At 45.5% G+C, this 55,900-nt stretch overlaps 4 protein-coding genes across 4 annotated transcripts; 2 read left to right on the plus strand and 2 right to left on the minus strand.

Moving 5' to 3' along the window:
• Positions 1 to 1,492: 1,492 nt before the first annotated feature.
• On the plus strand, positions 1,493 to 26,073 carry T265_15424 (hypothetical protein; the record flags this gene model as incomplete). Its single annotated transcript, XM_009178045.1, has 10 exons — positions 1,493 to 1,821; positions 4,178 to 4,320; positions 5,260 to 5,521; positions 8,495 to 8,661; positions 12,452 to 12,592; positions 13,060 to 13,164; positions 17,142 to 17,388; positions 19,981 to 20,126; positions 21,364 to 21,543; positions 24,900 to 26,073. Coding segments are annotated over 10 exons (1,728 nt in total), but the record flags the coding sequence as incomplete, so codon positions are not given.
• On the minus strand, positions 5,064 to 14,472 carry T265_11401 (hypothetical protein; the record flags this gene model as incomplete). Its single annotated transcript, XM_009178046.1, has 7 exons — positions 5,064 to 5,169; positions 7,858 to 8,008; positions 9,187 to 9,519; positions 10,960 to 11,091; positions 11,498 to 11,648; positions 12,897 to 12,914; positions 14,389 to 14,472. 7 exons carry the CDS (start codon positions 14,470 to 14,472, stop codon positions 5,064 to 5,066), a joined length of 975 nt encoding a protein of 324 aa, XP_009176310.1.
• Positions 14,797 to 19,392, plus strand: T265_11402 (hypothetical protein; the record flags this gene model as incomplete). The annotated part of the gene is made up of 5 exons (XM_009178047.1): positions 14,797 to 14,828; positions 15,307 to 15,412; positions 17,142 to 17,388; positions 17,633 to 17,848; positions 19,238 to 19,392. 5 exons carry the CDS (start codon positions 14,797 to 14,799, stop codon positions 19,390 to 19,392), a joined length of 756 nt encoding a protein of 251 aa, XP_009176311.1.
• Positions 26,074 to 32,068: 5,995 nt separating the features above from the next.
• T265_11403 (hypothetical protein) lies at positions 32,069 to 37,942 on the minus strand (the record flags this gene model as incomplete). The annotated part of the gene is made up of 2 exons (XM_009178048.1): positions 32,069 to 32,236; positions 37,907 to 37,942. The coding sequence occupies 2 exons, from the start codon at positions 37,940 to 37,942 to the stop codon at positions 32,069 to 32,071; spliced, it is 204 nt and encodes a 67-aa protein (XP_009176312.1).
• Positions 37,943 to 55,900: the final 17,958 nt, after the last annotated feature.

Genomic DNA, 55,900 nt, shown 5'->3' on the forward strand with positions numbered 1-55,900 from the left:
TTTCCAGAAGTCGGCAGATTCGTACCACGCGCCTTGTATTCATAACGAAAAGTTTTCGAGGGACGTTCTGTCGCAGAGTTCTCTCACCCCGGAGTGAATATCACGAATCCTAGCCAGTGGTGATTCAAAATATACCTCACCTTATTTGCTGTCTGTCGTTTGTTTTTCCGCTTCAGTAGGGCGCGCGAGACGAGGCGGTTTCGCCACTCTTTGTGGGGGTGTTAAATTTACGGCAAATCCCGAAAAATTCGATTGGATTTGGGCATTGTTGTGTATATGCGGTACCCTCGAACATCCCATTAAACACTAGGCTATAGGTCACCGAGGATGGCTTTGGCATCCATGTAAGGGAACAAATGTTAGCCTCTCTTGTTGCAGATGTGTGGCTTGCTGTGAATTCCGGCTTTGTGGAAAATTTGTGATCGTGCCAAAGGCCCCTAATGTCGTCCACTATCGTTCCCCCTTTTAATTTGAATCCTTATTGCTTTTCTCCTTTTCCACGAAGGCTTTATACGAGGGGTTCGCCAGCTCAGTCTTCCGTGCCTAGGAAGTTTACAGATTGTAAAGGGTTGGAAATGAAACAATAATTAATTGAGGATCCAAAATTATGCTGTTTCGGCGCAGCTGAAGGCTTTGTCCCACTGAGGTGCTCCAGCACAAGTGGTTTTGTGGGGATTCAACCTCCTTGCTCGAAGAGACTGAACCTGACTATGGTATGGCGGTTTGTGTGCCTCGGCGATCCGAGCTATACTTGGGTTGTCCGCGCGACACAGTCTCCCATATCAGTTTGGTCCTTGGGTAGAGGTCTGACGAACGCACTCTCCTGGCCCTCCAGGTTGGGCGTTGGAACATGTGGCAGCTTGCTCCCTAGAAATGGTAATTCATTTGCATTTGCCGTCAAACACCGCTGCCTTGCGTTTAAGCTTTCGAGCCAAAGGCTTGGGTTGAGGACCCTAATCGTCGTCCAGTCTAGATGTGGGTGCTCTGGCAGTATCCCAGCCCTCGAACAACCATGACATTCACGACTAACAATGCTCTCATGCCACATCGGCCGTCGCGCGGTGCCATCAGTCGGGTCGCCCTACTTGCTGCATACAGCAGGGTGGGTAAGCGAAAACACGCTACTACTGACGCCCCCTTCTTACACTTTCACGTTTTCCGTCTTCCACCCTCCCGCGTCCAAATTTGAATATTTCCTCCGCAGGTCCCAGCTTTAGTACTGACCGTTTTGCTCGCCCTGCATCACACTCAGCTGCAGATTCTGCATGTCCGAGTTCGGTTACAATCCTAAGCACTCCGAAGTCTGTTTTCAAACCCCGAAAGCCTGTCTGCTTAGCCACCTTCAATGTTCGCACACTGAAGCAAGCGGTCAACAGGTGGCTCTTGCGCGTACGCTGGATTCCCTCTGTATTGATGTATGTTGTCTGTCAGAAACAAGGACGCAGGACGCAAGTACTGTAATCGAACTGACTGCCCCCTCGCTCTCTTCCAGGTTCCGACTGCGCACCTCTGGTGATGCAGAGGCCGCTGCAGCTCGATATGTTGTAGTGAGTATTGTATTGAGCGAACGAGCGGAAGCGTCTCTGCTTGATTGGATACCCGTAGACAGTCGCCTCTGTGCGGTTCGTTTGGCAACGTCGGTGAGAGAATCTAGAAGAAGTGAGGTTCATCGCACCTTGTTTATTGTTTCTGCTTATGCCCCAACTGACTGTAGCTCTGAATCTGCCAAGGACAGTTTCTATGACGCTCTAGGTGCCCTTCTACAACTGGCTAAAAGCTCAGATATCGTTGTGATTGCTGGTGATATGAACGACCAGTTAGGTAGATCAAGTGCCGATGAGGCCGATTGGGTGGTCCTGTTGGTTTAGACACGAGACGCACGGACAACGGAGACTACTTCAGATGTGTACCGATCACAGACTTCTTTTGCAGTACGAATTTACGGAACAGTGAAATCGCTTGACAACGTGGTGCCCACCAGCGCCGATTCCAACTAGACCACATCGCCGTCAGTTATGGATGGCGAGGGTCGATCACCGCCTGCCGCTCCTGGGACACCAGCGTGTACTCTGACCATGCACTTGTAAGCTGCTGCTTTTCATTGCGATTTTCAGGTGTATGCGAAGCGCGCACACCTCGCTTAGCCATGGAGAAGCTAGTGGACCCAAAAGTCAAACGAAACTATCACAACTAGCTCCTCGAATGTATGCTGGACGACACTGCGTCGGATATAAACGGCCACTGGCTACTCGAAGCCGAAATGCCTTTTTGCGGTACAACCCGGCCAACCTCATTTAAACATCGGATCTCCGATAGGATTATGTCTTGCTGGAGACCTGGCGACATATTCATCCTGGCCGCCACCAACAACTCCACCCGACGCATCATCCGACGCCAGGTGAATGAGTGTCCGTGCAGACTGAGAAGCTTGGTGGACCCGAAAGGCCGAAGAAATAGAAGACGCAAGCTGTTCCACTTGATTCGTTCGACTGGACCTTGTCAGCTTAATAATCAGAGACCAAAATGGCTCCCTGATATACAGCAAGGCAAAACGTTTGGGACGCAGGGCACAGTACTTTGAACAGCAATTTAGCTGGCCGCCTGGTACTTCCAATCCAGAATCCTGGCTTTCAACAGAGAGGTGGACCGTGAATGTGGATCCGACTTCAGCCTCAGAAGTATCCCACTGTAGTTTTCTATACAAGCGTCTTGATGCTGGTTTTGGCGACCTTGCATTTGCTCTTTTCAAGGATGTCGGTGGACTTCTCAGCCAGCGCTTGTCTAACCTATTTGGGTGTATCTGGGAGAAAAAGACCGTCCCAGACAACTAGGTTGGATCGATAGTAGTGCCATCTTCAAAAAGGGTACTCGCAGTGAATGTAGTAATCACAGAAGTGTTAGTTTGATGCCTGTTATGACAAGGCTTCTGGCATCACTGATTCTTCGTCGTCTCACGATGGAACGCGAAGCCTTTACCCGTGAGAATCAAGCGGGATTTCGACCGGGTGAGGCTGCGTTGACCACATCTTCACACTCCTTCAGGTGTTAGAGGGACGCCACATGTACAGGCGACCAACAATCCTGGTATTCCTTGAATTCAAGGGTGCGTCAGATTCTGTTGACCGATCAGTGCTGTTAACTACACTTGGTCAACAGAATATGCCCCAGAAGTTTGTGAACATAATCCAATCACCATATTGACATACTTCTGGACGGATGAGTGTATGATGAGCTCTCCAAAGCTTCCCTACAAAAAGTAGTGTCAGACAAGAATATCCATGCTCTCCATTCTTGTTCAACTTCGTCATCGATGAAATAGTGAGTTGAACACTGGATGGTCTTCAAAACCCCGGTGTTCATATTGTTGCTGATGAGTGCGCTGTCGATTTGGAGTACGCAGATGACATCGCCCTCATCTTTGAAAACCAAAGCAAACCACAAACCTTGTTGAATAAACTGACCACCATCATACCATCTTTTGGCATACGCTTTGCACCTTCAACCTGCAAAGTCATGCTTCGGAACGTGCCATCTNGATGGTCTTCAAAACCCCGGTGTTCATATTGTTGCTGATGAGTGCGCTGTCGATTTGGAGTACGCAGATGACATCGCCCTCATCTTTGAAAACCAAAGCAAACCACAAACCTTGTTGAATAAACTGACCACCATCATACCATCTTTTGGCATACGCTTTGCACCTTCAACCTGCAAAGTCATGCTTCGGAACGTGCCATCTGCGAACATATCCCTTACAATTCAAGGAAAATCACTGGGGATTGTGGAAAACTTTGCATACCTCGGTAGTTGTATTCGCTCTGATGGAAGTGTGTCTGATGAAGTCAGTGCAAGAATCTCAAAGGTCTGAATTAACTCGCAGTGTGATTGCTCCCGCTGCCTTGTAAGAGTCGACAAACGTTCGGTCAGGATCTGGCGTTCATCTTTCTCTTTTTATCGGAAACGAGCGTTACCTACCACATGAAGTCACTTCATATGGTTCCGTGTAGCCAAGGCGAGTTGTCTTGGGACACGGTGAAGCTCTTTGAACCCCGCGGAGTGCTGCCCTGTCTCGAGGTCATATTCACTATCGTGCACCGAAATTAACGGGAGGAAACGGATGTCGGGCGCTTTGGCTTGACTGAAGGTCCATTATTCGCCTCATGGGTGGCTCAGTAGTTAGAGCGCGAATTTACTGACCGGAAGGACTGTGGTTCAAACCCCTGTTCAGGCTTGTGCAACCTGGTAGTATCCCGGCCCTCATGCCCCCTTTGGGCGGCATGGCAGTTGGGCACTGAAGGAGTGCTACAGTTGAACGATTTTGTAGTGTGACGGATGAGGTCAGTGCACAAATCTCCAGGGCCCGGGTCGCGCTTGCTATAACGTCAAAGTGGTGTATCCCTGAGTCTCAAGGAGCTGAACATTGAAACATAGGTTATAGCGTTCAACTGTAGCACCCTTCCGGTGCCTAGCTGCCATTCTACCCGAAGGAAGCACGAGGGCTGGGATACTGCCAGGTTGCCCATGCCTAGAAAGGGGAAGTCGAGTGGCGGAGGTCGGATTCGAACCGCGAACCTTCCGGTCAGTGAATTCGCGCTCTAACCACTTGGGCCATCTCGCTCCCAGTCTCAAGGAGCATGTCCATCAGGCTACAGTGCAGGCTGTCTTTTATGGCTGCGAGTTCCACCGGCAGCGGAACTGGGACTTCAGGGGTTCGACAATCGTTGTCTAGACCCATAGCTCAGACCCATAGCTCGTGTGAGTTGGTGTCGGCGAATCCGTGATGAGGCAGTTAGAAAGCGCGTTTTCGGCTGTGCAACGGGCACTTCCATTGAAGAATGTGTCCAACACCAGGAGCTGCGTTGGTTGGGACATGTGTTGTATGCCGAACCATTGTTTGCCGAAGAGAGTGCTGTTTTCGGCCCTCGTGCTTCGTTTGGGTGGTATGGCAGCTAGGTACCGAAAGGTTACAGGTGTACGATTATTATTCATTTTGGAAATCTAGTTTGCCGTCAGATGAGCACGAGATCAAGGTGATTTGGTGCTTTTAAGCCGTCACTTCGCTGCAACTACCGCTTTTCGCGCATCAACGATGCGTTATCTTCCGGCAATTTTGTGTCCATCGTCCGTGTATCACGCTTAACGCGTGGCGGTCGGTAAGCTGATCGGAGAATTCTGAAAACACACCAAAGTTTTCATCCCACCGGCATCCGCGAAATAACCACTTGTCGGAACGACTTATGCCCCTAGAATACTTGACAACAGTCGTCTTTATTTTCAGAAATGAATCACGTAGTTTATGCCCGCATATGTGAGGAAGAAGGAACCGAACCGGTGGAGCTTCCCGTAGAAGCTGACGGGACTCTACTTCTCCCAACACTGACCGCTCAGTTTCCAAAGTGCACGGGATTGAAATATAAATCAGAGGATTCCGGTTGCTTTCGTGGTCTGCGCCTTGTGGGGGATCATATCTACCCTCCTGTGGAAACTGATTGGGACAACGTTTTCTACTGTGTATTCCCGAAAGGTAAGCTTACTACTAGAGTATCACAACAATGGCTACCTCTAATAGAACAGCGTTAGTTCGCGATTTCAGTAACATCGTGTCAGATACATCGGCGGTTCCGATAGTGAGATACGTCGTAATACAACATTCAACTCATTTCATTTTAGTAAACGTCACTGGATGCACACAACTTGAGAACCGTTCGGTTCTTGCGCCGGAAAGCGAGAGCTTTAAATGCGCAAGCGCAGCCCACATCTGTTTTACTGGTAAGCTTCAAAAGAGCTTTATGTCAGCGCAATCACCCGCAAACTCTGCGTTGCGTAGACCTTCACATGGTTCTTCCTGGCTATCAGGTATTCCCTAATGAAATTAAGCTTCTAAGTGTCCAAAATTTAATATGATCTCCGGCCAAAGAAGCGATGCTGAGACAGCCAGCTGGAAATTGGATTTAGCATCATGTAAGCAGGAAAACGGTGAAAATGTGGGCAGTCCAACAGTATTTTTGCTACCACAGCAGGCATTTAAGACTAAGCATACCTGAAGGGAGTAACAGAACCCTGGTCATCAGATAATGACACACATCAGCTCTTATAAGCCAGTCTATTCGCCCGAACATTGCTCCCGTAACTGAACCAGTTGATGAGAGAAGAGAAGACTCTTCTTGTGGAAAGACCATATGTTTCTGTTTAGTTTGTCATTGTTTGTGGAATCAAGCTCCGTCAGACTTATGGCTTTAACGCTTAACAGTAGCGAGCTTCAAACGACAGGATTCGTCTTGAGAAAAGGCCCCGAGGTTTAAACGGGAGAATAGGATTAACACAAGTCTACGCTCCAAATAGTTTGCGGCCTCCAGGCCTGACATTTCGTACATACACCGTTTAGGAACTAAGGAAGTAGACCAAGAAGTGCTGGTTGGATGACCGTTTTACCTCGCGTTCAAAGTAAGTGCTTGTAATTTTACTTCTTCTGAGATAGACATTAGGGTAAAATCGTCCAAATTATCATGTCGAATGTTGTCCATAATTATGCTGGACGTAGAATAAAGCTGGCTTAGACGCTAAGTGCAGCTCATGGAGCTTGAGTGATTTAGGGCCACTGATGCAGAAAGTTATAGAAGCACATGAGCAATTCACAAACAAGCTGTGGTCGGAAGTTTCCTCCTGGATGATTCAGGAGACGTTAGCCAGATGTGAATTGGTTGTTGAGCCCGGGCCAGTCACCGAAGTTATCCATAAAAGGCGTCATTACAGGAACAAAAACAACATGGTGACCGTCGATTTCCAATTTGAAGCGTCTAACGGCTATGAGAAAATAAGCCGGGTCAACGCAAAGTTTCTTGTGGATTCTACACAAGCGAGAAGCCTTTTTGTTTTTCACCGCACACTGGCTTCTATTTCAGGACAAGATCCTCCAATAAAAATTCCAAAATATTCTCACACCATCAAAAGTGCTGGGTGTGTACCTTCGGTCATTTTGTGTTTACATACGGCAAATGCTAATGCGTGCATCTTGGTTGCCGATGGCCTGTTTGAAGTCCGTATGCGTATGTTTATCAAACCGTTCTGACATCCCTCGATACTGTCATTCGCCGCATGAGTCTACTTAAGTTGGGGGGTCGGAAGCAACAGCAGTAAAATTGGAACGGATTAGATTGGTGTGAAAAGTCAACAAGCTAACTTGTAAAAGAAAATTGAATGGGTTCATTTTCAACGCCTAACTTACAAATGTGTAAGAATTTTCTAGAGGGAGGTGGTTTAAACAAACTGAATAGTTCATATCCTGAGAGGTACATACCAGAGAGATATCTAAAATCAACAGTAACATAAAAATTACTCAATTTTTATCACAAAACCCTTGTTCAATAAGATTGAAGGCAGTCTTAAATTGTCAAGCACAGTTGAAAACCAAGTAGAATGTTGATAGTCCTCGTCTACAACTGCTTCAAAAAAAGCCGAAAGAAACTAGCTAGAACCATCCAAATAAGCCATAGACCTAGAGATAAAAGTAGTTTGTAGTACGATTTGTGATCTTTCGAACAGTGTGAGCAAGGCAGCTAAAACAGCAGGGTTACCGAATAAATTCATTTCCTACACTTTTTCAGCCGCAGAATGGGCAAAAAAGCGCAAGATACACTATACAATGCATTCATTTAAATGTATTCACTTAAATTTAAAACTAAATGACCAAGCAAACCAGGTCAGTCTCAGAACCGCAGTTGCGCAGAAGACAAACTTTAAACGATTAATTTATATGGCCTCAAGAATCCTCAAACCCTTTTTCTGCCTGCGTCATGCTGAAACCAATTTAACAATACATCTTTTTAAGGTCATGTAGGATGGGTCCGTCATTATATATACATATATATATAATTATATGTCGGTAGCTCAGGTAGCGTAGATTGTGATCGTTGGCTTGTTCGCTGAGCTAGGCAATGTGATTGCAAACGTTTTATCACCAATCGAGGTGACATCATCAGCGCGTTATTGTGGAGCGTAGTAGTGCTTAGCGCTACGCACTTCAGGTTTGTGGGAGACAAAATTTATTAAGCGCACTTCTGAGCTTAGCGTTACAACGTAGCCTGCTTGACAACCATATCAGACGGTTGTCAGGAGTAGATCTCTTCATTGTAACTTTACGCGAGGTAGACCTGGCACAGTTGCATTGAATAAGGTTGGGATATGTCCTAGGGATATCTACAAGACTTCTGTCGCAGAGACACTGAGCGTTCCTGGTTTCTCTACTTGTTCATTTTCATCATCGCCATAGCCAACAATTAACCTGTGGTAAACACTAACTGCCAGGCTTTTCGTGTTTACTATTTATTGAGAAGTTATTGTATTAATGCATTTACTGTCTCCGCATGTTCACGTTTATTCTTCCGAAGAGAGAACTTTGCAGAAAAGGAGTGTTACACTTAATTGGGGTCTTTCGGAGGCAATCCATGTATTCGTTTCCTGCGTATTTATATTCGAACATTTCTCAATATTTTCTCAGACAAAAAACGTAAAGGTGACGAGGATACTGAAGATACGAAGCAGAAGGTGAAATGTCTGGAAGGGCGCAAGTGCACAGATTTGATCGTCTTGAATCTGGCCTGGCAAACCGACGAGACAAAGCTGCGCAATTATTTCTCTCAGTTCGGAGATCTAGTTATGGTTCAGGTAAGTTTTGCCCCTCTACTGCTTGTATATCTTTCATGACCTTTGATAAATACTGAAAGGCCAGCTCTGAATGGATGCTTAGGATTAACTATGGGGATCGTTGCCAAAGTTGTAGACTGGTGGTTACCTGATCCCACTGAGAGTCCGTGCTTGCTGGTGTGTCTGGCACTTATAGGAACCAAAGTGCCTCAGTCACTTCTCAACTGTTCTGTTTAGTAAGGGTGCGCTCGAGGTAACTCAAGGACCAACGCATGACTACAGATCTGCAAGTCCCTCGTTTAATCCCCACGGCTTTCATGTCTGTACAGGCTGGCTTTCGGTTTGCATGACAGCTGTACCGTGAAAGTGATGATGTTTCGAATGTCCACTTGTCATCTGCATACGTTTGGTTCGTTTGTGACCACCTTTTTGGGGTACACGTCTGTATCTTATTCACTAGATTTACGTCGCAATATGAAAATCCTGCTTAGCTAGTTATACTTTGTGGTGAGATGGCTGAAGTGGTTAGACTGCGAATTTACTAACCGAAGGTCTGTGGGTCGAACCCGACCTCTGTCTCTTGACTTCCCCTGTCTAGAATTGGGCTACCTGGCAGTATCTGAGCCCTCGTGTTTCCTTCTGGTAGCTTGTCAGTTGGGCACCGAAAGAGTGCTACAGCTGAACGACTTTGTGGTTCAGAAACCACCTGTTTGCAGAGTTGTCTGTTGACAAAACCTAGCCGTTTCAACCTTTCAGTGATTATGTCCTGAACTGCATTTACCCGCACACTGGATTTTCCGGCGTGCTGAGCCACCGGTTGTGCTAGAGGTAGAACTAAGCCACCAACATTCATAAACTGCACACTGACTGATTTCAGCCCTGAGTGTACTCTGAGTATGACTCACCCTTCACATACTTTGGAATTTACTGTTGGATTGTCTCCCATGTGATTTGACAGTCATGGGCTATGCGCTAAACCTATCGTTCAATACGCCTCCTGGTCCTACTCTTCCGGGTTTGTACGCACTAAAGGACAAAAAACACTAGTGTCCCTGCCTGTCGTGCTTGAGGAAGCATGACAGGCAGGTCCGAAAGTGTATACTTTTTTATATGCGGAGATATGAATGCATAGGTCGCCGTACACGGATTGTACTAGGCCATCGCACCGGCGCGTCGTTTAGTATGGCTTTCAAACAGCCAGGAAAAACAATGTTCTGTTCGCAATAGGAAGGGAACGACACTTAAGGACAGACAATCTTCAGGGCGTACCATACAAAAAAACCCATACCTTTTCAGATTATGGGACTTTTCTGTAACGTACAAAGTATTGGCACCAAAAGTTTTCATGCCAGTCGGCGTACTTCCTGATATTCTGTTCCAAAGTGAAGTGTTTTTTCGCTGATCCAGAGCTCATATATCTCAAATGCTTCTTGGTCCACAGGTGACATTTTTAGAGGAGTTAGAATGATATGAAAATTGCCTACTCACGATGTGCTTTACTTCAGTATCGCGTCCAACTCCATAAACTTTGGCATGCTTGCCGAATTATTCTCTAGTAAAAACGAATTCAGAATAGCAGCAGACGATTAAGGTATGACCTGGTGCAAGAAAATGAAGCGTGTTCTGAAAATAAGTTCCAAACAGAGTGAAGCCCTTAGTGAGCTATCTTCTTGCGTTCCGCAACCGTGTATAAACCGAGGAAAACTAATTCGAAACCTTGAACATCATCCCAACCTACCCAAGGCCAGATGGAAACACATGTTCAGCTGTAAAACATCATAAGCGAGATATCCAGCTGGGTTTTTAATCGGTGTCACATATGATCCCATGAGGATTCCTCAGTGGAAGCAATGCGTTACTGACACGCTGTTTTACAATACCCCTCAGCCTGAACATATGTTCATTTTCGGGTATGCTGGTCAGTGCCTGGACATAACGATCAGCCGACAGAAAACTTCGGGAACAACAGTCAGCGAAATTGCAAGGTAGTTTTTTGTCACTGGGTCAGGGTCCCGTACGGGATGGAAGGTCAACCTGCCTACTTGCACCAGCTGGATGTGACGCTTCTCAGGACAGACGGGTGTGTTAAACAACCGGATGATCAATATCTTCAGCAATAACTGAAATTCGAGTCTTAGCCGCTTTTGAGGATCTTCCATGCGTGCAGTAGACAGGTTGCATACGGGTACAAATGGCTGAATGATTCAAACGAAGTTAGCTGTTCAGCTTTGTGGAGTGGTGTACCATCACTGTACCACACTGTGACGGTTTGTGCAGCAATGAGGTATATTGGGTAGTGCAAAACTCAAATAGCCTCACCGTGTAAGTCAATGGATAGAGGCTTGACTAACACAGCTTCCTGGTCCTCTGGGCTGGGAGACAGAACATGTGTGGCGACTTGCTCCTTAGATATGTAGGGTGTCTTGCAGTTAAGTTTTTGAGCCAAAGGCTCTGGTTGAGAACCCTAATCGTCGTCCTGTCTCGGTATGGGCACCCTGGTAGTGTCTTGGCCCACGTGCAGCCATGAATCACAGTTGCGAACCACCAGTGTTCTCATCTGGTATTGCTATCAGTGTTGATGATGACGATGATGATGCGAGTGGTGTAACTTTTCGCACTGGAAAAGGCGGCGAGGCGAACACAAATGTCATCCTGATGTTGAAGGCCAACTAGTAAGCAGCTGCAGACAATCATCGCTATGAGACTGAATGCCATCTCTCCAACAAGGCAATGAGTATGAAGTCCGCAACATTTCACAATCAAATCTGGTGATAGGTTTGACTCCAACACGAATCTGTCGTGTTATTTCTAGAAAAATAAAACATTGTTCAGTTGTAGCACTCTTTCGGTGCTTAACCGTCATGCCACCATAAGGCGAGGGCTGCGATACTGCCCGGTTGCCCAAGCCTAGACGGCGGAAGTGAAGCGGCAGTGGTCGGGTTCGAACCGCAGACCTTCCGGTCAATAAATTCGCGCTCTAACCACTGAGCTACCTCGCCCCTCGTGTTCTTTTATTTGATAGTCGTTAAGAGAAAGAGCAGTCCAGACGTTTTCCGTTGCAATTAATTTTGAACGAGGTTTTTAGAATAAGTTGCTCTTCCTTTTGAGGGCCTTGTTGTCACTTATTCTCAACTTCGATTGTGTCATTCTCGCAGAATAGGGGAAGACTGAGTGGCTTAAAAAAACTCGTTTGGGTATCAAAGTGATGGAAACAGGAGATTGGGACGAGTTCCAGACGATTCTCGCGCTTATGGCTTTCTTCAACCTAGGGTGCAATTCAAGTTTGCCTCAAGGTTCAGTCAAGCCAGTAGTCAATTTATCGAAGTACTTTTCCCTGTAGACAGCTATGCCAGTTACACTCTGTTTTGGGCCTCGTCAGACATATGTAGTCAGAACTCTTCTCTTTATTGAACCCACTTACATGCGAATTGGTGTGAACAAGGAGATCAAACGAGCATCGTGTCACGTGACACTTGTGCTTTCATCCAAAATGTCATGCGAAGGGTCCATCTGCGCCAATTTGATGAGTCCAGATTTGGATGAAAACCATCATGTGGTTCGCTTTTTGCGACACAATACCGCTTCATAAGCATCTGGTTACAATCATTCTCCGTGACTAGTTTTGTCTATGCCCCCCCCCCCATCCTGTACATCCTGTTCAGTTCCTCAGAAAGTCCTAGGTTCCTATGGCATATATGCGAAAGCACGAGTACTGTCAGTGCTTTTTATGCTTTTTACACTGTTTCGGTGGAACCGACTAGTGGGATGTGCCGGTGCTTTTGAAGGTTTCCCTCCTATTTCCACATTGTAGATAAAAAAGGATCCGGACACCGGTAAGAGTCGTGGATACGGATTCGTCCGTTTCAGTGACTACAGTGGTCAAGCCATGTGTCTGGCTGAACGCCACATGATTGATGGCCGATTGTGTGATGTTCGCATACCACTGTCCAAGGTTAGTCATAGACTGTCCTACTGGTCTTGTTTACTGCCATGTTTACTACCACGATAGCGAGACATATTATTCACATTTCTAGTGAGATAGATACTCTTCCTGTATAAGTTTTTTCTACCCCAATCTTGTTTCGTTGGCTTGTGCTGTTAGAAAGTAGGAGATTTGGCAGACGTTAAAATCCAAGTCCAAGTCGTAGCTACTAGTAGCTCAGTCGGTAGAATACCCATCCGGTGTGCGGGAGGTCGCCATCAGACCACATCCTCAAGCGGTTAGTTTCGTTCACGCTACGCGTACTTGGACTTACCGTTTCATAATCTTGGTTCTGAAGAAGAATAGAAACCGATTTCATTCATGCTCACCCCACTCATCCAGTAGGCAAATGCAACTGTTCACTTACTCCAACTTAGTTCGCTCAAAATGTTCTTTTGACCGCGGATGCACAATTCATTTGCGCGATTTGTTTTCAGCAAGAAGGAGACCGACAAGAAGTCAGTCGAAAGATACACGTTGGCAATCTTCCAGAGAGCATTGGCGCGGATGCTCTTCGTCAGCATTTTCTCCAGTATGGACTCGTAAGTTCATTCATTTTTTCTCCAGATAATCTTTGAATCGCGTTGAACTGACGCTGTACGTATGTTAGACCTATGTACTCTTGGACTTGACTGGATGATGTGCTTTCTTCGCAGAACTCCGGGGAACTGTCCCTCCGGCCTTTAGTTCTCGCGCTAGGTAACTATGATTTGCGATTAGTTCGTTGGTCCAAAAGCTCTAGCAGCAAATATCTGTCTTGATTGAGGCGTCCTAGCATCTGTTCGGATCGTTTGCAACTTTGGGCCATGAGTGTAAACAAATTCATACGGCACCGCGCTATCTGCAGTTGCTGCGTTGTGCTTGCTGCCTAAAAACAAAAGTGGCAACATCGTGGAACCATCGCAATTTCTTTTTATCAGGTCTCTATCCCTGTCCACGCCACCCGAAAGTTGGGACGGAGACACTAGACCTTATATTTGTTTAACGGTTTGTTTACCTCTGCAGACTTTTTCAGGAAACCTGAAAGCTTTATAATCCTATCGCATCCATTTTCTAGTTTTTTTTTCTTTAAACGTTCATCCGGTGGACAAAAATTTGGTCACTGTCTAATTTCCCGGTTTATCATCATTCTTGCGTACATCAGGGCCTTAATGTGTCCTTGTTTATCTGATGTAAGTGGTCCATCAAAGCGACAGCCCAATTCTGCTGGATTGTCAAACTGACGAGCGACGCCCGTCAGTAGCTGAAATCCGAGGGAACTGTGCATAAGTGTATGTTTACTCGCTTGTGTACGGAGCACCAACCGGATGCTAATCACCTCTCACGTGTTATGTACACGGATTCCTATTGGAGGCAACGTTCGATGGGGCGAGTGTATTCTAACTCGTGGTGGATAGGACCTCATCCGACTTGACTGCAAGTGTTTTTTTGTTGGCTAACCTTAGCTAATCCTAACAAACGTAGCTTGACCACAAAACCATGATCCATAGCCCCTGTGTTAGGGCATCCACAAGAGAACCTGTTCATCCTCGTCATAGTTGCCTGAAGTTCATATCTTCGTCTTAAGTGAAGTATATTCATATTGGAATTTACGGTAGATAATTTTATCAGTAAGCGTTTACTCTAACATTGTTGTATCTTGCTGAACGGTAGTGCAACTCTGTATCGGTCCCTTGGCTTCCTGCTCCGCCCGCTATGGTGTATCAAGAGGCACGGTAGCTCTATACAGCTCCTCATGGAGACAAAGGAAAATTATTATTAATCACGGTGTTGCACAAGGTCGTGCGAGAATCTCCGTGAGGGGGCGAGAAGCGTCGAGTCCAAGATGCTCGATCCTGATTGTCTGGCATTCTAACCAGTCAGTACATGCCTTCGTTTGGTCTGTGTCCTGCACGTGACACATCCGTCCAAATGATGTGATGCTCGGTTATTGGGACGACCGGCCTCCTGACAAACATAGACCTTGGGCACCTGCTTTGAAAAATAATATCATTCAGCTGTAACACCGCTACGGTGCCTAGATGCCATGTCACCCGAAGGAAGCACGAGAGCTGGGATACTGTCAGGTTGCCCAAGTCTAGACAAGAAAAGTCGAGATGCAGAGGTCGGGTTCGAACCACGAACCTTCCGCGCTCTAACCACTGAACCTTCTGCTTTGAACAATTGAGTGACCAATGGTCTATCATCGACAGCTGTCGGACCGCTAGTTAGTCTCAACTTAAATGAGCCCATGGTGCTTGCACGTCACTGATAGATACCGTAACGGAAAACCTACAGGCACCATTTGATGGCCGTACGAAGCCACCAGAAACTAAAACACATTCGCTCCATCGAACGTACTAGCTCCACTGTGTCGCCGCACGTCTGTAAGGACTCGCGGCGTGTCCTCTATATTGGTAGAAGTGAAGTCTAATCTAAGGGTATCTGAAGACCATTCTGTTTCCTGCAACTTTACTTTTCGTTTTTACGGTGGTATCGTATTTTTGAGAGAGTCTAATGCCTCGGCTCTTCAGTCTGAGGGAAAAGACCGATTTCTCAACACCACCAATTAACGGTTTCTGGGCTGTTTTTCTCTGTCAGTGCGCTCGATGGTGACGATCGAATTATCGCTTTGTACTAAATGTCCTTCGTTATTAATGATTTTATGCACATCATCATTCATTTCATCATTTATTCATCTGTAGCACCCTTTCGGTGCCTAGCTGCCATGCCACACGAAGGAGGCACGAGGGCTGGGATACTGCCAGGTTGCCCAAGCCTAGACAGGGGAAGTCGAGAGGTACCCAAATAGTGGGTGTGTTGCTAGCTTGCGACCCGCCTCAACTTAGCAACCTTAGATCTGATCTTTGACCGTATGGCGATTAAACAGCGATGTCCACTTTTAGTTCTACCCGATTATTGACTGAATGGTCCAGGGCGTTTCTTCAACTGGGCTTAGCGTACCGTTTCCAGCCAAATCGTGGAAACAAGTTCCTTGTGTGAATGTTATCCTGATCGTTTAGTGAGTGCAGTTCAGTGTTTCTCTTTGACTGTCTCCCTTAGGGCTTGGAAGACGAAGTTCTCGGTTTCCAGTCTCCGTTTAAGTACCAACCTGAACCCAATTTGGGATTCAGAAGATACAGGCCTACCCTTTTGACACCGATAAGCAATTTAAGGCTGGTACATATCATTGAAATATTCTAATGATCATTGATTCATCAAGGTCGACTAGATTATTGATTAGCTGAAGGTTCACGGTGCATCACACGAACAGTGAATGTTTCAGTCAAGGTTTACAGTGTCAAGATCAATAAATTCATAGCAGTGATCAGTGCTACCACAGATACTCGATCACTCTTTTGCCTTTCGTTAGTGCTTACCTAAACGAAGAGTCTGAAACAAATGGAATGTAAACCCCATCTCTGAAACATCAAGGATGGTCAATTAGTGCTAATCAGAATCACCTAGCACTGCGCCCTTACTGTCACGAACTGACCTGGTTTTTGGTTCAGTGTGCAGATGTATTTGCAAGGCAGTCATCAGTCGAGTCGTTCTTATTTCCAACATCCCGAACCCTAGCCTTATACCTCTTGATTAGCATGTAACAACCATGTGATAGAGTTTCGCACACGTGACATCCTGTTTATGTCCGCTAGTAAGTCAGTTGATCAGTAATCCAGACGGTTCCTCCAAGTTGGTAACGACCACAGTACTCGAGCTGATCTTGATCTGATGCCCCGGGGTAGATGGTCTCGCGTGCATAAATTTCAGTACTCCATCTGGAGGAAATTCGTTTTTGGACAGACATACTTCTACACATTTGTAGGAAAGGTAAAATCGGTGGTAGCAGTATGGTTCAGTCAACGCTAGTGACTCTGAACTGTAGCACTACTTGACCACATCTTATATTTCAGCCGTAATGGATGAATCCTAGTGCCATGTTTACCAGCTCGCGCGCTTTTCTCTGTGCTTCCTCGGACGCACCCACCAGGCACCTCGATTAATTTCATTCTGCTCTACACTATTCACCACTCACCTTCCTTCCTCGTCGCGTTTTGTATGCCACCTCCCTACTGCGTTGTGTTTGTTTCGTTCACCATCCAGTGATAAATCCTGTGGTTCTTATAACATCCCTGTTGTGTTCATGGACTAGGTAGTGTCCCGTATTCGATCATACAGGGCTCTCTTACGCCACCACTATCGTGACAGATGTGTTCAGCAAAGTTTAGAAACACGTTTATCAACGTCGTTCCCAAAAATTGCTACAATTGACTTTTTTCGTCAAGTTCGTCTCGTTCTGGCCTCGTGCCGACAAGTGGCTCTGCATCCGACTGGTTTCTCACTCTAGAAGAGGTTTACTGTGTTTCAATCGACCATTCGGTATGATTACTACTGCCTGTAGTAGTCAGCTTCATCCCTATGCTATCGAGGATGATTCTGATGATGATGCTACGCACCCAACGTGTAATTTGTGTAGATCCAACCCGCTCTTATCTATTCGGAAATGTGCCTATCGGTCTCTGTATTGATTTCTTTCCAGGTTATTGACGTATTCATCCCTAAACCGTTCCGCTCGTTTGCCTTCGTGACGTTCGATGATCCCGATGTTGCTGCTTCCTTGCTGGGCAAAGATTTGACAATCCAGGGTCACAAAGTGACCATAGGTTCGGCCGTTCCCAAACTGCCTTCCCATGTTCGTCAAAACCCCGCATTCGAAAACGCAGGGGGGAATTTGCGTTCTCCTTATCCTGGCAGTCCAATGGCACATGGGCCTCTATGGAACAGTCGTAAGTAGATGTATAAATGTTTTCACCTCAATCTGGTCCGATGAACGCCTCACAATTTAGTCTTTGGTAAAAATGCACTTGGGATGTAAAGCAAATGTGTATGCTATCCTCCAGCTAATTTACACAGTCCAGATAGCTCAATGGTTAAGACGCGAATTAACTGACTGGAACGTCCGTGGTCCGAGGTTCTGTCAAAACTTGGGCAACCTGGTAGTATCTCAACCATCGTGATTCCTTCGGGTAGCATGGGCGAGATGGCCCAAGTGGTTAGAGCGCGAATTTACTGACCGGAAGGTCCGTGGTTCGAATCCGACCTCCGTCACTCGACTTCCCCTGTCTAGACTTGGGCAACCTGGCAGCATCCCAGCCCTCGTGCTTCCTTCGTGTGGCATGGCAGCTAGGCACCGAAAGGGTGCTACAGCTGAACGCTTTCTTTCTTTTTTCATGGGACCTAGCCATCGTAAGGGACACACGCTGTCAACCGCGGATTTGTACGTAGAGGTCGACTGATCGTTCGTGCCATCATTTCGTCGTGCGCCGTACACTCCCGCTTCACTGAAGGCCCGTTTGTACCATACAGAACAATGCAACATGTGAATTTGTTGGCAACTCGGCCTTATGCCCCAATCGGTTGTTTCATTTTCACTTTCAAATATGCTGCCACCTTACCGCTTGGCAACAAATTAATATGTTGCAAAGTGAATCTGAGCAATCGGCACCTTTTAGCGCTAAAGTCTAAATCCCTGAAGTTACGTTGATACTAACTGAGCCCCTGGATGCTAGATCCATGCGATGAACCCAAGAGTATTCTTGTCGGCTGCTAACCGAACTTACACGCCACAGAAAAATCGTCCCAAAGGTCAAAGGTCAATGTGTCGTACCAACTGGTGTGACGAGATTGATAAAGCAAGCGAAAGGTCAGTCTGAAAAAGCGAAAGTTCTGTGTTTTTGGATGAGGTGTGGTTATCGCCGTCCGAAGCGGTCACGCCTTCAATGAGGACGCCTGTTAAAATCTATGGCGCTGGTATATCACTTTCATACAGCCACCTAAATTTTTGACAATTCCGAGCAGTCCCTCTTTCAACAAATTTCATTACTGATATATGATCGGGCTATCCGTTCCCCTAGCAGTTACGCTCGCGAACTGTACGCGAATTGACATCTTTTGCGAACAGCAAGGGGATAGACAGCCCAAGTGCACGAAATCGGACAGTGATGCTTAGACTAGGTGTTCCTTTGATGTTCAAGGGGTTCCGCAGTAAGCATTGGAAGCATAGGAATCAAGTCTGGTGAGCCGAACATGTTGGTTACTAATTTATTGTTATTTATTGACCACTGCCTCCAAGTAGGGTCAGAAAAGTAGGGGGCTACCGTAAGCTGTGCGGCATTTCCGAATAGATGTGAACCATTGCTGTGGGTCCTAACAAGAACTTCAACCACGAAACAGCCTCTCTCCGATTCGCATATAAAAGTCTGGAATGTCTGGCATGTGCTTCGAGGTCCTTCCCGCTTGAAACAGAAGGACTTTAAATTATCCTGTGCATACTCGAGTGTGACAAAGGAGGATAGCACTCACGGTAGCCGAAATCACAAATTGTATTCTCCTCGTTTGAGGACCCATTCGCGTAGTTGTATAGTTAAACCAAACGAAGAATCACGGTCTGTTTCTGGATTAGCACGCCTTGAGGTCAATCCTTCGTTTTTCTGTGACGAGCAACTAGAAGGAAAGATCTTTCAAAACGGAGGGCCTCATTACACACTGCTTCGTTGAGGGTATCATTAGTTTTCTAGATATCTGATTGTCAAGCACAGGCATGGATTCATTCCAGCTTCAGTGGTGCTTAGTAAGAGAATCCGGGGGTGAGATGGCTCAGTGGTAAGAGCGCGAATTTGCTGGCCGGAAGGTACGTGGTTCAAACCCGATCTCCGCCTCTAGACTTCCCCTGTCGAGGCTTAGACAACCTGGCAGTATCCTATCCCTCGTCCTTCCTTCGGGTGGCGTGACAGTTAGACATCAAATGGGTACTACAGCTGAACGATTATTTTATTTATTTCGTGTATTTAACAGCGGTAATAAAATGAACAAATCGTTCAGCTGTAACATCCTTCCAGTGCCTAGCTGCCATGCCACCAGAAGAAAGCACGAGGGCTAGGATACTGCCAGGTTGCCCCAACCTACACGGGGGAAGTGGAGATGCAGAGGTCGGGTTTGAACCACAGACCTTCGAGTCAGTGAGTTAAAGCTCCAATCTCTAACGGTTCTGTGTGCACTACAACAAAATAACTAGCAAGTTCGTTGAGAAGTTGCTTCGAAGGATGTTCTAACCCTAATCGAACAGGTGTGAAGGAAGTGACGAAAGCCGATTAGGTTTGTGCTAACGCTTCGCTTAATATACATGGAAATCTCATTGTGGAAATAGATAGATAAATAAAGTGCAAACGCTTGAGTGGAACATTAATCTGCGGCAGCACAACAACCCAAAATAGGCGCGAACCGTCTTTTTCTAAACTGAGTTCAATATATTGCACATACTGTGCTCTTCAGTTTTGTTGTCAGCCTTTAGTGGTTCACTTATTTCCTCCGCTTTCTAGCATGGTCTCCAGCACTTGGTATGTTCCCAGGCGGTGGTGCTTACGGGGGCTCACCAAACGGTGGTCTGCGCAATTCGATGGGATTGAATCCAGCGGCAGCGGCCGCGGCAGCCACCCTAGCCGCACAATACACCCGTGCTCACCAGGTGCGTTTGTAACCCTGTCTTATCCACTGAACAATTTTTTTTCACGCCAACAGCTGGCATGGCTGGTCGAAAACAATTGATCCAGTTAGGCGGACTCCGTAGCGAGTGTAGTGATGGGACGTGTCTTCGTGGATTTTAATGCATCTGAATGTAGCAGTGACACCGGACAAAATGCTATCGCTCATGAAGTCATGCATAGCATCCCAGGTTGAAATAGCCTGGGTAATCGGAGCATGGTGGTCTTTATCTTGTATACAGTGAAGAGAGTGCAAATGTTCCATTCTAGGTTTTATCCTGCATCAAAGACAGGGACACACCAGTGCTGACGCTAATGCATCACTGTCGTACAGGTGGCATTCAGCCTGCGCTAAAAGGTAAGGAGGAAGTACAACCAGCTTCAAGTCGCACACCAGGGCGCAAACTGGAGCTGCTGCACAGGCTTTTCACCTTTGTTACGAATGCTGAGCACCACACACTCCGTTTCATTGGTTATTTGAACCAGCAAATTTCTAACTAACATTCGTTACCTTACGATTAGCCTATGGGTACCTGATTGTCATTCTGGTTAGTTTGCCATTCGACATTCACCCGATTCTTGGTAAGCCTCCACCGGGCTGGGACTGGGGAATAGGCGGGCCTTAAATAGGAACGAAGCCAGAGGAAACGAGCGGCGTTACAATAAACGGGCGTAAATTACATCATTTAATAGTAGTCGGAACAGAAATGAAAATGACAGCTTTTCAACAGTGATGTTACAGGCGTTATCCTCCACTCATGCGACTAGAACCGCAGACGTAGGCAGCACAATACACACTAAGAATGTGAAGCAGGGAACCTAATTTAGGCGGCGAGTGACGAGGGTTGTAATAGAACAACCTTTTGGAACAACTCACAGTTGAAGAACGGCAAGTGTGCCTTTAGCACAATCGATAGTGTGGTGCAGTCATTCTGCCAAAACGAAAGAGCCTTCTACCCAAAGTTCATACTTTTTTATCGAAGTACTGAGGTTCCTTCAACCCTTTACTACCGTAGGATTCTGGTGTCCGCTTTCATTTTGCAAGGAATCACTTCAATGTTCCAAAATACGATGATGTCCGTAAACGGACTGATTCTATCTGTGCTCTCCGTGTGCACACCTACTCTGCCTGTATAAGGTTTGCAACCGCCAGCACCTTTTGTCTCACAAATTCCATTGTTCGGTTTTCTAAACAGTTACTTGCACATTGTCTACTTTCAGCGACAGAGTTCCGGTGCCAACATGAACGGTGGTTATCCTGATGCGAAACCTAGTCCTGACGCCAACACCAACGCCGCGCTGGCCGCTTTAAACATTTTGAACAATCCCAATGTTGTTGCTGCAATCGTGAGTGCCGCAGCCGGAGTGTCCAAGGGTCAGTCATCATTTACAAATTCAGGGGTAAGTCTATGTGCATTGGGATCTGTTTGGTGGAGAGAAGTTAGTTGAATTAGTATACCCAGTGCTTGGTACTTGCTGTGGGGGCGAGATGGTCCAAGTAGTTAGAGCGCGAATTTACTGACCGGAAGGTTTGTGTTTCGAACCCGACCTCTATCTCTCGACTTCCCCTGTCTAGGCTTGGCTAACCTGGCAGTATCCCAGCCTTCGTACTTCCTTCTGTTGGCATGGCAGTTAAGCACCGAAAGGGTGCTACAGCTGAACGATTTTTTATTTTTTGGTACTTGCTGTATTGGCAAACGTGCGCCATTCATTGGGACGCCGCTCTTTATATACACTGTGACTTTGCAGTAAATTAACTTTGACGGTGTACTGTAACGTATGTCCGCGTGAAGCTTATCCACTCTAACGTATGGGTAGTGCTGGTAGAGTTGAACTAAATAGCACTTTCAGAAAGGTTTGATAAACACTTGGTGGATACACAGCTGGGCAACATTTCGCTTTTGGCCTCAAAGCTTCATCACTAGGTTGGCCGAATTTTAAGGCAGACGGTGAACCAAGATTCCTTTCGACCAGCACACTAGATTGCTGTAAAATATTGGTTTAAGGGGCTTATTGGCAGGTACGGGTGTCTAAGCTTCCCATCCGATGAGTTGGGCGATTTAAAACCATTTTATCGGGTTTACGTGGTTGATCTTCCGGTTCAGGTCCTACTTGGGTGTCATTTGCACACTGGGAGTCTTGGTCACTCCTGCTACCTCGACAATCGGTCGCTGTGGTGTGAATCGTAGTTCCGGCCTCAGAACTTCAGTGTTTTGTGAATCGAGTTTCCGTCCCTCGTCTAGTGCATGTTCTCCCATTGCTCTGTCGTGATATGGAATATAGGTAGCCTGGATACATTCCCTGGTCGTTTGTCTGTTCAGCGAGCTTGGTAGTTGGATTGCAGTCCACTCAAGGAACGCGTGCGGTGAGTTGTGGGACCAATGCAAATTGATCGACCTCGGAAGACACTTGTTTCTGATTAGCAGATTTTAGTATCCTTCACGAACATCATGTGCGAATTTTGGGAAACGCAGTACGCTGCGCCTTTTTTGACGTTATTCGGAGTTTATTAGATTGTGCCTCATTAACGTGTACAGCAGCCTTCCAAATAGTTAAAAAAAAAACGCAAAGGCGAAAGTACCACACTAGTCTCAGCGAAACGAAGGATTGTTTCTGCTTTTACAGTCCTAGTTTCTTTTCGCATGTAGCATTAGTTCTCGGCGAATGCGAGCTCACAACGTCAGATGCAGATGAGGTTCACTTGTCTCTTTGGCGTCTCTAATTGATACAGTTGTCTTCGTGCCCCCGCCAGAGCGTGTTCTCCTGTCCTCAGTCGAAGTTACTGTTCGCCACTGTCCGAATGAGGAGCCATGCAATTATGGCAAGCATAAATACACCAGACTTGAAATTTTTCGATACTATTGCTGTTCGCAGAGGGGAGCCAGAAGCAGCTTTTGGTTTGACCAGTACTGCCGTGTTGGCCCGGTGGACAATTCTGGCGCGTTAAGTCTTCGTTCCTCCCTCTTGTCCACCTCATAGGACACTCTAAAGCGAACCTACAGGTTGAATAATGATATCTAAAGTGCATTATCACGTAATCTCGCCAGGTATTTCACCACCTGTTTCTACATAAATCATAAAACATTGTCCGGAATTCGCTACTCTCGGGATGAGATGGCTCCAATGGTTGGAGTGCGAATTTACTGACCGGAACGTTCGTGGTTTGAACGCGACCTCTACATCTCGACTCTCCATGTCTACACTCGAGCAACCGGACAATATCTCAGCTCTCGTGCTTCTTTCGGGTGGTATGACAGCTAGGCTCCGGAAGGATGTTCCGGCTGAGCGATTTGCTAGTCTTTCTTGGACACCACATTCCATGGCATCGTATTCTCATGTAGGACGAGAATATTATTGGGCCTCTGTTGATAGTCGCCCATGATGAGGATTCACATCAACCAAGATGTCTATCTATGTGTTGAAGCTCCCTCTGATTTCAAAAGCCGTTGTCAACCAATATTTGAACCTATTGCCGTGAACAACTTTCTGGGAACGGTTGTCCCGAAGGGCCCATATTAAAACATTACAAGGCAGGGAATTCTCAACTGGTTCTGTTTACATATATTCACTTCCGAAGATTAAGCATTGTATCTTACCATGGATATACTACGTCTCGCAGATGTTCTTCTTGTCCATGCGGTCCTTAGGGTTTGCTATCATAATTCCAGGACATCCGGCGGACTGCAGAAGTCACATTACATTCACTGACGCCACTGACAAATGTCCACCATTAACTCATTAGACAGAGGTTTGGCAAATCAGCTGTTTGACCTGACGAATCCCCCCTTTCCACTCGCCAACGACAGAGTTTGTCGTTGGTTTCAGTTCCTGCTGTCAGCAGAGTATGTAACCTGAGAACAAGAAGTGGGATTCTGGCGATCAAGAACGGGACACAATACTGGTTTGTTGATTTCCAGGCTGTGTAACCGGCTGTTCTAAAAACACCGTAACATACCTCAGAAGTGAAAATCATGCGTTGTATGTACTCCGAGACTTGCAGGAGTTTATTCGAAGCTTGCCAAAATATCCCCCTCCAAGCGGTGGCATCCTACAGGGCTGTTTCTTCTATGGGTTTGTAGAACTTTGCGGGGTGCTTAAGAGTCTTTAGATCCTCTCGATTTGGGATATGCTCGTTTTTTGAAAGCGTTTTCTTGTCTTTCTCGCAGGGGACCATAGTTGGCATCTGTGACTAGGAAAGAAAAAGAATCCACATACAAAGTATATTAGCGCGTTTCGTCATAACCTTCATTGACACCGTTTATCCCAGTCTAATCATCCAACTGTGACGCCTTTTCAGTGCCTGGCTGTCATGCCAACCGAAGGAAGTATGAGGGCTGGGATACTGCCAGGTTGCCCAAGTCTAGACAGGGAAGGTCGAGATTCAAAGGTCGGGTTCGAACCACTGACCTTTCGACCAGTAAACTCGCCCTAGCCATTGGGGCCATCTGCATAGTTACCTACGGGTCCACTCCTGTCTCTTCAGTAGCCTCACTTGTGATCCCTTACCTTATTCTAGTCGTGTTTTGATGCTTGTTCAAACACCCCTTAAAAGGCCGATCAGTTGATTCACAGCCCGAATGGGACAGTTTTAGTGCGTACCTCTTTCATTCTCCTGAGTGTGAACAGAGTAGTGTTTGCATTCGTCGTATGCGGGATATAGGGCTGCATTTGATGAAAACACAAGTTTGTGTACAACGTGTCGAACATCCTTTGTTCTCATCCTGACGCAATCCTTATTTCTCCACATTCCTTTTCAGCCCCGTTGAGGAGCAGGAAGATGGTGCGCCTTCACCGACGATGACAGCTGTATTTGGAATCCTTATTGCACAGATTAAGCGTGTATGGTTATTGTGATCAGTAGTACGGCGTGTATGTGCTGATGCTGCTGCTCGCCTGGGATTTTCAACTTCATCTCCTTATCCTCCTACCATTTCTGTTCATTCTCATTCATTCTCATGTACGATTGTCTCACTTTTTGTGACTGTCTATCATGCATGTCTGTGGGATGTGTAGAGTGGCACTGCATTTTACCTGAGAAGTCGTTGCTGTTGGCTTACCCAAGTCCGGCGTGCTTGTTGTCTCTATCCTCACTTGTTTCTATACATGTGTCAGTGTCTGTTGCTAGCGTGGCGTTCTATACCGAGGAACACACTGTCGCTGATCGGTTCGAGTGAAAGCGCGGTGTATGTCACTTGTTGTGTGTGTGCTACCTTTGCTTGTTCCGCGTAACTCTGGTTGATCGGCCAATAGGACCTGTCTTTGCTGACAGGACCGGATAGTTTGTGACAATTCTTGGATCAGGCCAAGTGTTAGGTTACGTTAGTGCCGTGATATCACTCGCTTTACGGTAATCCTTCCAAAGGAGGCTACTTTTCAATGTCCAATGACGTATCGGCCCTTATTTGCAGTGTTTCGCCGCGAAAGGAAGTTCAAGACTCCCTCCTAAGGTCTACTGCATGTGGCTCCATTCTACATCAGTTTTTTTAGTGGTTAGCGCAATCGTATATCGCTCCTCACATCAGTTTTCAGCTCAGTTAGAGAGAATGGTTGTCTCAGAACGATTGTTGTTCAGTTTATGGAATCTCAAAGGCTGTGTTTTCTTCTGATCAGTATGAGGTGGGTCATGGATGCGTGTATGACTTCCTCTTCTGGGCTGGTGAATGTAGGTGCGCGCTTGGGAAGTTCTGCTGCTAGAAGTGATGACATGCACTGACGGATTGACATTCAGTTTGTTGCATGGATGAACTCGTAAAAGAGTGCGCTGGTCTATTGGATTTGTCTGCATCTGTCTTGTTTTTGATTCTACATCGGACATGCTACCTCTGACATTTACCGCCCGCCTCACGCGGGAAGCCGAGGATTCTGGAACATGTTACAGCTAATCACAAACATTTTGGGTGTAACCTCGCGTATTCGTGATGTAATGTTATTTGATACTTCAGTATGCTTAGAATACTCATGGCTGCGGGGGAATGTTATGCTAAGCCTCGCCTCATCATCCACTGTCTCACCACTGCAGCGACCAAGAACATACTGCGTGTGAGCCACCAGACAATTACTATTTCCGTCCAAAGCGCGTTAAGTTCGAACTACTGTGGTACTCAAAGAAAGGACCCGAGAGATTCTTACTCCTCTGATTTGAGAACGAGTAAATATCAACAAACTTTATTTGTAATGCACTAATTATAAGGTTGTTGAAAATTCCTCGAACAGCACATGACCGGTTTCGCTCTGTTTGGGGCTCATCAGGTAGGCGCAGTCCCCGAGTTTTCGTCAACCTTATGTTCTAATTGAAACCAAATTGCACGCAATTAGCGAATATACACTCATTTGCAAACTAATTTGGTTTTTCGAGAGACTCACCTGGAACCCAGCTGAATCTCTCGGTTTTGATGTTCCCCGGCAACTGAAGCATGAGGCGGCCTGGTGCAGTACATTCAGTTGCCTGGATACATCAAAGCCGAGAGATTCAGCTGGGTTCCAGGTGCGCCTCTCGAAAAACCAAATTAGTTTGCGAATGAGTGTATATTCGCTAAACTTAATTTGTGTTTTGACAGGGCGATGTAGTGTCGAACACAATTATACGCTCCTTCCAACGCATCTATACAGTGGTCCGCTTCCTTTAAAGAAATGGTGTTTCTCGCCCGCGAAAGCGCTATTGTAAAAGGCAAGACCACTTAGAACATCATCCCATAGCTACGTGTGATTTTACTTTCCTAGTCACGTATATTTCCGGACCCTCTCCACCACAGGAAAATTTTGTCATCCTGAGCAATCTCGGGTCTCCTGTATTCCCCCAGTAAACATGAACACGTAAGCATATCGTTTCCTGAAAAGTTTGGTAACAATCGGTAGATGACTACTCAATTGGTTCTCAGCGTCTTTCACCTGATTAGACGTAAGTACATCCGCCGCGGGCTTGTCTTACTGCTCTTGAGCCTGCTCAAATGAAATGTGTCCTTTTGAGAATCACATTTGCACCAATAACCAATTTTGCTAGACGTGTCCTAAGTATGGATGTAGAGTACTTGAACACGTGACACCGTAATTCTGGTCCACTCCGATTCAGAACAACCTCACACAAGTGTGTGTGGCTTTAACGGGAGACGCAGATAGAGCACACTGGATCCCGTACAGATTCAAAGAACTATGATTTGTTGGTGGGAGTACGCCAACCTAATGGTGTGGGAGAGAGGTTCCACTGTGTATCGGTCCAGCTGGAAAATCGCATCCCTGTTGAAATGGCCATGAAATCGAATACAACGACCACATTGAAATCTACATGAGACAAGCAGCCGGGGTACAACACGCTGGGATCGGTGGACACAAGATAATTGTGACGAAACCGCAAAAAATGCATGTGAATGTCTGCAGCTTCTCTCATCTATGGTGAAATGTGCGTTAGGTATGGGAAATGAAGTAAATCTATGAAAGGCAGAAGTTTCGAAAACAGGGATTACAGTTCACACCACAGTTACTAATGACCTGGGCGGTGGAAATCGCCAATTATCCTCGTGTGAACAGGTTAGGGTGGGCAGAACTAGCTAACGTTTTCAGCTAGTCGAACAGCCTTCGATTGAGTAAATTAACTGAAATTCAAGTTATGAGGAGCCAATTGTATCGTAGTCGGTTGAAGTTGGGCATCTATATTTAATGCGGATCGTTCTATCATTATCCCGGATTACATATAACCGTTGACAGGGCTATGAACTACGTTGAAACCGATTTCACCCCGACTACTGGATTGTGGTCACACCTTCAATCGTGCCTGTTCTACCAAAACTAACGCGGATTTATGGAGTGCACAAAGCTCCGAGTTGATATTTGAGACACTGGATATCAGGGGAACATCGGTGTAGAGGGAGGTTGTGATGTATTCAAAGAACCGTTTGCTTCTTGAAGGACTAACAACTCTTCGAAAGTAGAGAAATGCTTAGAATCGCTGTCGTTGAGGTGTCGAGCGGTTTGAGTTCCACCAGAATTTGGGTGACTAAGGCGCATCCTCGGGTCGTTTATCCACCTCCAGGAATCCATACACTTATCAAGTGTGACTAAGGATATCTGAAAATAAATTTCTAGATAGTGCATTGCATCCAAATTAAGCATATTGCAAAAGTGAAAGATAGCCCCGGTCTTGCTTCCTCATGGGTTCGAGGCCGATTGATGTGGCGAAAAAAACATCCAGAAAAAATGTCCTCCAAATCTCGACAGTAATACCTGTAAGTGCCCCAAGCGAGATGAATAAATACCCTCGTGGTCTAATCAGCTCTCGTAGTTTTTTCACCAAACTAGGTTTCTGCTGAGAACTAACAGTGAAACAACTGGGCATGGTGGATCTCGAAAAGCGATGTCACTCCGACGAAATGCACGAGAGTTGTCGTCGAAGACAGCTGGTTCATTTCAAACCCTCTAGTTTGCCTTTGTTCTTCGTTGAAACTTCAGCAGATGCACAGCTGAATGTCTGGCTAGTTGGCTCAAGTGGTTAAGGGCGCGAATTTACTAACCGGAACGTTCGCAGTTTGAACTCTACCCCTGTCTAGGCTTGGGCAACCTGGCTGTGTCCCAGCCCCCGTGCTCCCTTTAAGTGGCATGGCAGCTAGGCACCGGAAGGGTGCTACAGCTGAACAATTTCTGGCTAGCTAACAAGCCCGCTGTACAGACTGCTAATCGGTTGGTGGCGTAATGTCTGAAACAAGTTTCGTTCCGCGCTCAGTACCGTCAGTTAGCAGTAATCTCTCCTCATTGGACAGGCATGTCCGGGTGGTCAGGTCTGTGTTGCGTAGTTCGTTCTCCTGACTACGCTTTCATAATAGCCTTAAAAAAGTTCGGGGTCGGCAGCGTCGAATATGCACGTATTGACTAACAGTACGAAGGGTTTACATCTTTAGCGTTTTTACTAGCGAACATTAGTAGGCTGAGTCATCCTGGTGTGGTCCATAGATTCAAATTAACCGGAACTTTGTCCGGAATTGATTTTCGTTCAATCCATTTTTTGAATCATTGAGTTGATGCAACTTGCATCTCTTAAACTTACTCACCCACCCACAAACTGTTTGTTGCCAGATCACCCGACCTCGGGTTCTTTTATCCCCCTCCTAAGTCCATTAGGATGGATCGGATATTCAGTTGGTTGAAGGGCCATTATCAGATGCGGTCAAAGTCGTTGTCGCATTAAAAGTCTCACTTGGAAGCACCTCTCTTGAATATTGCTGCTGCAACATCCCCGCACAAATTCAGTAAATTGCTTATGGGAAACCGTGCGTGGGGTGTTGTTAGTGTTGATTTCACTGCTCGCAACCGGTGCTAAATTAATGTTATATCGGCTGGTAACTTCGCGGCGAATTGGACTGAAGATAAACATCTCAAAGGCCAACCGTTTCCCGCCATGGCATTGCTACTCGAAAGAGTCTCGACTCTGCTGCAAACGGACTGGCAGTTCGTGCATATGTCTAACTTACTGAGCTGCAGTAGGTGGTTTCACTTAAACGCTTGCAGAGTTTATCACTCTAGGTTGCTCAGCGCACAGCGATATGAGAGACATAGTCTCCTGGTCCTTCAGTTTGAACCGATGGACAGAATATCTCGCACAACAATTCAGTTGGCCGTCTGTTACCTCGAATCCGTGAAGCCGGTCTGTGAAGAAAACGTGGAGCTCCTTATGGCCTGCGATGTTTCCAAATGTGTATAGATACTCAAACGTCGTCGTTCTTTTGGTCTCCATGGATTGCCACTTGCTCTTTTCAAGTCGGTGGTGAATTCATGGGTCGGTGCCCGTCTAGTCTATTCGCCTCTATCTAGGAGAAAGAGGCCGTCTCATACAACTGGAATGGGCGGATAATAGTGTCCATCTTTGATGAGGGTACTCACAGTGAATGTGGTAACCTCAGATGTATAAGCCCCCCTGTAGTAAAGTTTCCGGTGTCATTGTTACTTCGTCGTCTTACAGCGATACGTGAATCATTGACCCGTGAGCACCAATCAGGTAGATTCTGCGTCGCACTCCGTCAGGGTTTAGAGCTACTCCATATGTAAAGATAACCCTTGATCTTGTTCTTTGACTTCAGTTGCTAATTCGCTTCTGTCGATTGGTTAGCGCTTATGACTACACCTGCTCAATGGGGACGTGTCAGATTTTTATAGACGATCCGGTTCTTACATTCACATTTTCTGGGTGAACTCTATAAGATGTGACGTCCGGAACGAAGGTTCAGTCCCTCAATGATGAACTAATGAGACGAATGTTGTAAGGTCTGCAAGACCCCCGGTGTTCAAGCGGTTGCTGGTAAGAACCTCATCGATCTACAGTACGTGGACGACGATGTCTTCACCTTTGAACACCAAGCACAAGCCCTGTTGAATAGACTGACCACCAGCATACCATCTTTCAGCATGCTCCTAGCATCTTCAAAGTGCAAAGTTCTGCTTCAAAACATACAGTCTCATAACGTACCCCTTACAATCCAGAGAGAATCATTTGGGGTTGTGGAGTCACCATTTAGATTCCTAACAAACATGCCACCGAATGAATACGAGATGCCGCCAGATTGCTCAGCCCAGATAGGAGCACTCGAGTTTCATAGATTGGTTTCAAACTACGATTAATGAGGTCGCGTCTTAATCACTGAGCTATATCTAGCTCCTTTCACTTCGAGGAGATTGGAGGTCGTGGAGAATTCTAGATACCTCTTTAGTTGTTAAATCTGGCGATGTATGGTCAAGTTAGTGTACGGGTCTCAAAGGCCTGAATCACGTTTGCTAATTGATGTTAGTCGTGGTGTGAAAAAGACGTATCACTATGTTTCATGGATCGTTGGTACGAAGCTACGGCAAGGGCCGTGTGGTGGTGATATTTCTGGACAGATGATCTGAGATCCCTTCCGGTTTTGACCAGCAGGAGTGTTGGTGGTTTCAGACATATTTGCTTGCGGAGCGAGTAAATTGGTCGTTGGAAACATACAGCATCATCAACTGTGGTAGTTCGGCTATGTGCTGCGCATACCAACTGATCATCTAATCAGACGATAACTGTTCTCTGCATTCTTCAGAATGTTACACACTTCAAGGTGGATAACGTGTGACTCCGAAGAAGAGCGCAAAAGTATTACTAGGGGTTGGGGTATTCTTGGTGTGGTTCGCCTTCAAGGATGTGGTCCAAGGACACCCTCCGCACTTGGCCAGAACCTTTGCAAGACATGGTGGCTGGTCGATGCCAGTGGCTTTGTTTTCAGTTTGTCTGGCTAAGCGTTTTGAGGTGTATGCACCTTAGAATGGTGGCAACAGGCTAGCACGAAGTCCCCACTCTTCCATTCTGTACTTTGACCAGATAAACTACGTGGTGGTTTTTCAGTGGGCCATCAGTGTCAGCAATGATTCGGCTGTATCTGATGGATGTGATGGTGTCTCACGTAAAGTATCGAAATATCAAGCTTTTGGATGTGCCATCGATTTCATCCATGCTTCATTGATCACAGAACTCACTTCGAAATTGGAGTGAAATATTCCACATAAACAAGGTTCGGGTATACATGACTACCTTTCCTACGTTACTTTATGTGATCATCCTGAGATAGTCATCTTGGGAGATCGGTAGCGATTTTCTCTCATGAAGCAGTACGCGAATCCTTGTTCAATGCACATGGACACGTCCTGCATAAGTCACCTGAACAACCGTCGGCAAAATTGCCTTCAGCGCCACGGTACTCCCGCTAACGTTGTCCTACCGAGGGATCAATAAAGCATTACTCATTGCAGTCAACTCGAATGTCGATAAGCAGCTTGACAGTTACGTATTTGGGTTAAAGATTGAATCCGGAAATACAGTACAACAGTTCAGCTGTAGTACCCATTCAGTGGCTAACGGCCATGCCAACCGAGGAAAGCCCGAGGGCTGCGATGCTGCAGGTTGCCCAAGCCTCGATAGGGTAAGTCAGGATGCAGAGGTCGGGTTCGAACGACGAGCCTTCCGGTCAGTAAATTGGCATTCTAACCACTGAGCTCCTGAAACACGTTCGGAATTCGCTCTGGTTCGTTGTGCTTGGGGTGCTTTGATCTGGGTTAATGGTGCGGCCGGCTCGCTCCCAACCGAAGACAGCCGCTATCAAGCAAACTAAGTCTTAGATAAACGAGAATACGCATGCACCTGATGCAATGAAAAAAAGGCTTGGTATGCGTTTTTGCTCATACATTACGCCACATTAATTCTGTTCGCTTTTCGGAATCGGGTTACTGGACACAGAACTGACTACACTTCCGCCGAAGGCCCATTCTTTTTTAGTTGACCAGACATCCGGACAGGGATGAGAAAAACAGTGCTTATGTCACGCTAACTCGAAAGTCATTCCGAACCTGATAACCGGCAGTCGACAGCACGTCAAATGTTTCAACGAGACGGAAAAACAGATAATAGACCTGGTTGGATCACCGTAAAGTAGTTCCAAAACATTAAATCGGGATGAGCAGTCACCAATGGGCCCTGAAGCGATGAGTAATGAATACAGTGGACGGCCCAAGATGCACTGCACCTCGATATCTGTAATTGGATAATTTTAGATGGGAAACCAGGGAAGTACTAACACTTCTATTTCAAATAGTTGTTTGGTAAATGACAAGCAAAATATACTCCCCGGTTATCCGATGGCTCCCATCGTTTCACACAGCAATGAAAAACGTTCCTTTGCACAAACCAGCAGAATATCCAGTTGAATCTCCTTACACACTCATTCTAAGGTCAAGTTTCATTACTTGCACTTTTCAGCAGCACATTCTTATCTTTGAGTAGCAAACGGTTTCCCAAATAGTTCAGCTGTTGGAATTTTGGAGCTATCCTCTAGGACCGGTTGCTAATTTGTAGACCAAATGACATTAAACGGCGTAGAGGGTGAAGTGAACTGAGGTGCTAAGTAACTTACACGTCACTTCCCATCCGAATATGCACACCGTCACCCGCCTCCGGAATCATCCGCTCATAACTCACTCCGTTAAAGGGTGTTCCGTTCTCACCCTTGCTGTTTGGTCAAAATAATGCCGAATCTGGTATGTCTCGCCTCTAATTGGAGGAGATTGCACAGATACTGGAATCAAGAGTGGCGCCATTACCTGCAATTCAAATGGCTGAAATAAATGCCTTGTGTGTTTCCTTTTTTTGTCCGATCATCAGTTCACTGATAATTTTTAACGTAAAGAACAAAGCCATGTAGTTGAGGGGGGAATAAAAGGTCGGTCAGGAACACAAAAATTGGTTAACATCAGGGCACGCACCCCGTGCAATGCCAGTACTAAATGACGAGTTGGGAATCACCTGCACGAGAGGCGGAGCACAGGCAAGCAGTTTCATACAACTAGGTTAAGTGGCGACCACTATACAGTGAGGAATGCATGCGCTAATCCTGCTAATACGGGTTCCTTCGGACAGAGAGATTCAGAGTAAAGTCTTCACCGTAATGAACTAACAGACGAGACTGCTATCTGATTACGAAGACCATATTCAACAAAACGTGAACTTGGAAAAGTCGCAGACACCTACGAGTTAGAATTGAGTGCCTAGCCCTTACAGGTAGCTGACAGGTAGCTAGCCTTTTTCATTTGACTCCAGCTACTACGTATTCAGGGACGTTTTTCTGTTTTCCGGGAAAAGTAAGCTGTCGTCCAGCTGGATATTTTCATCAAGCCGCAGGTAAACGAAAGTGAGTTTGGGCTTTTGTGATCAGGGTCACAGAGGGTGTATTATATGACTACGTCACAGCCTGCCGGATGTTTTCAGCAACCTTATGAGTAGTATGTCCTGCCAAGTTGAAGGTGTAAATCCCCTTCAGTGAAGTCTTAGTAAATAAAGCCCGCATCGCTAAAGTGATCCCAGCTCAATGTTTCTCAACCTGAACGCTACATCTTCATTAGTGAGGTGTGCGAATTTTCATGAGGAGAGTGACTGACAGCCAGTAAAAACCCTAAGGATTCGTACCTCGCTCATCGGTACACAAGTGTGCGTTCTTATCCATAAGGTTATTCGAAATTCGAGTTTCGCGAACAGCCTGCCAGTTATAGTATCCTCCGATAGGCGTCCATTCTAGCTTCCACCAACCGAGCTACCTTGCTTCCACACGTGAATGGGTTTGATTCGGAGAACAGATTTTCATTGTCAGAAATAACCTGTTGCTTACAGTAGTACCTATGATGCCTATGACAGCTCACTACCGGTTTCAACTCTCATGGGGATCGTTGGGTAAGCCCATCCCCCGAATCTCTAGGACCCTTTCTTCCTACTTGGTTACGCCAGTGTATGTATCCTGCAATAATGATTTATTGGGAAACTAAGTGGATATTGAGGGGAGTATGGACAGGAATTCACCTGAATATCTCTTTGCAGGCGACAACTACAAGCAGTGAGCACAACAGTACAAGCAGAGAACGGTCAGCCCGATCGTCCCCACCTGAAGTCTATCCAAATCAGAATGAGTTTAAAACCAAGGAGTTATCGAGCTAGCTATCAAACAACGCTTTCCAATGTTACTACCAGATAAGTCAGTTACTCCATCCATTGACCGTGCAATGCGTGTACTAGGTTCAACCATTCTGCTCAAATTCACATATTCGCTGATGGCAAGTAAAGCAAGTAAGCTGTCGTCCAGCTGGATATTTTCATCAAGCCGCAGGTAAACGAAAGTGAGTTTGGGCTTTTGTGATCAGGGTCACAGATGGTGTATTATATGACTACGTCACATAGCCTGACGGAGGTTTTCAGCAACCTTATGAGTAGTATGTCCTGCCAAGTTGAAGGTGTAAATCCCCTTCAGTGAAGTCTTAGTAAATAAAGCCCGCATCGCTAAAGTGATCCCAGCTCAATGTTTCTCAACCTGAACGCTACATCTTCATTAGTGAGGTGTGCGAATTTTCATGAGGAGAGTGACTGACAGCCAGTAAAAACCCTAAGGATTCGTACCTCGCTCATCGGTACACAAGTGTGCGTTCTTATCCATAAGGTTATTCGGGATTCGAGTTTCGCGAACGGCCTGCCAGTTATAGTATCCTCCGATAGGCATCCATTCTAGCTTCCACCAACCGAGCTACCTTGCTTCCACACGTGAATGGGTTTGATTCGGAGAACAGATTTTCATTGTCAGAAATAACCTGTTGCTTACAGTAGTACCTATGATGCCTATGACAGCTCACTACCGGTTTCAACTCTCATGGGGATCGTTGGGTAAGCCCATCCCCCGAATCTCTAGGACCCTTTCTTCCTACTTGGTTACGCCAGTGTATGTATCCTGCAATAATGATTTATTGGGAAACTAAGTGGATATTGAGGGGAGTATGGACAGGAATTCACCTGAATATCTCTTTGCAGGCGACAACTACAAGCAGTGAGCACAACAGTACAAGCAGAGAACGGTCAGCCCGATCGTCCCCACCTGAAGTCTATCCAAATCAGAATGAGTTTAAAACCAAGGAGTTATCGAGCTAGCTATCAACCAACGCTTTCCAATGTTACTACCAGATAAGTCAGTTACTCCATCCATTGACCGTGCAATGCGTGTACTAGGTTCAACCATTCTGCTCAAATTCACATATTCGCTGATGGCAAGTAAAGCCAGTGAATGCGATGGAACAGTGAGAATTATCGGAGCTGATGTAATTTACTGAGACGTATGGATTATTAGATAAGCCTACAGCTACCCCTTTGCGAAGAAAGCGGATATTGTTCCAAGTTACAATACGCATGTGGCACCTACCTGCATGTATATACCACCGCCAACATGAGTTTGTTGGCGAATGCTTCGGTACCCTGCGAGCTACACCTCGAATCCACTGAAATTCACACACAGTCGTCAACAGCTTCTGCGAAGGGTGAAAAGGTTGCTTACAGTGAGAGTGCAATCCAGCAAGAGACCATTCATTATTCACAATAATAAACCGAGAAGAATTGACTTATTGTGGCGTATGATGATACATGTGCGCTTGAAACTGTGATACCGGCTGACCGCATTAATGGTAAACACCTGTTACTAAGAACTAGGTAGTAGGCAAACATTTACGAAGTTTATCTTATGGCGCCAAACTAGAAGCATGTATTTTGTCGTTCGTTCTTTGGCGATGGAAGAGAAAGCCATTCCGTTATCACAATGCAAACAGAGTTTACTTGGTAACGGGACAAAATTAAGACAGCTACGGGAACTCTACGGACAATGCGAATCAGATAAGATAACACTGTTTCGTGAGTGGTCCTCCCATGTAAATAGACGAAATCTGGACTGGTTTGTCACGTTTTCGGTGAGGCGGTGAACGCGAAAAAAATCAGCTGAAATACGCAGCCCATTCTATGAGTCATTTGAGTGCGATTTTCAACATTACCTGCCCATCGGCATGCACTTCCGTATTCCATCCCTCTAGTTCTCCGATATCTTGTGCCCACCCTAGTAATGATGGGGATGAACAAGGAGGCACCGTTTAGAAAGTCTCCACTTGAAGTTAGTTTACTCTTAGGCTCTTGTCATTTGGGGTACTCTAAAACGCACCTTCGACGGGGACGCATTCCTTTTGGCGGAATGAGTGGCGAAGACTGTAATTACGACTGTATCCGGAATTTTCCAGAGAGCTTTTATGGGTAAGATGTGATATGCCCTTTCGTTTGGATTTTGCTCATGTTTCTATCTCATCACCGGTTCATCTATAGTGGATTTGGGGGGTGTCTCATGCCTGTACTTTGTTTCACTTGACCTCATATCCGAGTTAGATCTAGTCACGAAGAGCATGCTGAAGTTGCCGTGAAGTTTATCGCCACTGTTCATGACATCAGACCTACAAAAACCACAATGGCTCAAAAGTGCATTTCCCTCGTCACTGAAGGATTGTTTTCACAAGGGGGAATGGCAGCATGAAATGCTTTTATGTTACATCCTCCTTGGGGAGGGGACCCTCAGAAGAAGAAAAACAAACCAGCTTTGCAAAATGTCTCCTACATAAAAATGGATTTCACAACAAATCCCTCAAAACATTTGTTGGGCTTTTCAAAAGTTTGAGGTAATTTTCATAGAAAGTTCTTAACCCGCTCGTTTGATTGACTTCATAATAATATCGTGTAATATTCATGCAGACCCAACCCAATGATAGCTTTTCTTGGAGAGTACTTACGAGATTGCTGGATTGTCCTCAATGTTATTCTCAGGGCTCATTAGATAATTGTAGTCCATGAGCTTCCTTCAGTCTCACTTCCCAATTGAACCAAACTGTACGAAATTTAAAAACCCCACTCGTTTAAGCACCGGTTTGGTTTTTATCAGGGGACTCAACTAGGATTTAGACTCCCCCCAATGAAATTGATGGGAGAATAAATGCTCTGTGTCTCGATTCGTGTCTGCTCCCAGTGAAGTATTGATCTGCTAACTCCAAGCGACATTTCTTGGCCGGTCACCGATATGGTAGCCCTATTGTACTCTGCAGTGGGCCACATTCAATTGTTGATACGGAATAAGATGCGCCAGAATCCGTTTATCGACCAGGTCAACCAAAACTCGATTGAAGACTTTGTTTAGTTGAAAATTGAAATGTTTTTATTGCACGCCAAGCCACGGAGGAACGGTTGGTTTTTTTGATATTTTCAAACCTAATATTCAGTCTATCCTTGAGGATTCCAGCAACTTTTACATCCATCATTTCTTGAACTGATATAAATTCATTTTACACTCAAACTGGCACAAGATAGAACGCTGATAGATGGTATAACAGAGCATCAAAGTATCTTGAATCCTTCATCCGAATATGAAACAATCACCGGGTGACTTTCGGTAATTCTTTCATAATCTGCCATCCATCAGGGGGCAGACATACACGTGGATGTCCTGTTGCGCTTTCAAGGCAGTAAGCTGATTCCTAAAGATCAGCGGTTTAACCGACAGTTTTTCGATGACAACTTCAAGAGCTTATGGCTTGATGAAAGAAAACTCTTGCAACAGGAAGGCTCATGCTGGTGTACGTATGTCCAACTGTAGCACCCCTTCGGTGCCTAAATGCCATGCCACTCGAGGGAAGCAGGAAGGCTGGGATACTGCCAGGTTGTCCAAACCTAGACAGGGTAAGTCGAAAGGCAAAGGCCGGTTTAGAACCTTGGAACTTTCGGTCAGCGATTTCGGGCTTTCATCACTGAGCTATCTCGCCCCTCGCGTGAGCTGCTGGCGCGTAAGTGTAAAATCGAGCCAAGCCAGTGATATATTCAAGTTTGTATTGCGGCCAGAATTGGCCCCTGTCTTTCTTGTCTGTCTGTCTGTCTGTCTGTCTGTCTGTCTGTCTGTCTGTCTGTCTGTCTGTCTGTCTGTCTGTCTGTCTGTCTGTCTGTCTGTCTGTCTGTCTGTCTGTCTGTCTGTCTGTCTGTCTGTCTGTCTGTCTGTCTGTCTGTCTGTCTGTCTGTCTGTCTGTCTGTCTGTCTGTCTGTCTGTCTGTCTGTCTGTCTGTCTGTCTGTCTGTCTTCTGTCTGTCTGTCTGTCTGTCTGTCTCCGTGTGTGTATGCATGTATGTATATGTGCTGAATGTCATCTGACAGCTAATATTTTAGTGATTGGCATGATGCGACATTGGACTTCGTGAGCATAACCACGCTCTTTTACTTATATTTCATGAAACCACCTAAAGTTCTGTTCCTTCGGTCACACGCCCATTCTTCCATCCTGTTTATGTTCATTTCTGGGCTGAGTAATCAGTCCCGCAGTACGATAACGATCAAAATGCAACAAATATGATTTTATTATTTCTCCATGGAATCTGTTTCTGACATACATACATTTTATCCTGTGAGTGAAGCCAATCTATGCTGAAAAGCCAAGAAGCACTGTGCAGCTGTTTCATCCTTATTGAGATTCATGAGCAGTGCGCATCTCACCAAACTCCGAAGGGTCTCGAACCCGCGACCTCCCGGCTGGTAGTTTGAACACTTAACCCTTCGGCCACAAGTGGCTGATCAGCAGCCTGATTAACTCGCACTTAGACAGGATATAGAGCCGCTCATCCTTCAACCACGGGATCCACATCACGTGGTCACACGTGTTGCCTGGCTCCTCAAGCAACGAATTCTCAGATAGAATTTTCACTCATCGGGTGAAGTTTACTCTTCCACTGAGCTACTTATGTATTGTTGGTAGTGTGAGGAGATTTGGGATTTTTGTGGGATTTCGTCCTGTAAGTGTAAGGTTTTTCTAACGAAGGCATTTTTCTAAGGAATCAGGGGCATTTTGAAGACCACTCGAATGAGGGTTTGTCCGCTACAACACCTTGTTTTGTTGAATAGGTGAATAGGTGAGTATTAGGCTAGGTGTTTTCGGTTTGTGTGGCCATCATTGTATTTACATAACCTTCCTCCAGTTCCTGGTGCACCCATTGTAGAAGAGGAAAACATTAGATATATGCGAATGGGAAACTTTGTTAACAATAGTTGTATAATGCATTCTAACTTCTCAGGCTACGCAGAGTTTTGAATGTAGACTGGCTCACTGAATGAGGAAAGATTCAATGTGGTATACGACCGTAACTAGTACGGTTATGTTTTGGAATAGATTCCTTTGCAAATTAACATGGTGTTAATGACTGAATATTACCTGTATCTTTCGTTAGTATACTTCTTCAACTGAATGTGTTGCATACTGCCCTGCTCATTTTTCAGTCAAAACTATTTTCATTATATTGATATATGTTTCTAAATACTACTCACGAAGTTGATGAAAAGTCTGGAAAAGCCCCTACTGGGTTCACCTGTTTTTGGGCTTGTCATATAATCCTCATCGCTAAATCCCCATCAACTTTGCTTTCCGAAATGAAACCAAATAACATATATGATGGGGCAAAAACTCAATTGCAAGGCGAGCTAATGAGTGCCAGTGCAGCTCACCACTTTTCTGTCCATCTCCGCCACAAGGAAACGAGTCGTTCGGTGTACAAACTTATGCTTTTAGTTTTCCGGTAGACACTCCTGTGTATGCGATCACCAGTTTATCTGGTGATTTGCAGGTCTACACAAGTGAGCTTGTTTCAATTACCACGTTGACTTAATGTATTAGTAAGAGATACTAAAAGTTCTGTCAGGGGACCTTTGTTTTTAATCACATACTAAAATGGTACGGCCCAGACACCTACAAAAGTCCTCAGGAGTCCGAGGAAGGAGGATGAACTGAGTCCCGGTTAAATCTGTAGTCAAGCCACTTCCAGGATCCCTATGAGAAGTGTGTGCCCTGAAGACTTGTTTGGATATGAATATGTCGGTTAGAATCAGTTCAAGAGTAGACCCATAGCCACACCATCTGCTAGCAGATTGCGCCCCGTTTAACAAAAAGGGCCAAGTAGTTGTCGTTCAACTGTTGCACCGTTTCGTTTTCCAGCTGCTCTGCCACCTGAAAAAGACAAGAGAGACAAATCTTGCCGGGCTGTTTAAGCCTAGACAGGAGCAGTCAAGTAGCTAAGGACTGTTGGGTCAGTAAGTTCGCACCTTAACCACTGAGCTAACTCGAGCCACATAAATGGCATATCGTAAAAGTAATTCTTCTGTTACATTTGTAATTGGACTTTCCATGTGGATGCTTGTTAGGCGGAAGTCCATACGGATCCCTCTTTACCGCTCGCACTCAGTTGCTGCTACGGCCGAGAAGTCCATCCTACGCAAGATTGGCCAAGAATTCGGGACGCTTGCCGGTCCGGCATCGAGCCGAGAATTGATTGGTCGAAATTCGGGACCCAACAGCCAATCATGACTCAGTAGTGACCGAATGGCGGTTGTCGATGACGCATCCAGAACGCGTCAGAATTTCCAGAACGTTGTTGCCGCCTATGTATATGAAGCGCTGTACAAGTGTTCCTGACTTCGTTTTTGGCGTTAATATACCTTGTGCACCTTTGCTGGTTGTTTTGATGTGAACGCTAGCTTGGGAGGCTCAGACCGATAACTAAGCTGAGAAAAATACCTTTACTGCAATGCTGACCAAGTGAATATCTTCGCTTATACAATCCGTCATCTCCAGCAGAGGTATTGATAATTCTTGAGACTGAATATATTTACTGTTGTCCTGTATGCCATTTGGTCACCAATCTGTGAACGCGTAACACCTTATTCTCTTATTGCAATGTCTGATTGAATAACCTTGTCCGCAGTAGCCACAGGAATACTGTATGTCGGGAAAGTACGTGGTTACGACCACTTACGACAGTTCTCCCATTCCCTCTCCTAATGACTTTTCAAACGATGGGATGACACACAGTTTGGTGATGTTAATTTTTAATGAACTAACATTTAGCGTTCACAGATTCAGCCGAGAACATAAACTTGTAAGTGTAGGACAAACAACATATGCTCATAAGCAAAACTCACGTGACGAAGCTTTTCTTTGTTTCAATTATTTATATTGTACTAAAAGACAATCGTAAATTAGTTCCGTGTCCTAATGCTGTTTCTAATGTTTGGATTTGTTGCATTGATGGCTGATGATGGACGGAGGGCAATGACAGTCAGGAGAGTTGGTGACCTAGAAAAATTATCGTTTGGTATATGTTGACATGAGCATTTAATCTGGGTATCTTATTATCACTTTCAGACGTAGCTACTCAGCTGTGACCTGTTTATTGATATGCAGCCCAAATCGAGTGATATTCCGGTCAACACAGCTCCTTAGTCTACCATCACTTGGAGACTTCCACTTCTCGTCGTAGCCGTTTTTCTCGTCGTTCCATATTTAGTACGTAACTAAGCGTTTCTCACATCTATACCCTGCATACATTGCTGCAGTTTTGCTAGCCAGAAATGCAAAACGAAGGCAGTTTTCACCGCTGGGTGATCCAGACGATGACCCAGTAAACGGACGAAAACTGATCAACCTATGAATGCTCCATATGCACACAATCGCAGGGAACAGTCATGACCTTTCCTCCAAGGAGAAAGCAAAAAGATACGCCATTGGCCATAACCTATCGATCTCCTTGTTTAAAATCAAGTGAGGAAGGTAAAAGCAAGTCATTCAAGCGCCTGTCGAGAATTCGGGCAAATTAACTGATTTTGCCAATCTGGTTAAATAGACCGAAGTTTCTCTTGGATTCTATACAACTGCCTGGGGTAATGTGACATCTTGAATCAAGTTAGCTTTAGTTTTGCAAATGCAACCAAAATGCTTCTTGAAGATGATAGTACTTAACTAATTCGAAGACTGGTCAGCACGTTATAAAGTGACTATATCGAACTAGCGATGCCTAGTCTACTACCGGTGGGTGGGGTAATTTCAGAGTCTCCTTATTTGGGGTGAAAATTTCCACTGGAAGTTTTCACACATATCCTCATACTATCAACATACCGCAAGTAGCTAAAAAGTGAGAATAATTCACATGGCACGTGAGCCTTCCACCCAAGAGGCTCCACTCCTTCATCCAGTCAGCACGCGATTAAACGGCGAATGACACCATTTCCTGTCTTGCTTTGACTTAAACACACTGCTAATCGGGCGCTCATTGCCAAGCCGTTTGGTCTTTAACTGCAAGTCAGGAGGTTGCAATTCCCAGTCTGTCTGGATATTCGTGGAATACGTACCGATGATGATTTCCAATAAGGAAATCTACAGTGCTTTTAGGTTTTCGCCATACGCTGACTTCACTCACTGGACGGAATCAACAATGCAAAATCCAGGGATTTCGTTCGTTTCGTCGTCCTGACCTCAACTATCTTCAACCTCTTCGCTTTGTCCAGTGAGGTTACTGACGAGGGCAGTTAAAGTGCACATCAAAACACTATCTCTGTTTCCAATATTCCACTAGAAATCCGTCCAAAGATGGATCGGTCTAAAGGAAGCTTATAGAGGTTAATCCTTTATCAGCGCCTTACTCTGGAGTCCCCGTAAGAAAATGTATTATGAAGATTGCAGCTAAGTATGCCTAGTTGGAGGAAAATCACGCGATGAAGAGTACTCAAGCATGAATGTGGGAATCTAATAGAAAGTGCTTCGGGAATTGTGTAGCCAGATTGTCTCAAATGCCGCGGCTGACTAGATGAGGACTTCTGGTGCAATTAAGCACACGTGTACGGTAACTTGATGTTCCAGTGAGTAGCGGGATGTGGAGTCAAGCCCGACACGTTAGGGGTACTTCAACCAGCCAACAGTAAGTGCAAAACACGCAAGTTGCATGAGCGATTGCTGTTTGACTGGTCGCAGGCAGTCTTGTTTTTACATGCAGAGTCCACAAATATACTGGGTCTTCCCAGCAAATCATCCCTTATCATCAATAGCACAGCGTCTGAAATTTGGAAGCGGTACAGCTTGCAGATCACCTTACACCTCTTTCGTGGCGGTTATGGCTTCGCCAAACCAAATCGCGGAATACTATGTCTTCTCCTCAAAGCCTGTCAATATGGAAGATGGTATCAGTACTGTTATATCTGGTGGTTCGCCGACCTGTGGTATCTGCTGCTAACTCGCTCCAGTGCCTAGTGCCAGAGAAAAAAGACTCACAGAAGGGAACAAAACCGCTATATTCCGAACAAGCGAGTGCGAGAGCAAAAGTTACAACGAGCCCAAGCTATTTAAAAGGGACTTTCTGACATTGATCCAGGCTGTCTGATAGGCGTTAGTGAACACCCATCAACATCGATCGTACCTCTATGAAATGCCTGAACGCTGATCACATTCGGTCATGCTTCTGTGACGTGCATGAACACTCATCAGCTTTTGATGAATTGATTGAATGATTGACTGGCCTGGATGCTTGCCAGCTTTTCTGTTGAGCTTTTGATGGGGCAGTAGGTTCCGGGCGTTCTGAGGTTACTTTCAGGAATCTGACCTTCCTGATAAGTACAAAGTAGTGAGAAATCACCCTCTACAAAAATGGCTAGTGGCACCGGAAAAACCGGATCGGTCTATGGGCCTCGAACTACCTTGTCCGTTATCCGGAAACGTAACCATTTCAGCAAAATCCATTTGAATACATTCACTATACCCTACAAACATAAGTTAGAACTAGAGCTTGCCATCGACCTGTTCAAATACAGGAATTTTTTGATTTCTTGTGATGCAACTTATGAATACAATGAGCAGACCTGTTAGGTCCATGATGAATTGCAACCTCTCCTCCTGGTGAGTCATAAAAGTCAGCTTTTCACATCCTTAAGAAATTCAAGCCCTATTTCTGGCATTTCATGTGAATATGTCACTAAGTCACAGTAGAAAAGTAATGGTAGAACCAATGAACTCCAGGCATTATCTGGGGAGTTCCCACCCTACTGATCTAGATTTCCATCTGGTTCGAATCGTTTAAAATATGACGTCAAAATTATTGTGCCTTCGATTCTCGGAAGGTCCCGTCACGAAGACATTGGACCTTACCGGTTCGCGCACCTCAGCGACCCATTGAGCTATGCTGGGGCGTGACCCGCGACACTCACAGGATCCCTCATACCCTGTTGGTCAATCGTTAGAGCTCTGACGAACACAGTCTCCTGGTCCTCCGGGTTGGGGGTTTGTAGTTGCTGCTTCGGTGTGTCAGAGCGTTTGCGCGTGTGCGTGTCCGTTCGTCGTTCCACCATCGATCTGACGTGTGACTTGAGTGGATGATTGGATGTGTGTCCGATTGGTTGACTCGCGTGAACGCTGTGGATTGACGGGATGTGTGACTCAGTTGTTTTGCTTACCTGCCACGAAAGCGGACCAGTTTGGCTGCGTGTACTCAATACACCCGTGTCCGTACTTACGTGTTCTTCGGACTTACTGTGAACTGCAATAAGGGTGTGAGCGGTGTCGACCAGTTAAGCACCTCTCCCATCAAGAACAATGTCAGTCAAAATCCTCGTGAAGAATCCAGACTTACTGACTGATGTGGGAATGACTAGAGACATTGTTTTCTAAGTCATTTCTTTATGAATGTTTAAACAAAAAACGGTTCCGTTCACTTGCGGACAGTTTCATTCCTGGGAGATCAGAAAAATAAATCCTGGCCACGGGTTGCCCTACTTGCTGCATACAGCAGGGCGGGTAAGCGAAAGTAGGCTACTGCTGACGCCTCCCTTCTTTCTCTTTCGTATACCTTTTCTTTCCCATATCCCCATCCCGTTAATAACTCTCTCCTTGTAGGCCTAGCACTTAGGACCGGTGACTCCGTTCGTCATGCATCGGTTTTGCGAGCAGAATCTACAACCATGGTCTCGGAAGGTTCCATGGTGTTCAGGAAATAGTGATCCTCTTGAAGGTGGCTTCATGTCACACAAAGCAGGATTTGCCTTCTATCACAAATCATGGTTACACAAATACATCCGTAGCTAGTTAGTAGCCGTCAATCCGACTTATCCCGTCTTCCACTTTTTCCCACTTGTCCGTCCTTCGGCGTTTGCTTGCAACTTAGTGACCATCATGAACCATGCCTTTGTGTGGGTGACCGTCTATTCGTTACGCTTGCACTGAGCCTGCCAGACAACGCGATAAGGAGAAGACAGAGAACTCGGGACACGGCTGTATTGTCAGGACAATACATACAGAGCTTCTGCGTAAATATATGTAGGATGCCTACATGGCCGAATATGGTCGTTCACTTGTTCGCTCTGTACAGCCACTGGCGGTATCCCGGTCGTAAACACTTTTAGCCCCACTCTACTGGTCTTATGTCGCTAAGCCGTGTTGGGTGAGCTACGCCAACGAACCTGCCTTCCGAACGTGTCGTACCGATGGTGACCTTGGGGATGCGTCACTCTCTGAACATGTACTTTTTCAATCTCTAGACACATTTTGACACTTTGAAAGCCATCAGACATGAAAGTAAAAATCTAATTTGCACAGAGGTTCTGAAAATTGAAAATCTCAGGCTTTCCTGTACTCTGTTTGAATACTAAACATTTTTGAGGAAACAGTACGGAGCTATTCAATAATTCCCACATCAACCTTCTGTCGAATGTAGGATGGGACTTCGACATTTGACTAGACACTACTCATCAGTAGCATACACCACTACACCAGTAGTCATGATCGATCATACTGTAGCCAATTTCACAGTTCCTGTTAATCGAATAAACTATAGCAGATGGGGAACAACAGATTCAATTTTTCTTGACATTCCGGATGCTGACCATTCCTTCTTCCTAGCTCCGAGTTTTTCCACCAAAATGAAATCAATCATACAAGCTTTCTCGCCATCATGACTGTTATCCAGCAAAAATTCTTCCGTTACTATGGTTGCAGTGAATCTCACTACCTGGCTAACAAAATAACAACGGGTGGTTCATAGACAATGGAGCAGTATTCAGACGAAAGTGGCTGTGTTTCAAAAACTAACTTGTCTGTGCACCAAATCAAGTTTGCAAACAAAAATAAATGGAGTGACAAAATTCTACTCCCAAAAAACCCACGGGGAGCTCAAACAAGGGGTGTGCATCACTTGATGTTGTCATAGGAAACGAATGTTTTGAGCTGGCGACGTCAGATGTGGAATCCAGGAGACTGTGTGCCAAAATTAATTGTAGGACCTGACATACTTTTCCGATAGTGTTATGACATACTGAATGGCCGTGCAACTCTGTGTCGATCCTTGGCTTCCTGCTCCGCCCATTATGGTGTATCATCTCCTTAGGGAGACAAATGAATACTATTACAGATGTTTTTGCAGGGTAATCACAGAAATTTCCACGTGGTCGCGCTAGAATCTCCTTGAGGTGACGAGAAGTATCGAGCTAAAGGTGCTACATCCGGACTGGCTGGAATTCTGACCAATTAGGGCATGCCTACGTTTGGCCCGTAGCCCGCACATCTGTCCGATTGACGTGCTGTTCCTTTAGTAGGGGTGGTTGGCCTCCGGACAGCTAGGGGTAGCATGAGAGGACGAAGATGAGACTCTGAGATGGTGGATTCTGCCAATGAAAAGATTGTAAAACATCTGTTAACACAAACCACCAAAGCTGAGCTCAAAGCATGGTAACCACTCGACGGAAAAATGTACACAGGTTGCTTACTTGTTTGCTCTTACGAGATTATTGTGTACCTGGATTGAGCTATTCCTTGAATTCTACCTGGACCCTAATACGTCGGTCAATTGGAAATTTCGATATAAGGTCCACAAGATGTAACCAATCTTGTTCGATGTTCAGTCCCTCTGCACCTGCAAGTTGTTCCTGCGATTTCCAGGAACTTTAGTTAGGTCCTCGTACTACCTAAACAGTCCGTCACCTTCATATTCTGTTGTGGAATTGTCAAACTCACCAAATTAAAATAAAGGGAGGGCTGTTTGAACGGGGGTGGTGTGGGTACTTGTTCGGGAAACTGCAGCTACTAAGAAAAAAATTAGTAGTCTAGCCCCAGCGTCACAGCAGCCGCAGGAGCTGTCAACTCCAATGGCGAAATGAGAAAGTGCTGCTTCCCAAAATCCTGGTCCCCTTGATTCTCGGTATCGAAGAATGAAATCAAATATCAAATATCCTTATATATCTTCAAGTCTTCGGTACCCATGTTTCATACGTGTCCAGACCTATGTACACGGCTTTTATGCTGATCTGGGTTTTCGCTGCCCTCAGCCGTTACTCTTGCATATTGGGCTATCCGGTTGGATCACCTTAAAGTATCCCTCGATAACCATGAAGCATACAATTCTTCATATGTGATTTCATTACACCTCACAGACTTGGAACAAACACGATTTTATGAAGTAATTCTTAAATTGATTGTGCTGCATCAGGCCGCCTCATAATCCACTCGGTAAGGATCGAACTACGTTGCACAGATGTAACACAGTACTCATAAAACTACTGGAAACTCTCCGACAGCCCACGACCGGTTTTGACATTCTGCTGGATTTCCTGTGAAAACCTGGTTGATAAACAAATTGGGTCAAAATAGAGCCTAGTATTGAGGGGGACTTTGGAACTATGCCTAACTGACTAGCCCCAGGAAGAATGAAACCGGTCGTAGGTTGTCAAAGGGCATTCACCAAGCGTATCATTGGTGCGTTACGTCTATGATATTATGAACTTCGCATTGGACTTCGCGGAAGTGTGCCTTTGTCCCGAGTGAAGAAGGACCACCATATGACTGAGTAAATCCGGATCATATAGGAAGTAATAGGATACCGAGTTTCAACAATGACCTGACTTAGCATCGTTTCATCCCCAAAACTTGCGTACACTGCATCGGGAAACAAAGCTAATCCATGCAATCACAAAGACAAGTGCCCTGTTTGGCCCACCCATGGAACGTCTATTGGACGTTTAATGCATCAGTGAGGAGAACATTGGATCATCTGATCCACGAAGCTCGTTGAAGGTTTCGTGCTTATCACAGATGTTTGAGCTGCCCTGCTCCACCCAGTCACTCCGTTTCTCAAGGGTGTGATCAAACTCAGCCCTAACGCATCTACAAGATTCTCCGATAATGTGTTCTTGTGCCAGGCCATAAAATGAGAGATAGCGGTGCCTGGAAAGGGCCACTTTTTGTTATCTGCGAATATAGTCCACCCAATAGCGATCATAGACTGAAAGGTCTCGCTTTGTAAAAGATATAAGCTTCTTTCGCTGTGCAATACATGTTCTGTCCGTGTTCAACTGATAACGAACAGATGCGTGGGAGTACCTGCGACATTCAAAGACCGGGTGGAATAGTGAGATGGCCCGGTTTACACTCAATCAGAGCTTCCATCTCCACTAACGCCCACCTATCGTACCTTCCGGGGTATTGTGCTACTCGAAGTTTGAAAGCGTCATCAAGTTCGATAACTGATTCGAAGATTATTCAAAATAGATTTATCTGCCTGTTTTTCTTATCCAAGAGGATAGTTTTTCGCCAGACACTATTTAAAATCTAGCCCACCAATCTCGATAATGAACTTGTAGAGATTTAATAGCACAAAGTATACTGTCATAATATTCTATCTAATGATCTGTTCTGAGGTCTCACACTAAACATATCTGTGGCTTATCTAACACCGCGACCGTGATGAAAAAAATCGTTCAGCTGTAGCACCCCTTCGGTTCCTGACTTCCATGCCACCAAAAGGGAACACGAGGGCTGGGATACTGCCAGGTTGCCCAAGCCTAGACAGGGCAAGTCGAGAGGTAGAGGTCGGGTTCGATCCACGGACCTTCCGGTCAGTAATTTCGCGCTCTAACCAGTTGGACAGTGATGGAAAATCGATTAGGCTTCTTTCTTGACTGATCTTGGCTTTCCAAGATAAGTTAATGGATGTGTTACCCATTCAGCATATCGACTATTCTCACCATTTTGACGCGGCCTTAACGGCTGTGAAACGGTAGGGTTAGCACACAGGGACTTGCCGACGGTTCATGCTGTCTTCAATTCCATCTATCTCCAAAGTTGAATCGGGTGTAGAGTGATACTCACCCTTAATTAATTGAGGCACTGGTGTGACTACAAGCTGACCACAGCGATCAGTCTATGTCCTGTTTCTGGGTCGTAGCACTGATTCATTGATCAGCTGATGCCTTGCCGAAGCGCAGTGTTTATTGATCGGAGCCACGGGCCTCAGCGTTTGGTGAAATGGTGTAGGGTTAATTAAGTAGCTCAGGCGCAGTTTTTGAGAATTTTGTGATCCGGACAGTGTGAAGTACTCCTGTAAATCGAAACGAATGCGTAGAGTTACAATGTCAGCAATAAACGCATTCCCCAGTGGAGTTTTCCGTGTACGAAAAACGATAAATAGTTAATGGGCATCCTTCTTGCTCATTGTCCTCAGGCAACGGAGCTATAATGTTTTAGGTGATCGAAATATAATTAAAAAACAATATTCATAAGCCGCTGCGTCGCATTTCGTGTCAATATCGCGAAATCACAATGAATCAATGTCGGGCTACTTGCCTCGCCATGTACGAGGGCCTGACGGGCCAACTTATTGGGCCGACATTGCCCAAACAAGCAGGCAACCTAATCCAATGTAAAGTCGTCCAGGCAGAAGTGTTAAACTAATAAGCATAGCAAAAAAACTGGGAGCAATGAACAGGTCAGCAGACCATGCTTTGGGGTCAAATGACTTTTGGGAAACTTACCCTACCGAAAAGGCATCCTGCAAACGGCACAAAGTTACTTTCGAGATCCCTCAGAAATATCTTGTCGAATTAGCGTTGAAGAGAGGGATACATCGTACAAGCATGTACCAAAGTAACTTTGGATCGAAAATGAAGTTTATGAACAAGCCATGTTGTAATGGAATTTCGCCGCAGAAATCAGACCAAAATGCGATGGTTATCAAGCAGCCATAAAACAGTAGCAAATCGAGGGAACTAAAACTAGGATTTCGCCATTCAAAAGCTTCTTGGTGCACGGTTGAAGGTAATTAAACTCTATGGAAATTATAAAACAGCATCGGCCACTGCATCAGCCGCGTACTGTGGCTTTCAGTTGACACTCGTTATGACGATGAATCTCACTCAAGGTAGTCGGAGGGCAGTACCTTTCTTGTTACTTTCCACACCATCAGGATAGTAAAAGCAACAATAAAATCTTCCATCTCTCCATTGTAGCCTTGAGACAACAATGGGTTCAGCCTTAACTCTCACGAAGCAAATAGGCTCCCGTAAACAAAAAAAGCAGTTACCATGGCAACGCCATACTGGGGCCTTCGTGGAGAGAACACAAAAGACAGGGGTATGTACACATGATGTGACAACAATGGGCGTGACAACCCACACAGTAAGTTGGTCTGATAAAAAACAACTGCCAGCGAAATGACGGAGAGAATGTACTAATCATCGTCCGGTGTGTAAACCGGCAAGGCGTGATAAGATGATGGCAATGAAAGGAGATTTAGTGACCTTCAAATGTGATTTCGGTCCGTCATGATAAGACCACATCCCGCTTCTTAACAGCCTTGCCTGGTCACATGACTCGATTTTCAAATCCTTCACTTATGATTTGACTGTATAAAGTGTGAAAATCACGATAGAAACGGCTAACTTTTCTTTTCGCGGGGTTTGACAAGTTGTTCCTCCTTTTCAGCAGGCGTAGGATACGCAGAAAACAANCTAACTTTTCGCGGGGGTTTGACAAGTTGTTCCTCCTTTTCAGCAGGAGTGGGATACGCACAAAACAACAAAGTGTAACAGATTTCTTTCCGGTGCTACACCTGACTGATCAGCCTCAAACTGGCTAAAACGCTCGAAAGGCAGCCTACCACAGATAACAGATAATATCAAGCGGATCCAAAATGAACACACGAAATTTTGAACGATAATGATGACAAATACTAGAGAAGTCGGATCGATAATCAATATACCAGCCGGTGGCATTTCAAGCTATGTGGCTGAACCCTTGAAATTCCTTCTTGGGAGGAATTTTCGGTTTCTTGTTAATCCTCACTTGGCTATTTTGTTTAATGGTGCAAGGCAAAGTTTCTTTAGTATTCAAACGGAATGGAACCTGGTTAAGTTTTTATACAATGGCATCAAATTCGTAACTCTGACTACGTTTCTTGCCGGCACGTGGTGAAACTGCTCAACTTAAACTAAGGGAGAACAAGCCGTGCATCCTCAGTCCATCATGTTACTCCGGAACTACACTCATGTGCACACTAGTTTGGTTTTAATGGGAGACTCAGTTGAGTCACACCTGAATCTCTCATTTATGGTAATCGATGGGTTTTCAGTAACCTTATGAGTAGTGTTACCGCTAATTTACTGCTCATCAGATGGTATTCATTGTCCTGTTTCTAACGAAATTTTATGTGGAGTATTGGTGTGACCAAGGTAGAATTAGGTGGCTTTCAAGATTGGATTAGATTGAAGGTGCGTTTTTTGTTGCCCATTTGGGTGGTCCTTTCTGGTCAGGCTGAATGGACAAGATTCTCTGAGTTTCTCTCACTGAAGAATGTTTAACGAGAGTTGGCTTGTTCAGAAGAATTTGGACACTTCTGATGCCAACCTCTTTGACAAACAGAAGTCACAAACGCCAGAAAGTGAAATATTCTTCCAGAAATGCCCACTAAGCGATCGTTGAATGTCGGTGAATTTGCGGTTCAATAAATTAAGAGAAAAACCGAACAAAGCGTCACTGGGTACTCTGATAAAAGGCAAATTTTGTTAGACTATTTCCGCACTAAATCGGTACTTTATGCACTGATTTGGACTGAGAATAGTGTTCACAAGAAGCAGCCAACTCTCGGAAGTGACGTTCCCTCCGTCAGGGTCTGTCCTTGGAGGTTTATGTGAAGGGTCGGAAGAGATCAGTCTTTCTAGTTACGCCAACCTTTCCAAATACAGTGATCTCCTCACACCACCCCTTCTCAGTTGGCAACACGTGGACCAGAACACATTCCCTAATGCGATCGTCATTCCTCGCCACGGCTGGTTTTGGACTTTCCATCTCGTTATTGAACAACCATTACTACGACCGAACTTGTTCGATACTTTCTATACAATCTAGAAGTCAAAACGCTATGAGCGTACTTCAACTCTTGTCATTTGGACACTTTCACAAACTGCTGCGCATCACCGAACAGAAATGCTCTGTTCTAAGACCGCTTGAGAAAGGAGTTGGTTGCCCTGATGTCCCAAAATTTGATCATTGCAAACGAACTCAGGATTGATTGAAACGCAATGAACTCGTCCCACTACCTCAGAAGAGCACTGCTATTATTTTCAAACGCGCGGACTCGAACTGTCAAACTACAGGTTAACTGGGATTATGGAACTTAGTACGCTGTCACATAGCGCAACGCTAGTGAATCACTCCCATGTAGCGAGACAAACCTCTGAGCCGAAAAGACGAATTCTGGCTGAGTACAGGTCTGTCCATTTCAGCATTCATGAGCACCCGAGATCAACTAATTTCTCTATCTTGAAGTATTGTGAGATTGGCTAAAAATTTCCTTTTGATCACTAGAGAAGTGGTGAGTAATTTAAGGAGCCCGATTCGTCTTTCTTTACGTGCGCACAAAAGTGTCACGTGAATTCATTTGCAAGTGACCTCTTAAAATAGCAGTGTTTGAGCAGTTCGGTGAATACACCGCAACAACTATCATCCCCTTTTTCGGTGACTCGAGTCTGTCGGTTGGATCTGCTTGACAGATAATGAGTGTAATGTGAAGAGCTTTGGTGATCCTCAACTGAGATTTCGTCTTGTCACTGAGACCGATATATGTTGAAAAGCCAGGAAGCACTGTGCTGCTGTTTCATGCTTCTCGGGATTCGCCAGCAGTGCGCATCTCACAAAGCTCCGGAGAGTTTCGAATCCGCAACCTCTTAGTTAGTAGTTTGATCAATTAACCGTTCGGGCACGACCGGCAGTGTGATTAACCCAGACTTAGGGCTGATCAACAGTGTGATTAACTCGCACTTAGACAGGATATAGCGCCGCTCATCCTTCAATCACGGGATCCACATCACGTGGTCACATGACTTTTTAGATGGAATTTTCATCCATCGAGTGAAATTTAATCTTCCACTGAACTACTTATAGATTGTTAGTAGCGTGAGGAACTTTGGGAATCTTGGATGAAGAATTCGTCCTATAAGTGAAGGCTATCTATGCTGAAAAGCCTAGAAGCACTGTAAAGCTGCGCCTACCTGATGAGCCCCAAGAAGGGCGAAACCGTTCGTAAGCTGTCGATGGAGTTTCAGCAACCTTATGAGTAGTACATTACAAATATACATGTGTCATTCTTATTGAAACTAGTCAGCAGTGCGCACCTCACGATTTCAAGCATGATGTGCCCTGGTCATTCAGCAATTTGTCATTAGTCTACAAGTAACTGGTTCACTTCACAACTCAGAGAAAGAATAATAAATCCGAGAAGTCATCGCTCTAGGAGCAAATCATTACTAGACAACATGATGTGGTTTCCGTTAGTTGAGGATCAGTAGCTCTGTGTAAGGTCCATATGTGAGCTAATCACACTCCTGATCAACCCTTCTTGGCCAACTAGTTGAATTTCCAACCTCTAGCCGGAGGTCTGCTCTCTGCTGATGATTCCCAACAAAGAAGAAACAGCCGGCCAGTACGTTTTGACTAGCTCTGTGTAAGGTCCATATGTGAGCTAATCACACTCCTGATCAACCCTTCTTGGCCAACTAGTTGAATTTCCAACCTCTAGCCGGAGGTCTGCTCTCTGCTGATGATTCCCAACAAAGAGGAAACAGCCGTCCAGTACGTTTCGACTTTTCTACATAGATTGGCTTCACAGAGAGGATGGAACCTCTTTCCAATATGAAGATGTGATTCCCACTGTGTCTGGTTGGGAATGCTACAAGATGTGGCTGTTAATCGATGTCAGTGGCGTTATTGTTCTCAGTTTCTATCCATATTGGCTGAATGGGTGTCTGGAGGTGTAGGTGTCTCAGATGGGTTGCGCGGAGTCCCCTCCCCGATGGTTTTCTTTTCACAATAGGGCTTTCAATTGAATCAGGGTTGAACGGCAGCGAAGCACCGGTGTTCAACACTGATGTCATGCTGCCGATGATGATGTCTTTTTATTCAAAAACACTGAATGATAGGTATCGATTTCGTTCAAGCCCATTTGTAAGTTCTCATATGCTTTGGGGCTGCAACCGGTAGAGTTTATACGCTTATTTTGGGCGAAGGGTATCAGGAGTAGGCACGTGATCATCATGGGTGAAGAATAAAAAGGGAGATAATACGGATTCCCGGACAGAACTGGAATCAATAGGGGATTAGTCGGATCCTTGGCCACCTAAGCTTGCAACTGGTGTCCGGTCGGTGAAGTAGTTCGAGGATGAATTAAGCCCCACCTCCTTCGACCACGTCTGTCAGTGGATACTAGTGATGGGGTGCGCGAGTAGTATGTTTTCTCGTAAATCCACTGCGCGTCTATTGAAAAGTGAGACATATTGCGGAATTTGTGGAATTGATTTGTAGCATTTGTTTACATTTGGGTAATTGTCAATGAATACTCAGAAACGTTCAGGAAGACGCGGTCGAGAAGGAGACGGATATTCAGTTTTTATAAACATGATGCATATGAGAATTTTGCTTCCCTGTTCAATAGTCTATGACTCTTCAGTTGGTGTATTCTGACATCATCATCGACAGCATGACATCAGTGTTCAACACCGATGCTTCGCTGCCGTACAACCATGATTTATTTGAAAGCCTTATTGTGAAGAAAAGACCAAAGATGGGCGAAAAAGAGACTTAGTGCTAGCGCTTGCCACAATCATTACGAGGTGCCTACCTCTCTAGACACTCATCCGGTCAATCTGAATAGTAACTAACAGCAAGAACGCCACTGACATCGATTGGCAGCCATATCTTGTAGTGTCTCCAACCAGGCACAGTGAGGATCACACGGTCCCAATCCTTGTGGGCGAATAGCACCGACAACACCCAAACGTTTCGTGAGTTCTTTCACACCCTTCTGCCAGGTCAAGGGTTGTTTAGTTCTCTGCCTCTTCCATCCTGAGTTGGGCACGGAAGACAGTACTCTCTTCGGCAGAATTACAGCCTTGCCACTGATGTGAAGTAAAAGTAACCGAACAGGCTTGATACGCATCTGAATCCACTACTATGCACGACGGAGGGGAGTGAATTTCATTATTAAGTACTCTTGAATATTTTGGGGAGTCTGAGAGTCAACCTTTGGGTAAAAATGTCTAGTGTCTTCATCTCGGTATCTTGTCGCCCCCCAGATGCTGGCCGATTCACACAACAGACTGGCCGACAGTTGATCGGGGATATGGGTGTGGGTGAATCGGCGAGTTTGTGTAGGTTGGGGCTACTGATTTTGTGGCTACATTCGCTCTAGTAGTAGGTTTGGAAGCGCCATCATCATCATCATCATCATCATCATCATCATCATCATCATCATCATCATCATC

Source organism: Opisthorchis viverrini (genome assembly GCF_000715545.1).
Source record: "Opisthorchis viverrini unplaced genomic scaffold opera_v5_494, whole genome shotgun sequence".
Lineage (NCBI taxonomy): Eukaryota > Metazoa > Platyhelminthes > Trematoda > Opisthorchiida > Opisthorchiidae > Opisthorchis > Opisthorchis viverrini.